This window comes from Phyllobates terribilis, unplaced genomic scaffold (assembly GCF_046119375.1).
Source record: "Phyllobates terribilis strain yellow unplaced genomic scaffold, ASM4611937v1 Scaffold_2__4_contigs__length_985480577, whole genome shotgun sequence".
Taxonomy (NCBI): domain Eukaryota; kingdom Metazoa; phylum Chordata; class Amphibia; order Anura; family Dendrobatidae; genus Phyllobates; species Phyllobates terribilis.
Genome location: NW_027362762.1, coordinates 388,896,385 through 388,968,473, shown reverse-complemented (window position 1 = coordinate 388,968,473; position 72,089 = coordinate 388,896,385). Strand labels below are relative to the sequence as shown.

At 45.3% G+C, this 72,089-nt stretch overlaps 1 protein-coding gene across 2 annotated transcripts; it reads left to right on the top strand.

Annotated features, from left to right (window-relative positions):
- The first annotated feature begins 19,999 nt into the window (after positions 1–19,999).
- On the top strand, positions 20,000–71,362 carry XK (X-linked Kx blood group antigen, Kell and VPS13A binding protein). 2 transcript variants are annotated; one of them, XM_073664839.1, is made up of 3 exons: positions 20,000–20,076; positions 61,677–61,939; positions 67,142–71,362. In XM_073664839.1, the coding sequence occupies exons 1-3, from the start codon at positions 20,051–20,053 to the stop codon at positions 67,963–67,965; spliced, it is 1,113 nt and encodes a 370-aa protein (XP_073520940.1). In that variant the 5' UTR covers positions 20,000–20,050; the 3' UTR covers positions 67,966–71,362. The 2 variants fall into 2 exon arrangements, with proteins under 2 accessions (XP_073520940.1, XP_073520939.1); XM_073664838.1 differs by lacking the exon at positions 20,000–20,076 and adding an exon at positions 20,084–20,544.
- Positions 71,363–72,089: the final 727 nt, after the last annotated feature.

Sequence of the window (72,089 nt, the reverse complement as noted above, 5' to 3'; positions counted from 1 at the left end):
TTCATAGTATTCATCACCGGTAATGTCACTCGAGCAAACCCATCAGTAGGAATCATAAGCACAGTCTCACCTTGGACTAGGCCTTCTGGAAGTTCTGAGGAGTCTTTTGGCACGAACAGTCTTTTCTGGACTTTTCTTCCTGGTTCTACCCGGACTCCACATCTCACCCCCACCATTTGGTTTGCAGGGATTGTGGTTGGGCGCCAGCCTACCTTGACTTCTTTTAGGCCCATTGTATTCTGTTCTTTCTTTATGAATCACATTTTCTGACACGGCGTTGGGTATGGCAAGTGATGTGGCAATTGCGTCCACCACCAGCGTCCCTGACTTGTGTTTCGTGATGATCTCACTGATCACATTATAACCCAGGATATTATCCTCTGCCACGTTCTGATCACTCGTCACAAGAAAAGGTATCAAAAGCTCAATGGTGTTGCTGTTCTTCGTGGCCCTCAGATGGAAAGTCACTTCCACCCAGCCTATGAAAGGGATTTCGGTCTGGTTGACAGCTTTGCCATGGAGTTCCACAAGTCCTAAGAGTTCTTTTAGCGACCGAAAGCAGGTATGTTTCAGGTAGCGCCTTCTCCACTCTTCATTTAAAAGGCTCGCTTGGGTTCCTGTGTCCATCAGTGCTTTTACCAGGAGTCCATCTAGCTGGCACTGTATAAAGCACCTTTCACCGATTAGGCTGATGAGGCTATCTTTACTGACTGAGGAATCCTCCTCCCAGGAGTACATCATTTGACCTCCGCACTGGGCATTAAGTAACTGATGCCCCTGTCTCTCTTGCAGCTGTTGTAGATGGGAACACTCTTGGGGATAGTACTGATGCAGTCATTTTACCTCATGCGCCGTTCTGGGGTTTGGTGAGATTTGGATTTGGTCTGGGGCCTCCTTCATGTCGTGCTTACCAGTCACGCACTGGCAATCTCCTGTCTTTTAACCCAAACGACCATGACCATTGGCATTCCTTGGCATAATGTCCTTCCTCACCACATCTTAGACAGTGGACACACACTGTACTCTGATTTGAAGAACGGCACGATTCACAAGCCAGGTATCTTCTGTTTAGGAACCCACTACTGGGTCTGAGGGATACAGGTTCTGGCCTGGAACGAATCAACTTTTTCACCTCAATCAATTCGGCTTGCAGTTCTCCTATTACTTCCTCCCAGTCAGCGCTGGCAGTCCTCTCTTTTGTTGGTGATTTAAGGTTACCTCTCGGAGGTGGCACTGAAGGGTCTCCATGATAATCTTTGGACTGGCCACCGGGGGTCTCAAACTTCAGCTGACTCATTTTGGTGATTTTAGGAGCAGAGCATTTCTTTAACTTTTGTTCGCTCTCTGACTCCAAACTAGCTTCCTCATTCATTTTTTCAATTAGGACTTCGTCCAGAATGCCAGGATCTTCTAGGTACTGTTTCAGCTGCAACTTGATGTCTTTGCTGATTAACCCCATTCCCAATGATCTCAAGAACTTCTTCTGGACTAGTCCAGCATCAAACCTCTCCTCCGCTTCTGGATGCAAACAACAGTCTATCAGTTCAATTGCTCTGAACAAGAAACTTTGGGGAGGTTCATTATTTTTCTGTGAGAGGTTAATGAGACGGTGGAACAATTCTGAAGTACTCTCTTCTTCATAGTGCCTTTTAAAATCATCTTGAGCTGTTGCAAGGTCAATTGACTCTTCATTTCTAGCATACTACGGAGGTTCAGTCCTGGGCTGATCGCTTTCACCACCCTCTCAACGATCTCATCTTGCTGGTAGCCTTTCTTTAAGCCTGCATTGATCTGGTGCAACAAGCTCATATAAGACCGTTTTGTGACATGCAGAAGTAGTGCTGTTGCAGAGTGTGACATGCAGAAGTAGTGCTGTTGCAGAGTGTGACATTCAGAAGTAATGCTGTTGCTTTAAAAGCATTCAGCAACTATTAGAAGTAACACAAGCACAGGAGACAGGAAGTGTTGTGCTCCAGAAGCATCCAGCAACTAGAGGGATTAATACAGTCACAGGAGAAGGGGAGTGTTTTAGCAGAGCCCCAGGGGGATTGTGGGGAAGTTGTTTACTCTCTGGCTGGAACCGAAGAAAAAGGTGGCTTATGATCTGCATCTCACAGAAGGCAAGGGAACAGAATTCAGGTCAAAAGGGAAGCTAAACAAAGGTCAGTTAGACTCCTTGAGCTAACAGTGTTGAGTATTATCAGCCAGGAAGATAAGGACTGGAAGGACGCCTGTCATAGAGATCGTCTCGCTCATCACACCCTTCCCCCCTCCATCTCCATGCAGGATAAAGAATGCTGTGTACTATTGAGTCCTTGTGAAGGAAAAGCCTGTGGTTGTGTATGCATTAAAACTGTGCTGTACTGTGCTACCGGATAATAGATTGTGTACTGCTGTGCGGCAAAGGAGACTGTACTGTTATTACTGGAGCCTGTTGCTCAAAGAGACATTTACATTGCACTGGCCGTGCCTCATTAAATGTTACTGTTCTACCTTTTATGAAGACCCTTGTCAGATGTGTCTGGTCAGCAACTGAATCTATTGTGTGCCTGAGAGAAGCTGCAGACTATGGTCGCCCTGAGTAACGGTTCCCCCAGGATTCCAACGAATTCATGTAACCGGTCTCGCCCCTATCTGAACTTAGGCGGCATGTGTGTAACAGTTTCTCTTTCTGTTCAGTCTCCAATCTGTCCTAGGATCTTGAATTCTTTCCTTATGGTGATTTGTGGTGTTAGGCTGTGTGCCCACTAAGCGTTTTTTAAGCGTTTCCACTGCAGCAATTCCGCCACAGAAACGCTTAAAAAGCGCTTGGTAGAAGGTCTGCAATGTTCCCCAATGATAATCCGCATGTACTGTGCACATGCTGCGGAAATTTACGCTGCGGATTATCATTGCGGAAACTTCCGCAGCACTACCAGTTATTTTGCGTAAGCGCGGCGTTTTTGCCGCCATTGACTTGCATTGAATCGCTTAATATCCACATGACTACATGTGCACATGCAGATATTAAGCGATTCAATGTGCAGATGGTACCCGGGTCTGGAGAAGAGGACACTCTCATCCAGACCCGGGTACCATAGTACCTGTAAAAAAAAGATTTTAAAATAAAAAATAAACATTATACTCACCTGGGGAGCCAGGACGCATCGCTAAGGAGACCGGGGGCTATCAGAAGGTGAGTATAATGTTTATTTTTTACCATTCTTTTTAACTATTAACTTGGTCGCACTATATAAATCCATGTCGGTTGCATGGATTTATATAGTGTGACCAAGTTGTCAAGCACTTTTCCAAGTGATGCTAAAATCGCTTGGAAAAGCACTTGACAACCCGCATGCGAAATCGCATGTGAAAAATGCGGGACATATGTTTGTCCCTGGCAGAAAAACGCATGTAAAATCCAAATGCGTTTTTTCTGCCAGGGAGATGCAGAAACGCTTAGGAAAAATCTGGAGAATTTCTGCATCGTGGGCACATAGCCTTAGAGAGGACTGTCTTCCTGGTTTATCTAACTGGAGCAGGTTAAAGGTTCTGTCTGAGTCTGTCACCCATTCAGCGGTTTTGGTCGATTCCTGCATGGCTGTTGTTAGGGCTTTGAATTGTTATTTCAATTCCTGTAGTTCAGATTCCCGCTTTTGGTAATTGGTGCCGCCCCTCCATACTCCAACTTCAACCTGGTTAGAAACTGTGTTAGCTCCTGGAGGAACGTCCCCATGATGTCTTCAGCTTCTTTCTCCCCCAGCTCATCCATTTTTGCATTAATAGCAGCTAACAGTTGCTTGCGGTTGTGTGCTTTTGAAATCTGTTCTTCTGACATTTTTATATGTTCTGCTACTGTTCTCAACTCTTCACAGGTTAACTGAAGAAACAGCTCACTAATTCTGTCCATTTGTATTTCCACATCCATTGCTGCTAGTGAGTTTTCTTTAGGGCTGGTCCCATTTAACTGGTGTAGCACAGTTGAGTTGAGTTGCTGTGCTGCTGTGTTTTACCAGACACTTTTCCTCTTCTCCCTCTACACGCTCAGGACTCCCCGTACGGGCCACTAATGTTACACGCACGCCGCTTGGATCAGATAGGGGAGACAGGTTTCATGAATTCTTTGGAATCCTGGGGGAACCGTTACTCAGGGCGATCATAGGCTGCAGATTCTCTCAGGCACACGATAGATTCAATTGTTGACCAGACACATCTGACAAGAGTCTTTTTCAACAGTTTAACAGTGGAATTTAATCTGAAGCACGGCCAGTGCAATTCAGGGATATTACAGCAACAATCTTCTTTACAGTACAGTCTGAGTTTCTTTAGTAACTGGCTCCAGTAACAATACAGTAGTCTCTTCACAAGGCACAGTATTACAGTCTCTTCAGTAGCATAATTCAGCATAGATTAGATCTCTTAGCAGCACACTTCTATGCATACACAACCACAGGATTTTCCTTCACAAGGACACAATAGTACACAGCATTCTTTATCTTGCATGGAGATGGAGGGGGGAGGGTTTGATGAGGGAGATGATCAATGTGACACGATTCCTTCCATTCCTTATCTTCCTACCTGATAACACTCTGCAAAGAGCCGCGATACTTACGGGGTCTGTGCCTGCGGGCCGCATGAAGCAGCTGGAGGGTCAGCATGCGGCCCACGGGCCGCGTGTTTCAGACCTCTGATCTATACAGATGCATACATATAATGGGTGTGAGTGATGAAACATCTTGTTTGTTTGTAACAAAGTGTAGACAACAGTGGATATAAACTTTAACTTTTTTTTATAAAAATAGAAAAAATATAACAACAAACTAAAAAATATCAACAACATAAAAAAAAAATTTTATTGGCTGCCGCGACGCTCATGGGCTGCCACAAATCTTGCCAGCATCACTCCGAGCTGGTGGATCTCTTCACTAAGCCTCCGCTGTGACGCCAGGAGATCGTGTAATGTAGGGATTTCTACGGAGGTAATTGTTAAACTTAAGTCCAATAATTCTGTACATTCATCAAATTAAGGCTATGTGCCCACAATGCACCACACCCGGGTACCATCCGCACATTAGAACGTGCTAATTACGCAAGTACAGATGCAGTATTGCAGAATTGGCGCATTATAATGCAAGTCAATGGCGGCGCAAAAAAAAACCCCTTCTGCAAAATAATTGGTAGTGCTTCGTTTTTTTCCGCAATGATAATCTGCAGCGGAAATTTCCGCAGCATGTGCACAGCACATGCGGATTATCATTGGGTAACATTGCTGCCCTTCTACCATGCAAAAACGCTGCAGAAACGCCTTAAAAAACGCATCGTGGGCACACAGCCTATCAGGTACACGTTTGTTATTTAACACTTACGGTTTTCGGTTTGCTCAGATGATGGCGTGCTGAGTGACCACCCGGATCCCCTGGCATCACCGGCTAGGGAAAGACACAATACTTCATAGTACATGACAGCCCTATACTTTCCAAGTTGTATGGACCGTATTTTATGTGAAAGCATTACCGTAAGACGAAGCTGCACCTATATCACGGAGTGATGCTGGCGAACCTGTGGATGACTGCTGCTGGGGCTCCGGGGCTGCAGGTGACTCCCGCGGGGGCTCTGGGGCTGCAGGTGCTGGAAAACAAATAACATTAGATACCTAAGGTAATTGCAGTTGTAACTAATGTGCTGCCATATATTGTGCTAACATATTTTAAAACCACTCACCACGATGGGGCAAAGTCTGTGACCGGATGCTGGCGATACGGTCGGCAGACCTATACTTCAGGTCCGCCAGCTTCTTTCTGATTTGGGTAGCAGAGCGCAGCACCCCAAATCTCCGTATCAAGCCCCGACCGATCCTCTGCAGCACCGCCCGTTTATGGAGCACTGGACATTCAGAGTGCACGTGGCACTCATAATCCAGTGCATCCAGCTGCTCCACAAGGTAGCGCACCTCAGCATCGCCCCAAGGAGGTGCTCTCACCCTGGATGCCATATTGCTAGTAATGAGCTAGGCCGCAACTACGTCGTTCGACTCGCCCACGACGCATCAACGTCGGTAACCACGCCCACGACGCAGTAATGTCACCCATAAGCACGCGCGTTTATTAGAGGACGCTACTGCGACCTGAATTATTAGCATCTCTGTCAGACTGGAGACGCTGTATCGATAATGCGTCATCTGTAGAACGCAGCAGTGTCTCCAGTCTGACGGTCACACAGGAACACTGGTGTCTAGGTGGTTTTAAGTAGACATATGTATCTATATTTTTAGATAGGTATGCATACTTTTGTGTCTGTGAGTATGTGTGTGTATATTTAGTTATCTGTATATAAGTGTGGATATGGGTGTAGATTTTTATGTATCTGAATATGTATGTGTATATGGATGTATCTGTATACATATGAGTACAACAGTGGCGTACCGCCATTGGCGGCAGGCCACATAACTGCTATGGGGCCCGTGAGCCAGCGGACCCCATAGCAGTCTCCCCCATTCTGTACCCCACGCTCCGCTGTTTGATTGCCGCCGCCGCCCACTGCCACTGTGTTCAGACATGGCCGTGCCTTTAATTGTGCTTGTGTCGGCCTTGCTGCGTCATTACTACAAGACACAGCCGCACAGCACACTACACGCAGCCATTACTGAGTACAGTGCCAGTGGGTGGCGGTTAATCAAACAGTGGCAACGCTGCTACGATGCACCACGCTGTGTCAGACAGTGGAGCTGCCAGCTGCTGTCGTGATGAGAGAGACAGGCTGCAGAGACTGAAGCAGCGGGGAATGAGGAGTGGTAAGTATGTATTTATATATTTTTGTAAATCAGTCAGTACTGATAATACTGGAGGACTGGGGCTGCCTTTTACCCTATGGGGGGCTGCATTATACTGTGTGGAGGACCACAGCGAGTGCATTATGTATATGTATGCATATGTATATGCTCTCCCATCCTGGTATACAGGGCTGTGGAGTCGGCAAGCCAAACCGACTCTTCAATTTCCATGACTCCGACTCCACGACACCAACTCCCTCATACATGGCTCATGTGATACATTAGGGTCATTACACTGTGCATGTGGAGGCTAAAAAGGAGGAATTCACCATCGGGGTATCATACTGTGTTAAGGGGGACACTTTTGTTGGCATCACATTTTATGGGGCTATGAAAGAGGAATCTAGGAGTTCAGAAAGGAAGAAAGTTGCTATGCAAAGGCTGGAAGGTTGTGAGATCTGCTCTTCTGTGTCCCCAACAATTATTTACTTTTTTTTTTTTTTTGTGGGGGGTCCCCAATTATAACTTCTGCTATGGGGTCCCATGATTCCTATGTACGCCCCTGGAGTAGTACACGTATGTATATACGGGCCCTTACTACTGAAACAATGAGAAACAAAGCTTTTGCAAAGTAAAACACAGTTTATTAGACAAATCAGTACAAAGCTGAAAGTAGTGTATAATTGTCAGTAGTTGCCCACTATAAGTTCTTATGCTGCCAAGTAACAGCACCGGGACCATTAAAATACTGGCAGTAGTTGTCGCGGCAGGTCTTCGCATCCTGGGTGTTTCTGCCATATCCTACTGGTTGAAGGCCTACAATTGCAGGATCGTTTGAACGCCATTCTCTGAGCTCCACTTCCCCATTGGCTAGGTCCACAGAGTCCACGAAGCCAGGCGGACAGTACGTAATTGCATCACGTCGACGAAGAAAGTTGTGAAGCGTGCAACAGGCCAAAACAACAGAGTCTATTGATGTAAGCTTCATGTTAATTGGCGTGTGAAAAACTCTGAAGCGGTTGGCCATGATACCGAAGGCATTTTCGACAACACGACGTGCCCTTGACAAACGATAATTGAAAATTCTTCTTTCCTGGGTAAGACTTTTTTGGGGGAATGGTTTAATAAGATTGGGATGAAGTGGGAAGGCTTCATCGCCGACAAAAACAAAATTAAGGTTACCTGTAGTCTCTGAGTTGGGAGGCAAGTGTAGGTCACAGTTGTCCAATCGCTCTCCAAAAAGTGTGTGCTCTAAAACACCACCATCAGAAACCCTGCCGTTCATGCCAACATCTACATTTATAAATTCGTAATTGGCGTTAACAAGGGCCATCATGATGATGCTGAAATAGCCCTTATAATTATAAAAATAGGATCCACTATTTGGTGGCTGAGTGATTCGGACATGTTTCCCGTCCAAAGCCCCACCACAGTTAGGGAACTGCCACAGCAGCTCAAAATCAGAGGCAATCTTTTTCCATTCCTCCGCCGTGTTGGGAAACTGTATGTAACTACGTAGACTGTGGTAAATTGCATTACATGTCTCCGGGATTAGAACACTGAGCATGGGCCTTGAAATGGCTGCAGAAAAATGCAAGTCTTGGAGTGAGCGTCCGGTGGCCAGGAATCTCAGTGTGACTGCCAATCTTTCATCTGCCGGTATGGCAGCACGCATCGCTGTATCCTTCCGTTGAATACGTGGCGTAACTCGTTCCAGTAACTCTTTAAAAGATTCCTCTGACATCCTCAGATAGTTGCGGAAATCATGAGGATTCTTCTCCTGAAGCTCTCTTACAAGTTGCATGTGGGACAATTCAGACCTCTTCTGCAGCCACTCTCTGGTCCACATGCGACGCTTTCGTTTGGAACGCCTCTGTAGCTCTCGTGCTTCATCTTGATGCCGAGCTTCCTCAACCAGCAATGCAGCAACCACAATAGCACACTGCCCGTCGTCCATGATGTGCAAACTGCAAACATAACATGAAAAGATGAGAACACTTTCAACAAAACAATTAACACAAGTATTGAAACTGTACATAAAAAATATCATGGAAAACCATGTTCCATTCTGTTAGTGAGCATGACAGAAAACGTGCTGTGTGGGTGCGTGTGCATGAGACCCCTAAAATATCTGTCCATGCAAAAGCATATATATACAGATAGAAGCCAAGCCCTCCCTCCCTGAAGAGCAAAGATAGCAGATAATTGGTAAAAAATGGATTAAAAATGGAAACGCATTTGAGACCTCAAACAATACCTACCTCACTAAAGATGCCTGATTTGTTCAAAGCGGAGTCACAGCTGGAGAACGCTACAATGATCCGCAAAAATCAGCACTAGTCCAATGAACGGATATTAACAGCCCGGAGAACTCTGCTAGGATCTGCAATCAAGCACGAGGTCAGAAACAAAGGACGGAATCGCTATTCTGTTGCCTTCTTTATGCGCGGCCGGAAATGAGAACGCTGTAGCGACCACCAATCGGGGACGAGGGGCGCGGAAAAGTCCAATTTATGCACGCCTACATGTCTCTGCTCTGAATCGCTGACGAGGTCGTTGGCTAGGTGTCAAATACAGCGATGCACACTGCCCAGCGGGAGTGCAATGACCCAGGAATGGTCCAGGAAGCTTTGTAACGATCAACGATCTCACAGCAGGGGCCTGATCGTTGCTACCTGTCAAACGTAACGAGATCGCTAGCGATGTCGCTATTGCGTCACAAAACCCGTGACGTATCAACGATCTCGCTAGCGATCTCGTTATGTGTGACAGGGCCTTTAGTTCAGGGAGTTTATCTGACCTGTGTTTAGTTTTTCTCCTGATCTGAATCCTGTTCAGTTTCTGTAAGATCCAGATAACACACCACCTTTCTCTTCAGCTTCAGCCAGACTACAATAACAAGTTCCCCACAATCCCCCTGGGGCTCTGTTAAAACACTCCCTGTCTCCTGTGACTTTGTTAACTCCTCTAGTTGCTGTATGCTTCTTAAGCACAACACTTCCTGTCTTTTGTGCTTGTGTTATTTGTAATAGTTGCTGGATGCTTTTGATGCAACAGCACTACTTCTGAATGTCACACAAGCATCTTGTTATGAAAGTAAAGTGCAATAGTGCATAGATGCATGTAAACATATAAAGTTGGCAGAGTATGAAAGGATATTGGTAGGTGTGTGAGTGGTTACTCCATCAGTTTTTTGCACCTGTGCTGCCCCTGTCTCTATCACGGGGATCTGCTGCTTCCTGCTAGTGTATTGGTAATCTGACCTGGAGTTGTTAAAGGGGTTGTCCACTACTTTTTTATTATCCCCCTAATGTATTCCCCTGGGGCCCATAAGGGTTTTTGTAAGTACCTTGCATTGCAGTTACTGCCTGTGAACGGCGCTATCACTTGCCGCTCACAGGCATCACGTGACCTCCGGCTGCAGCCGGCTCTGACATCCGCTGATGTCATAACAAGTTCCGGCTGCAGCTGGGGGTGACTTACTTCTGCGTTCCACGGCTCACTTTCCCTCTTCTCATTCATTGGGAAAAGCACGCGGTGGATGCAGGGTGTGATGTGAGGTGGAAACCCCGCCCACAGCCCAGCATCCACTGGGCTCATGCCTCACTTGACATGACATCAGTCTAGGGTCACATGGTGCCTGTGAGCCAGGGCTGGCGTCAGCATCTGGCGCACCCGGGCAAGTGCCAGGGCCCTGAGCAAGCGGGGGGCCCACTCACCGTCGGGCACCCCGCCGCGCTATGGGACCCGTGAGCAGAGGAGAGTGGTGCCAGCACCCGCTCCCTCCCGCTTGCTTAGGGCCCCGGCATCCGGCGCAATACTTACCTCTCCCCGTGCCTCTGCAGCAGCTCCGGTCTCTTCCGTGTCCTCTGACTGTAACTTCTCAGGTCAGAGGGCACGGTGACGTCTTTCCACCGCGCTCTCTCCTCAGCCATCACAGCGCAGAGCGGGAAGACGCCGGCGACGCTGGAGTCCGGAGCAGCAGCAGCAGGTGAGAAGTGAGGTGAGTATTTGAATTTTTTTTTTATTGTATGGGGGCATGGGGCATTATATGGGGACTGGGGGGGTGTGACATCCTGCATGGGGCATTATAAGCGAGGGGGGTATGTGACATCCTGCATGGGGCTTTATAAGCGAGGGGGGTGTGTGACATCCTGCATAGGGCATTATAAGGGAGGGGGGGTGACATCCTGCATGGGGCATTTTAAGGGAGGGGGATGTGACATCCTGCATGGGGCATTATAAATGAGGGGGGGTGACATCCTGCATGGGGCATTATAAGGGAGGGGGTGTGTGACATCCTGCATGGGGCATTATAAGGGGGGGGTGACATCCTGCATGGGGCATTATAAGTGGGAGGTGACATCCTGCATGGGGCATTAGGGGCATTATAAGGGAGGGGGGGTGTGACATCCTGCATGGGGCATTATAAGGGAGGGGGTGTGTGTGACATCCTGCATGCGGCATTATAAGGGGGGACATCCTACATTGGGCATTATATGGGGGGAACAGCCTGCATGGGGCATTATATGGGGGGAACAGCCTGCATGGGGCATTATGTGGGGGGAACAGCCTGCGTGGGGCATTATGTGGGGGGAACAGCCTGCGTGGGGCATTATGTGGGGGGGGACAGCCTGCATGAGGCATTATGTGGGGGGAACAGCCTGCATGGAGCATTATGTGGGGGCACAGCCGGCATGGAGCGTTATATGGGGGCCAGTATTCTGTATGGAGCATTTTATGGGGGCCAGTATACTGTGTGGAGTGATTCGCCGGTTTCTGAGCTATTGTAGAATTTTCAATAGATATCGCTCATGTAATGTGAGAAGTGAATTCTTTGGCCTTGTACTATATATGTATATTTCTCTGCGGTATCTGTGCATCATGAATCGTGGTATGTGTTAAAGGACTCTTTTGCCCAGGGCCCACAAAAACCTGGAGCCGGCCCTGCTGTGAGCGGCCAGTGATAGTGCCGCTCACAGGCAGTAACTGCAATGCAAGGTAATTGCAAAAGCTTTATGGGCCCCGGGGGAATAAATTAGGGGGATAATAAAAAGTAATGGACATCTTCTTTAACGCTGTATTTTTGTGGTTTTCCTTGAATTCATGTCCTTTGTGAGCAGTTTTTGAATTTAGTGTTAGGACTCGCAAGCATGAGGATCCTTGACGTGGGTTGCGAGCTTGCGTATTTTGTCCAAAATATCGACCTCATGGATTTTATTTATAATTTTTTAATCTCATTTCTCCACCTTTGTACAGGGTACAGCCAGACCCTTTACTGTTGTTTGGGTGATTTTGGATGTCTGTCATGTGGGGTGCACTTATATAGTGCTGGATAGCCCGCCTTTTCTAATAGTATGGGTGTCATCTATAGGCTGTGTGACAGAGTCACTGGTCTGATATACAAGGGGAGGTATGTGTCACTCAGGATGCTCTCTTGTGTCAACTGAAACCTATTGAATTTCTGCCAGCATGTTATATGCTGGAAAGTTAACTTTCTTAAAAAGGGTGTGGTTTTATGGGAATGGCAAAGAGGGTGGGAGGCCATTCCCCTACCTCCCCTCAGGGTGTGGCTGAGCAGGGTTAAATGCTCAGTCAGCTTTGTTCCTCTGGAGTATGTGGTCTGGAGATTGAAGTCTCCAGACTGTGTTTGGGTGAAACCAGAGAGCAACACCTGAGGACTGGTGTTGCTGAAGACTTCACTGTACTACCAGCAGCGGGCAGAGCCTCGCCTAGTATTGGACTCTGTCATACCTTATCCTTTTGTTTTTCCCATTAACCCTGAGAGGGTCTGTTTATTTTTATGGGACACTACTGAAGTTTATGCCACAGAATAAACCAGCAGGAAGTTAACCCAAAAAGGGGGGCCTGTGTCTGCCTCTGGAGAGCCGAGCAAGTCGCTTTACCACAGCTGTAAGCCAGACACTATGCATCACACGTGTCTGTGTGACTGGCCCCCTATGAAAGCCTCATCTGTGTTCATTTTTAATACTAGGAAACCACCCCCTCCATGAACTGGTAGGTCTGTGTGTGTTTGTTCCATCAGCATTTTGCACCTGTGCTGCCCCCCGCCTCTACCATGGGGGTCTGCTGCAACCTGCTAGTGTATTGGTAATCTGACCTGGAGTTGATAAGGCTGTATTTTTGTGTTTTTTTTCTATAAAAGGATATTAGTAGTAAATCATGTCAATATGTGTCATTTGAAATATACCTGTGAGAAGATCAGCGAGAATAAGCCACGAGAAAGCGCCCACACCAGCGCGCATTTAGGCGTCTGCCTTTGTCAGGGGGTGGCGTCATCCACAGGGAGGGAAGTTCAAAAAGAGGGAAGTTCAAAAAGGGAGTTAAGCCAATAGGAGCGCCAATTATAGCGGTTTATCCCTCAGATGCTGCTGTCAATAGCTACAGTGACATCTATCTGCTTATTTGAGGGAAGGGGCTTCCTCTTTTTGTCCCCATCGACACCCTGAAATTGCGATCATGCGATGCGGATGGTCACCATGAAGCCGAATAATTGCAGGGTATTAGACCAGCAATCAGACCACTGAAATCTTATGTCTCATACTTGGCTAAGTAAAAAAAGATGAATATTTGTAAAAATATAAAAAAAATAAGAAAAAGCACGATAAAAACGAAAAATGTTTCGCAAGCACAAAATGCTAATTTTCTGTAGAAACAAAAATAAACAAAAAAAGTAAACATAATTGGTATCATTATGTCTGGAATGATCCCATCTATAAAATAATCACATTATAACCTGTAAGGTGAACACCATTAAAAAAAAAAATACGGCAAATATATAGCTTATAGTTATATTGACAGACAAAACAAAATAAATGGTGATCAAAAAAATCATGCATAAAAAAAAAGGTGTCACTGAATAAAAACAAGCTATTAGGCTATGTGTCCATGATGCAGAAATGCTCCGGATTTTTCCTGAGCGTTTCTGCATCTCCCTGGCAGAAAAAACGCATGCGGATTGTACATGCGGATTGTACATGCGGATTGTACATGCATTTTCCTGCCAGGGACATGCGGAAGTGAAGCGTTCTTCACATGCATTTCCGCATGCGGGTTGACAAGCGCTTTCCAAGCGATTTTAGCATCACTTGGAAAGTGCTTGACAACTTGGTCACACTATATAAATCCATGCAACCGGCATGGATTTATATAGTGTGACCGTAAGGAATGTTTAAAAACAAAAAAATAAATCTATACTTACCTTCTGATGGCCCCTGGCTTCTTGCTTCACTCCGTCCTGGCTGCTGGCTGATCACTGAAGGACCTGCCGACATCAGCATCGCGTGACCCGTCACATGACTATGACGTCAGTGCAGGTCCTTCAGTCCACCACAATCTGCCGGCATGGGAGAACAAGCGCAGCGGGGGCCATCAGAAGGTAAATATAACATTTATTTTTTATTTTATTCTTTTTTTTACATGTTCTATGGTACCCGGTTCCGGAGGAGAGTCTCCTGTCCTCCACACCCGGGTACCATCCGCACATTGGAACGCATGGATTCCGCATCTACATATACAGTGATGCGGAATCCATGCGTTTCAATGCAAGTCAATTGCGGCGAAAACGCAGCGCTTCCGCAAAATAATTGGTAGTGCTGCGTTCATTGGGAGAAATAGCAAAAATAAATGATAATATAATTTTTTTCTCATAAGCCCTGGTAAACATGAAACATTTTTATCTAAATTTACTTATTATTGTAAAAATGGAATTTTTAATTTTCTTAGAGCCCAATGGTAAAGAAATTAGTGAAGCAGCTGTGAGATAAAAATGCTTAGTACACCTATAGATGAATTCCTTGAGGGGGTGTAATTTCCTAAATGTGGTCACTTTGGGGTTTTTTGGATGTTCTGGCACCTCGGGGGCTCCACAACTGGTACCCACAATCTGTTACTGCCAAATTTGTTCTTCAAAAGCCAAAAAGCGATTCTTCCCTTTCGAGCCCCACCATGTTCACAAACAGTGGTTTCTGAACACATATTGAGGACGGTCGCATTTGGGTAGAAATTACTTTATAAATTTTGAGGTCGATAGCCTTCTATTATTCCTTGTGAAAATAAAACATTTTGGGCTATAACAAAATTTTAGTGGAAAAAAACACATGTGGCATCAAAATGCTCACATACCCTTAGAGTAATTTCTTGAGGAGTGTAGCTTCTGAAATGTGTTAATTTTTTTTGTGGAGGGGAAGAGAGGGTGAGTGTGTTCTGCTGTTTTGGGCTGTGCAAGTTGCACCCAAAAAATATTCCAGATAAATCTGAACTGGGGCTCTGCAAATGTGATATATTGTCCATAATCAATTGCAGCAAAAATTGTGTTTCAAAAGTCAAATAGTGCTCCTTTCCATCTGGGCCATGAGTGTGCCGAAACAGTACATTTTGACCACATAAGAGGCATCGGCGCGTTTAGTAGAAATTGCTTAACATATTTCACTGCATTCTCTCTAATTACTGGTTGTGAGAATAAAAAAAAGTAACATTTTAGTAGAAAGAATTTAATTTTTCATTTTTTCATTCCACTTTGTATTAATTTCTCTGAAGCACCTGAAGGGTTAACAAACTGTTTGAATGCGGTTTTGAAAATTGCGAGGGGTGCCGTTTTTAAAATGGTATCACTTTTGTTTTTTTTTCTGACATATAGGCCCCTCAAAGCCACTTCAAATCTTAACAGGTCAGGTAAAAAGTTTGGAAATTGAATTGGAAAAATGAAAATTGCTGCTAAATCCTTCTAACACCCTAACAAAATAAAAGAGTGTTTCAAAAAATGATGCTGATGTCAAGTAGACATAATGGAAATGTAAAATTTCTTAATGATTTTGTGCGGTATATAAGGACATAAAAATCAAAAGGTTGAAAATTGCAAATTTTACAAAATTTTTGTCAGATTTGCGGAATGTTCATAAATGGTAATTTTATAGACCTTAATTCATGAATAAGGGTTCGCTGACATTAGCGTATAAATCGGACGAGTGCAATGCGAGAAAACATCGCATTGCACTCTGACCAATGTTATTAAATCAGGCAGTGCTCATCTGCGAGTTTTTCCTCAGCTCTAATCTGACGAAAAAAAAACACAGCATGCTGCAAGTGGATACGAGAATCGGACCGCACTTGTCAATACAAGTCAATGGGTGCGAAAAAAAAATCTTTTACCCACACATCTCAAAGGAATGCCGACATTTCATCAGTCTAGTACAGTAAGTTCACAGCCCGAACTGTCAGAATAGTTGGGAAAACGCGCGGTGGATGCTGTGCTGTGGCGCGTGGTGAAGCCCCGTCTACAGCCCATCAATCAGCAGGGAGCGCGTCACTGGGTCACACCTGGATGCATCCGGAACTTGACGTGACATCAGTGGATGTCGCAGCCGGCTACAGCCGCGGGTCACGTAATGCCTGGTGAGCAGCCAGCGATAGCGCCGCTCACAGGAAATAAAGAACACGCAAGGTATTTACAAAAAGACTTGTTGCCACAATTTAAATCCATGGGGGCAATGTTAATAGAACTGGACAACCTCTTTAAACAAAGCGAAACACCCTTTAGTGCCACATGAAAGACACTAAAGGGTGCACGTTTATAATATGTAGGGGGTTTGTGAAATTATAGATCTACAGGATATCTATCTATTCTATCTCTTTATGTAAGATTGCTTTATTAGTTTTGTAAACTAGCTTTAAGTTACATAGAGAATTATACTGTAATATGTAAAAGATGATGTTAAAAACGCATTGCATACAGATTGCATATGCATGCCATGCGATGTCATCAGGGGTGGATTAAGAGTAGCAAGGGCCCCGGGCAGTTTAGAAGGCGTGGGCCCCCCCCACACACACACCTGATGTATCACGTGACATGTCACATGATCCCCTGTGATAGATCATGTGATAGTTCACGTGAAACTAATTTGGAACAATATTAATTATAATAATTTTTTTTAGGCTGTGTGCCCACTATGCGTTTTTTAAGCGTTTCCGCAGAGGCAATTCCGCTGCAGAACCGCTTAAAAAACGCTTGGTAGAAGGTCTGCCATGTTCCCCAATAATAATCCGCATGTGCTGTGCACATGCTGTGGAAATTTCCGCTGCGGATTATCATTGCGGAAAAATCCGCAGCACTACCAATTATTTTGCGGAAGCGCGGCGCTTTCGCCGCCATTGACTTGCATTGGAACACATGGAATCTGCATCACTGCATCTGTACATGCAGAATCCATGCGTTTCAATGTGCGGCTGGTACCCGGGTTTGGAGAAGAGGAGACTCTCCTCCGGACTCGGGTACCATAGAACCTGTAAAAAAAGAATAAAATAAAAAATAAATATTATACTAACCTTCTGATGGCCCCCGGTGTCTTTATCCGATGCGTCCTGGCTTACCGGCAGCTCGCGATGGTCTGAAAAGGACCTGCCGTGACGTCATTTAGTCATGTGACGGGTCACGCGACCGCTGACGTCGGCAGGCCATCAGAAGGTAGTTATATATTTATTTTTTACCATTCTTTTACGGTCACACTATATAAATCCATGCCGGTTGCATGGATTTATATAGTGTGACCAAGTTGTCAAGCACTTTCCAAGTGATGCTAAAATCGCTTGAAAAGCGCTTGTCAACCCGCATGCGGAAATGCATGTGAAGAACGCTTCACTTCCGCATGTCCCTGGCAGGAAAAACGCATGTACAATCCGCATGTACAATCCGCATGCGTTTTTTCTGCCAGGGAGATGCAGAAACGCTCAAAAAAAATCTGGAGCATTTCTGCATCGTGGGCACATAGCCTTACATTAATTGTATGACTCAATATTGAGCATACATAGCCATCTATACACAGCAGGAGGCCGCACGTAGCCATCTATATACAGCAGGAGGCCGCATGTAGCCATCTATACACAGCGGGAGGCCGCACGTAGCCATCTATACACATCAGAAGGACGCATGTAGCCATCAATACACAGCAGGAGGCCGCACGAAGCCATCTATACACAGCGGGAGGCCGCACGGCGCCATCTATACACAGCAGGGGGCCGCACGGCACCATCTATACACAGCGGGAGGCCGCATGATGCCATCTATACACAGCAGGGGGCCGCACGATGCCATCTATACACAGCGGGAGGCCGTACGGCGCCATCTATGCACAGCGGGAGGCCGCACGGCGCCATCTATACACAGCGGGAGGATGCACGGCGCCATCTATACACAGCGGAAGGCCGCACGGCACCATCTATACACAGCGGGAGGCTGCACGGCGCCCCCCCCCAGAGACAGCAGGAGGCCGAACGGCGCCATCTATACTCAGCAGGAGGCCGCACACAGTCACGCACGCAGTCACGCACACACACAAACATATACAGACTTATACATACACGCATAAACACATTTGAAACACAAAAATACATATAAACAGACATCACACAATGATATCTGCCTGCACACACACACATACACACACACACTCACTCACTCACACACACACACACACACACACTCACCATCCCCCGGCTCGGCTCCTGTCCTCTTGCTCCTCTCCGGTGGTAAGTAGCAGTGCAGGCCGGGTGCGCACTGCGTGACGTCACAGCTAGGAGACACGGCCGCGCACAGGGCCGTGTCTCCTAGCAGTGACGCGGCCGGGCCAGCACAGGGAAGTTAACTGCTGCAGTGCTGGCCCTGCCGAAGAAGAAGCAGCGACCATGCGCCGCTGCTGGGGGAGCGGTCCGGGGCACCCCCCCCCACTGTCTGCCGGTATGTGCCGCGGCGCCGCACATATAATGAGGGCAATCGGGCCATAGACACCCCAGAGCCCTGGGCCCCCTGGAGGTTCGGGGCCCTGGGCGGTAGCCCGGATTGCCCTCATTATAATCTGCCTATGGATGTCATACAGATGCTAGATGAGGAAAAAATAGCACATTCGCATTGCACTCGCTTGACATATGCAGTGGTATACGCATGACACTCGTCTGGCTTTTCAGGAGCAACATCGGAGCAATTTTATTTACGCAGATGTGAGCGAACCCTAACATGAAGTACAATGTGTCACGAAAAAACAATCTCAGAATCACTGGGATTTCAACGAGCATTCCAGAGTTATTACCACCTAAAGTGACAAATGTCAGATTTGAAAAATAGGGCTCAGTCAGGAAGATGAAACTAGAAACCAGAAATTGACGGCAAGAGGTTGAAGCTTCAGCATATCAAGGCATTTGGACAAGTATAGGCCTCCAACTTTGCAGGGACAGTTTTGGCCCTTTTCTGTTCATGGTATGGTTGGGTGAGTTTAATGTAGAAGAACTTGACTGGCCACACAGAATCCTGATCTCAATCCCATCAAACACCTTTGGAGTGAACTAGAGCTGAGACTGTGAGCTTGGTCCTCTCATCCAACGTCAGTGTCTGACCCCACAAATGCTTCTCTAGAAGATGAGCAAATATTCCCACAGACAAACTCCAAATTTTGTAGAAAGCCTTCCCAGAAGTGTGGAAGCTCCATATTTATGCACATATGCCCCAATAAGTACAACTTTTGTCCCTATAGTTTATATGGTATTCGTACAGTTGACTATGGGTCCGATTTACACTCAAAAAGATTTGAAGTCGCATAATTTTGGTGCAACTCACGCTAATATTTTGTGACTTTTTGTGTTCTCACGCCATTTTCGCCAAACTCCGACAAATTGGGCAGAGCTGAGACAGGACGAGGGTGTAGTGATCGCCACTTGTCAAATTCACGATGAGGGATGGAATTTGCTACGCCACAAATCTTACTGCGACAGGGACTGGAGTATGATTTGTGGCGAGGCGCATACTAAGGTGTACGCCACTCATCTGACGCTCCTGATTCATGAAGAGGCGTATGTCTCTTCATGAATCAGGAGCGTCTGACTCCAGCACATCTCATCATCAAGACCAGTGTGAACAACGCCATTCTTGATGAATCGGACTCTATGTCCTTGTGTTGGCCTGAAAAGATGAAATGCTACCAGAAATATGCACAAAAATGGAGCCCAAAGTTTCATACTTCGAACTCAGTTTGCCTTGTCCACCAGCTCAATAGCTCCATCGGGCCACATCTGAATGGATTCTGAAGAACGCCCCGGACAGAGACATGGGCACAGGTTGAACGCACCATTAGGCAGGTAAGTGTAGCTTCATTTGTTATTCTTATCACATCCTCCCATTATCCATTTTCTTCTGAGGCTAGAAACCCCCTTTATGTGACAGCAGACCACTATACAATGGGGAGGTCCTGTGGTGCAGCAGGTGGGGCTAGGGCAGCGCAGATATGGGGTCGCCAGATGGCCCCCTTTGCGAACCATTATTGGTAAGGAAAGTGCACTAGGACATAACTGGAGAAGCAATTCCATAGTGTAGTAGGTGAGGACGAGCAAGAAATCCATGCACCCTTCTGTGGAGGCTCCATCACTGGTGCAGAGGCTGCTCTCACCTCCGTGTACCAGCAGCAGCACTGCAGTGTGCTGAGGGCGCACACACAGGGCGGTGGGGGAGGGCACGGCCGGGTGTGTCAGCCTCGGTGCTCGCTCAGCATGAAATTCCCGGGCTCGGTGCTTCTGTCAGTCGTCCTATTTGTGGCGGAGACCGTGACCGCCGTGTATATAAGCAGCACGTACAGCTCGGCCGGAGACAGCACCTGGCACTCCCTCACCCTCCTCTTCAGCCTCCTGCCATGTGTGCTGGTGCAGCTCAGCCTCATCTTCATCCACCGGGACCTGAGTAGGGACCGACCGCTGGTGCTGCTGCTGCACCTCTTGCAGCTTGGACCCTTGGTCAGGTGAGGATGGGGGCACTCGGGGAGTAGTTGGGGGCTCAGGGCTCTGTGTACCTGGCATAGCAGCCAACCATTGCAATAAGGGCATTAATGTGTGCCAGACTGCACACACTAGGGTATGGACTACTGTGCATTGCCCTGCTGGATTAATAGCACCATATAATAGTCCAGTATAATACTACTGCCCCATGGTGGAATTCAGCTAATATATGACATTTGTGTTATGGAGTTAGTAGAAAAACCCTTTAACCCTTAAAGGAGATGTCTGTCATTTTCAAAGAAGGAGAAAATATGGGTCATGTTGTAAATGTATAATGAATTGATACTTTGCATGACAAATTAGTAGTTGTTATTGGTTCCATTTTGGTATATACAGTACAGTAAATATACAGTAATTTGTTCATTTCTGTTCATAATCAGGGAGTGGGGATGGGGGGCTTAGAAAAAAAACCTAGGTCTGACATGATATAGTGTAAGCATTCTGCAATTTTGTAGTTTTTGACCACATGTCATGTATCATGGAAAAAAGTAGCCTCTCAATCTTATTCTACAGGTCAGTAGAATTGCAGTGTATAATATATATTATGTATAGATATATATATATAGTGTATATACGTGAATGTGTAATATATGTATGTACGCACATACACATATATACACTTTGGTACTTTTGCACAATGAAAGCATGTTTCATGGGAGAAAAATCAGATTACGCTTGTGGGATTCCGAAAGTCATAACTGTTTTTTTTTTTTTATTTCTGACGTTGTAACAAATCCACCAGTCTTCTTTCTCTTTCTTCTTAAAGGTAGCCTGTCACCAGAAATAACGCTATTAACCTGCAGATATGTGGTTAATCTGCAGGTTAACAGCGTTATGCTGCCCGGCGCCTGCACGCAGCCGAATGCAGCAGCGAGAAAATGAACTTTATTCTCCCTGCCAGCATTTGGATTCAGTCATGGAGGCGGGGGCGCCAGTACAGTCACCTCTCTGAGAATACAGAGTGGCGGCAGTAACCGCTCCCCCTAGTAAAGTTAATTTTCTCTCCGCTCCATTTGGGTGCTTGCAGGTGCCGGGCAGCATAATAATGCTGTTAACCTCCAGATTTACCACATATCTGCAGGTTAGTGCCGTTATTTGTGGTGACAGGTTCGCTTTAAAGCACCATGCAGTATTAACAAGTTATTGTGCCAGTCCTCACAATAGTGGACAACTATTAAACAGTTATGTTTTTATGGTTTGCTAAGGCTTTCATCATGGTTGCATGTTCAGTGGCTCTGTCGATGTTTACATCCGAACCACCGCAAAACGGTGATGTACAACAGAGCACATTGCAACTCCATCTGCATCATTATAGTCAATGGCCCGTCAGCACTTACGCCCGAATTGTGTTTGGCAGGAGTTTGGACATAAACTTAGATGGAGCCATTGAACGTAGGGGTAAATGTGATGTGAATCCTGCCTAATTTTAAATAAAAAACAATTTCAAATAAAAAAAGTTGTTTTTTTTTTGGGGGGGGGCTGTTATTTTGTTACATGCTATTTACACGGAGTTAAAGCACTACTCCAGCGTTTTTTAAAATTTCAGTGCTGGAGTGGTGTCACAAATCTAAATTCCTTGACCCCAGCATTATACTTGCCAGCTGCCATCTTCATCTCTTCCCGGTGCTGCTCAGGTCCTGCGCCGCCATCTTGTGACTGCAGCTTCTGACTGATCGGAAGTCAGAGGTAACGGTCACACGCTCTCAATGTAAGTCTATGACAGCCCCATTGAGTTATGACTTCCGGATCACGCAGCGATGCGGTAGGTTACAAACTGCTGGAGATCGTCCGGAGCAGCGCCGAGAACAGACGAAGACGGCGGCTGGTAAGTAAGGAAATAAGATTAGTAGCACCGCTTCAACTCTGCATAAGAAAAAACAAAACACTGGAGTGGTGCTTTAAAGGGGGTTTCACTAAATAATACGACTGACACTACTTGTGATTTAAGAAAATAAGCAGCTTTTACTGTACTTTCTGAAATCTTGTCTGCTCCAATTCTGCCTGTTTGCTGCTCCGACTGGTTGTTCTTTACAGCGGTGGAGTGATGATGTCCTGTCCTCAACATATGACTACTATTGCCAAACACTGAGTTCAGTGGTCTTGTGTTTCTACCTCGGCATCACTTCTGATGCCAATAAGTGGCTGCAGTGGTCACAGGTCATCATTGTTGTAGCCCTGTCAACGAAGACCTGCTGGGAGCAGTAGACAAGGGTTTTTGGAGCAATAGGTAATGTTTTTTGTCATTTTAAAGCAATAGTATACCTTGCTCAGTTTTGTTTATGAAACCAGACATGCACTTTACGTTTATATTATAATCATCATAGATGAAAAGATCAATAATCCTGGCAGTTGTGTCAAAAGTAAGCCTTCACGTTACAGCTACATCCACTTGGCAGTGCCTATCACAGCCTAATGAGAGATGTATCTTTCATTGAGTGGCAAGAAGCACCCTTCATAAACAGATATAGCCATCCCTGTTAATAGCATTGTTTGTGTGACACTTTAGTTTTTGTTTCCATTGGGGATAGCTTTGTGTATGACAAAATTCAAAGGAATATAAGCATAAAAAAGGTACATCTGCCTTCTGCCAGCATAACACACACAATCTTTGTGTATATGGAATGCTTGTTAGAAGGCCGCTCCTAAATGACAGTTCAGACCAGTCGTATTGTTGGCCCAGAGTGGGCACTCTCTGATGCTACTGTGCCTCGACAGCACCAGAGGAGTGCATGGAAACTGAAGCTGTCCGCAGCCGGCCAGCTATAAAGAAACCACTGTAAGCTCTATAGCAAAGAGCTTGCAAGCACTGTGCTCCTTGCCTAGGAGTAGGGCCACCGCTGATAGACTATAGCCATGGCCGGTAACCGACGATGAACAGTTCATGAGAATGGAGAGGATTTTTAATAAGGGGGTAATTTGCAATATTGCATGTTTTAAAAGCACTGTGCAATTTTTGAGTTCAGTAGTAATAGATATTCCCTGACTGCTTTAAATCCATAAAATATCACTTTATTTCATGCAGATAGAGATTGGGATAACAAACAGCACAGACAATTGTTTTTACTGTTTGTTATCCCATGGCTGTAGGTGCGTGAAATAAAGTTGTTTTTTTAAATTAAAAACAGGAAGGTGAGTGCTGTGGATTATTTTCTACTACTGGAATTGATTATTGCATTACCTTTGGAAAACTGAGCAGCAAATGTGTCCACCATTGCCCTATTGGAGGTTTGTACAACTGTGCCAGGATGAACAATTGAGTAGTACTGACCACTTAATTTTTTGAACTGTGCAATGTTTCCCATTTAAGAATAAGAAGCAACCCCTTTAACTGACTTACTACTATCTTAGGCTCTTTTGATATCTGTGTTATTAATTTTCAGTATTTTTGCTAGTTATTTGACAGGTCTCTGAATGGAGACTCCATTTCAGATGTGATAACAACTCTAGACCTAGACCTAAGCTTACAAACTCGGAGTAGGTTGGATATAGCTTTTTAGTTATTCCCATACTGCCTGGATATGCTGACTGTCTATACACTGTATATAGGCTTGTTATATGGGGAAGCTATTTTAAAAGAATAATATATACAGTGTCGAGCTGGACCACCAGAGAACCAGAGAATCCTCTGGTGGTCCCTGGGATCTCTCTCAAGGGCACCCATAGCGGCAGACCTCACAGCTGCTATGGGGCCTCTGAGCTCAGGAGAACCCAGTGACTAATGGCTAGCCAGCAGTGGTGACACTGTGGTCTAGATTTCAATGGTGTCTGCATCCTGAGAATGTGGATACTGTTGAATACAATGGCGTAGGAGAGAGCCAATGTGCCAGTGCGACTAAAACTGGAGTTGGCAGGCTCGATAACATAACTAGATTGCGCCTGCCATGCTGAGCCACAGAGCACATGCTACAGAGGGCAGAGCTAGCGGAACATGGTAAGGTATTTTTTTTATTATTTTAACAGTCATTACTAGTGTTGAGCATTCCGATACTGAAATATCGGGTATCGACCGATATTGGCGGTATCGGAGTTCCGATACTTTTAGAATATCGCATACCGGAATCGGAAGTTCCCATAATGCAATGAGCCAGTTTGATTTTATTCAGCCAATGAGGATCCTAAGAAGTGTGGGCACATCCTGTTAGGCATGTTAGGCATGTTAACTAATGGCATGGCTGTGATTGGCTGCTGAAATGATGTCATGATGCACTATAAAAGTCGCCGCCGCCATTTTGGGTTCACTCTGCTGTGAATTCAGTTAGGGATAGGACGCTGCTGTTCTGAGGGACAGTTTTAGCTACCGATTTGCTTTATTGTGCCTTACCCAGGCTACTTTATAAAGCTTTCTTTTGCCTTGCAGCGCTAGTGCACAGTTCTCTGCACTGTTCACGGCTATCTGCGAGGTCTCTGTGTGTGAGTGCAGCTCATGCTGTAGTGTGTGCTGCAGCCACGTGCGGTTGTAGTTCGCTCAGCATGCGTCACTGCCTCATACATTGTGCTTTTTTGCATTAGTGCTGCTCATTTTTCCTGATTTCTCCTATTTGTGTGGTTCCATCCGTATCCAGCTAGATTGCTTCCAAAAACACTATATAGGAGTAGATAGAGAAGCTTTCTTTTGCCTTGCAGCGCTAGTGCACAGTTCTCTGCACTGTTCACGGCTGTCTGCGAGGTCTCTGTGTGTGAGTGCAGCTCACCCTGTAGTGTGTTCTGCAGCCATGTCTGGTTGTAGTCCGCTCAGCCTGCGTCACTGCCTCATACATTGTCCTTTTTTGCATTAGTGCTGCTCATTTTTCCTGATTTCTCCTATTAGTGTGGTTCCATCCGTATCCAGCTAGATTGCTTCCAAACACACTATATTGGAGTAGATAGAGGAGCCTTTCTGCAGCCTTGTGCCCTGCAGCCCCAGCCAGATTAGTATTAGCCTATTTTTTGTAGCCTCATCTATTGCATTGTAGGTTACCTTCCTACATTGTAATAGCTACAAAAAGTTTATGATACTATCGGTTTTACATCTTTGGGCACATCCAGTGTCTTTTTGTTGAAAAAAAAAACGTAAATAAAGTTCACCAAACACTCCACTTTACAGTTGTGTAGGCCACATTAGCTCATATTAAAGTCTAGTCCATAAAATTAGTGTTTCTTATACCTGTTAGCAGCTGTTCCGGAATAAGCACACTAAGCCCTTAGTACTTTTCTGCCTATCTTTATCAGTTTACCAAGATGAAGAAGGCAGGGAGTAAGGCATGTGGTCGTGGGCGCGGGCGTGGAGTTTCTGCAGGGAGAGGACGTGGGGATTCTGTGCCTGCAGGGAGAGGACGTGGGGATTCTGTGCCTGCTGCGGGCACCAGTGACTCAGTGACGCGCCCCTGGGCCTGTGTCGCGCTGCGTTGCGCATGCGGGAGCTTACCCGGAGCCGGATCTGTTGAGGGTTGTAGTCTCGTGGCGGTGACCCGGTCCGTGCCCAGGGAGTCAGACTAAGTGGCGCTGTATTAGCGGTAGATGTTGGACGACTACGCCACCCGTTGAGTACAGCTAAGGAGCTGCTGCTGCAGGGCAGACCGCTGAGGCCGGTGGTAGGATTGTGCAGCGTGATAGTATAACCCCCAACGGGAGGGGTATGGCCTCAGGGCAGCCGACGTGGATGATGGGGGTAGCAGGAACCACTCAGAGACGGTACGGTGTAGTTCAGGGTCTTTACTGGTGACAACGATAGACCCTCCCGGAGTACTGGCTAGCGATTGGGGCCTGGTCAGTCCTTGAGCAGATGGGATCTCCCCTGGCCAGGCGGAGTTGTAGGCCTCCCAAACTAACGATACTCTTCTGGCTACCTTGCTAGAAGCGGGTATAAGTAGCCCACGTCCCTGAGTGTACCGTGTGGTGCTCACCCGTATGGCCGGTGACTCGGGGCCTTCTAGTAGCTTCCGCTCCACGACGGCGGTGCTGGTCCCATGCGTGTGACCGTGCCTTCGGGTTTCTTGGCCAGAGGACCTGGAATCCCCTGCCTGACGGATTCTGCTGCTGGGTAGGAGTTAGTCCCCACAGCCTCGGACTCCGGGTCCGGTAAGAAATCTTCTCAGTCAGGGCGAGCTCTGCAGCTGCCAGTCCCTGACTCCTTGTAACACTGCTCCCACAGAGCTCCTGATGTTCTGTTCCTATATTTGCTTCTTTTCTCTGTCTCTACTTCTTCTCTACTCACTAACCCTGCCTCAGCCCCAGGTTTATATAGGGGAAGTCCTTCCCCTCCCAGGACTGGGCAGGAGGTGTGGCATGCATAGGATTCCTGACCAAGAGACCTCCCACCTGCTCTCAGACATAACATTGCTGTTACTGTGGAAACCAGACCCCTGGGGTGCCACATTCCCCCCTAGTGAAATTTAGTACTCCGGGACTAAACATATTTTAGAAAAAACATAACAAGATATAACAATAACAATACAATAAAGAAACACATAAAGGTGGTCACGGCATGTCCGTAACCGGGTGCAGTCTTTGAAGAAAGCAAGGTGTCCATTTCACCAAAACAGGGAGACGTAACCAGGTAGGGGTCTGTCCTGCCCTGAGTCCTTAACAGTCTTTAGTCCGTCCTGGGTTACGCTCCAACTATGTACACAGGATTCCCGGTAAATCCACCAAAGACTCCTATAAACAACTAGAAACACATAATTATACACAAGCAACAAGAAAAACAGGTAACCACAAATAAAACAATTTATACACTTCAAATCCTCCAACGTGCGGGTAACTGGCCTCTAGTGGCCCTAGTGGACCTACGGAGCTGACTGTCTGGCCCTGAACTACAGGGTGTAGGAGCTGTTAAGGGTAAACTGGGCAGCGGTCTACGGGCCCTTTGGCTCACTAGGGATATGGCAGGCTCACTGCAAGCAGAGGGTTGATCCTCCTGGTCTGCTGGTGTGGGGTCTTCTGCCTCCTGGACCGGCTGTTCTTCCAGCTCTACCTGTTGCTCCGTAGGTGCTTGGGATGCTGGTTGGAGGAAGGTGAGTATGGGTACCACAACTGCACCATTGACTTGAGTCCAAGACCGAGGGAAGTCTCCGAGCACAGTACTAACCATATCTTCCCTTTCCTCTACGGGTCGATGGTCTTCTTGTTCCTCTTCAGGGTTCCGTAGCTGTTCAGGACACTTCTTCAGGTGATCCCGGGATACAATGGCTGTGGTCTCCCCTCCGTTTTTACTGATGGTACAGACCTTCGGGTTCTCGTGGCTTGAGGGCAGTACGGTGTACGGGTCCTTCTCCCACTGGTCGTCCAACTTGTGGAGCCGTCTTTTCCTCTTCAAGACCTGCTCTCCGGGCACCAGGGGAACAGCGGGAGCATACTGGTTGTAAGTTTTCTCTTGTCTCTCCCTAGCCTGACAGAGACTTCGCTCCACGCTCTCCTGTACTTTCCGGTACTGCTGCTGCCTCTCTGTGTCCCAGTCTGCTTCTGGTGAAGTGTCCTCGGGTGTCAGGACTCCCATTTCCAGGTCAACAGGTAACTTACCAGGTCTCGTCCTCATTAGGTAAGCCGGGGTACAGTTGGTGGAACTTACCGGGATGTGGTTGTATAGGTCCACCAGATCGGGCAGCTTCTCAGGCCACAGACTGCGTTCTTCCAGGGGCAACGTTTTCAGAAGATCCATTACCACCTGGTTCATTTTCTCACAAAGTCCATTAGTTTGCGGATGATAGGGTGTCGTCCTTATCTTCCGGCAGCCATACAGATTGCAGAATTCCTGGAAGACCTCCGCTTCAAAGGCAGGTCCCTGGTCCGTCAGCACTTGGTCCGGGTATCCGTGTGGACGGCAGAAGTGCTGCTGGAAGGCTCTAGCTGCTGTTTGAGCCGTTAAGTCCTTGACGGGGACGACAACCAAGAACCGGGAGTAATGATCCACGATGGTTAACGCGTAGACGTAGCCACTTCTGCTTGGGGTCAGTTTTACATGATCCAAGGCTACCAGTTCCAACGGCTGCCGGGTGACGATGGACTGCAGGGGAGTCTTCTGGCTGGCACGGTCCTTCCTCCTCAGGTTGCACGGGCCACAGTCTCTGCACCACCTCTCGATGGTTCCCCTCATGCCTACCCAATGGAACCGCCCGCGCAGCAGGAACTCCAGCTTCTTCCATCCGAAATGCCCAGCTCCATCGTGGTATGCCTCCATCACCATGGCTGTGTCTCGTCGTGGCACCACTACTTGCCAGATTAGTTCATGCGTCCGGGAGTTAACCATCCTGCGGCACAACTTCCCCTTGTAAAGGAACAGTCTACTCTTTTCTGCCCACAGTTGCTTGGCTTCCTCCGGAGCGTCTGGGTCAAGGCGAGCCTCTGGCTGAGTCAGCATCTCCTTCACCAGCCGGACGGCAGGGTCACTGTCTTGCATTTCCGCCCAGTTGTAGTGAGGTAAGGGGTTAAGCGTAGCGCCTTGCTTACTCCTTACCCGATGGGAATACTGGATAGTCCCATGACGGTGAAACGCGGGGAGTTCGACTTCTTCCAGTCCCTCTGGATCTTCTCCTACGTCCGGTAGGTTTGGCATCCTGGACAGGGCGTCCGCGTTGGTATTGGAGCGTCCTGCCCGGTATTTGATGGTGAACTCGTAGTTGGACAGGCGGGCCATCCATCTCTGCTCTAGGGCACCGAGTCTTGCCGTGTCCAGGTGTGTCAACGGGTTGTTATCCGTGTACACGACGAACCGGGAAGAAGCGAGGTAGTGCTTAAAGCGTTCGGTGACTGCCCACACCACTGCCAGGAACTCTAGCTTAAATGAGCTGTAATTCTCAGGGTTTCTTTCGGTGGGTCGCAGTTTTCGGCTGGCGTAAGCGATTACTCGCTCTTTCCCCTGCTGGATCTGGGACAGCACGGCTCCTAGCCCGATGTTACTTGCGTCGGTGTAGAGGATAAAGGGCTGGCTGTAATCCGGGTACGCCAGGATTTCATCCCCCGTGAGGGCCATCTTCAGCTGGCGGAAGGACTCTTCTTCCAACTTCTCCCATCTGAAGGGCGGCTTCTGGTTCTTGGCCTTCCGGGACTGGCCTATCAGGAGGTCCTGCATAGGAGCTGCCTTTTTGGTGAAACCGGGGATGAACCTGCGGTAGTAGCCTACCAACCCGAGGAACTGCCGCACTTCCTTTACACTGGAGGGACTTGGCCATTCCTTAATTGCGGTGATCTTATCAGGGTCGGGAGCCACTCCGTCAGCGCTCACCACGTGTCCCAGGTACTGCACCTTTGGTTTCAGGAGGTGACACTTGGAGGGTTTCACCTTTAGGCCGTAGCTTGCCAGAGCTTCGAACACTTCCGCCAGGTGTTTCAGGTGGTCCTCATAAGTCTTAGAATATACGATGACATCATCCAGGTACAACAGGACCGTCTCGAAGTTTCTGTGGCCCAGACAGCACTTCTTTAATCGTTGGAAGGTTCCTGGTGCGTTGCAGAGTCCGAACGGCATGCAGGTAAACTCGCTAAGTCCCATCGGGGTGGTGAATGCGGTCTTCTCCCGGTCCGCCTCTGCTACAGGAACCTGCCAGTACCCACTAGTGAGATCCAAGGTAGAGAAGAAGTTAGCAGATCTTAAAGCAGCCAAAGACTCCTCTATCCTTGGTAAGGGGTACGCATCCTTGTGTGTGATACGGTTGATTTTCCGGTAATCTACACACATCCTCATGCTACAGCTATCCCTGATCACCCCAGCCTCCTTCATGTCTCTAAGCATCCCCTTGGCGTGTTGGTAGTGTGCAGGGGGTACGGGTCGATACCTCTCTTTTATGGGAGGATGGTCTCCCGTGGGGATGTGGTGTTCTACCCCCTTTACTCGCCCGAAGTCTAACGGGTGTTTACTAAACACTCTCTCGTACTCTTGAACCACCTGATAGACTCCCTGTTTCTGGTGTGAGGGAGTGGAGTCAGTACCCAAATGTAGTTGCTGACACCAGTCCTCCATTGTTTTCTTAGAGCCGTTACCTTCCTCCGGGTGAGATGGAGGCAAGGGTTCCACAGATTGTATAGCATTTTGGTTAATGGTATATAATTTGGCTAGCGTGGCATACCGGGGCAGGTACACTTCCCTCTTCCCGATATTGATTATGCGAACGGGCACCCTCCCATGGCGTACATTAACCACCCCCCGTGCTGTCAAGATGGTGGGCCTACTGTCTGAGTAAACTGGTTCTACCATTGCCTGGTAATCTCTACCTCTCAGACCAATAGCTGCCCGGCACCAAATCATCATTTCACTTTTTGGGGGCATGGCAATAGGGAAAGGGTCACACATTCTCACGCTACCAATCTCACCGCCGGAGAGTTCCACCTGTTGCCGTCGCATCAGTGCCCGGATCTCTTTTTGGAGCACTCGCTGCTCGCCGGAGCTGGCGTTCTTGGCAACCTGCTGTAAAAGGAAAATCACCTCTGCAAGACAATTTTCAATTACATTAGTTCCTAGAGTTATCTTTGGGTGACTCGTGTTTGTCAATGTCTACAACGATCAGTCCCTGTGCTGCCAGTTCAACTCTACCAATTTTAATGGTCACCTCTTTAAATCCGACCTGTGGCACGGGCTGACCATTGCTGGCGATGATACTCAAGTCGTCGTCAGGGTAGCGGGTAATATCCGAGTCATTCCAGTACTGCTTGAAGAGCACGTACGGGATGGTGGTGACCTGTGACCCGGTGTCCAGTAGGGCACTCATAGGAATGCCATCCAGTACCACAGGCAAGACTGGACGTCCTCCCACATATTTGTCGCGCCAGTTCGATGGGCCTGATGATCTTTTTCCTAGGGGTTGGCCCTCTACCCTAGGTTGTGCCAGTTTAAAGGACAGTACCTTGCCATATGTCCGGGTTGATTACAGCGGCGGCAGATGGGTCGTCCGTCCTCGTTGTATCGGTCGCTGGGTCTTCCTCTGGCCGGTGGGGTCCTCCTTGGTCGACGCCACGGGATGTCCTCCGGTCCGGATGCCAGCTGGATCTTCCCTGGAGTAGAAACCTGTAAAGACTGCACAGTTCGGGTTAGCGCAGCAACGCTTTTAGCTAGCTCTTGGACCTGATGGTGCAGGTCTGGAGCCGGGTCATTGCTCAAAGCCTGCGCATCAGCTCCCACAGGCCCTGCCGACAAGGGCGCCGCCTCCTGGTGGTAAGTGGTAGTGGGGCGTCTGTGGGTCACAACGCCACCTGGTGCCGGTTCTCGGAGCACCCGGATGGCTCTGTCCTTGAACTGTGCAAATCCCAGATGAGGGTCCTGTAAGGCCATTGCCCGCAACTGGGTTCGGTGGGCATTGCAATATAAACCCTCTATAAATTGTTCAGTCAACAGCCTGTCCTCGTCTCCCACGCCGTCAGGGTCGGTCTGCTTAATGGCTCTCAGGGCTTCTTGTAGGTTTAATGCATAGTCCCTTATACTCTCATGTGCCCGCTGTTTGCACCCGTAGAATCTGAGCTTGATCTCGGCTGAGGTGCGGGTATCAAAGGTGTCCCTCAGCCGGGCCAGTATCCCTGCGACAGTCCTCCCCCCAGGTGGCCAGGACTTCACCTCCCTTTGGGCTGCCCCGGTTAATTGGGCCACCAGGATGCTCACTTTTTGCTCTTCTGTAAGGGGGTACACCTGGAAGAGGCTATCCAGCTTTTCTCTAAAGTCATGCAGGGTATGCGATTCCCCTGAGTACTGGGGTAGCCAGGCTGCCCCCGGGATATAGGGCATGGTGAAAGGCATGACCACAACAGCGGTGGCGCTGGCGGGGGTTGAAGCGGTGAATCTCTCCTCCGTATCCGACATCCTTCTCCCCCCTAGTGGACCGTGGCCTACCTTGCGATGATCCTCTTCCGTAGGCCGCGGCTCCGCAGTGGATCGTCCGGGTTGAGGACCTTCCGTCGCGCTCCTGTGACGTCAGCGTCTGCTGGGCTCCTTCCAGGACCTTACGCAACGTCCGGACGTGAGGCGGGACTTCAGTTCTCGCGCGCTTTCGGAGTCCACGCCCCTCTTCTTCCCGCGCGGCGTCCTCAAGATGGCGTCCAATGGCGGGAAACCTCCACGGATGGCGGGAAGAAGGCCGAAGATGGCGCCGGATGGCGGGAAAACTTCGCGGATGGCGGGAAGAATGTAGAAGATGGCGCCGGATGGCGGGAATCTTCACCACTGGTAAGTTTGAACAGTCTTTTTCAGGCACGCAGTACCCGGTGGTTGCGGGCACGAAATCCTGCCGACTACGTCAAAAGTTGACGCGCCCCTGGGCCTGTGTCGCGCTGCGTTGCGCATGCGGGAGCTTACCCGGAGCCGGATCTGTTGAGGGTTGTAGTCTCGTGGCGGTGACCCGGTCCGTGCCCAGGGAGTCAGACTAAGTGGCGCTGTATTAGCGGTAGATGTTGGACGACTACGCCACCCGTTGAGTACAGCTAAGGAGCTGCTGCTGCAGGGCAGACCGCTGAGGCCGGTGGTAGGATTGTGCAGCGTGATAGTATAACCCCCAACGGGAGGGGTATGGCCTCAGGGCAGCCGACGTGGATGATGGGGGTAGCAGGAACCACTCAGAGACGGTACGGTGTAGTTCAGGGTCTTTACTGGTGACAACAATAGACCCTCCCGGAGTACTGGCTAGCGATTGGGGCCTGGTCAGTCCTTGAGCAGATGGGATCTCCCCTGGCCAGGCGGAGTTGTAGGCCTCCCAAACTAACGATACTCTTCTGGCTACCTTGCTAGAAGCGGGTATAAGTAGCCCACATCCCTGAGTGTACCGTGTGGTGCTCACCCGTATGGCCGGTGACTCGGGGCCTTCTAGTAGCTTCCGCTCCACGACGGCGGTGCTGGTCCCATGCGTGTGACCGTGCCTTCGGGTTTCTTGGCCAGAGGACCTGGAATCCCCTGCCTGACGGATTCTGCTGCTGGGTAGGAGTTAGTCCCCACAGCCTCGGACTCCGGGTCCGGTAAGAAATCTTCTCAGTCAGGGCGAGCTCTGCAGCTGCCAGCCCCTGACTCCTTGTAACACTGCTCCCACAGAGCTCCTGATGTTCTGTTCCTATATTTGCTTCTTTTCTCTGTCTCTACTTCTTCTCTACTCACTAACCCTGCCTCAGCCCCAGGTTTATATAGGGGAAGTCCTTCCCCTCCCAGGACTGGGCAGGAGGTGTGGCATGCATAGGATTCCTGACCAAGAGACCTCCCACCTGCTCTCAGACATAACATTGCTGTTACTGTGGAAACCAGACCCCTGGGGTGCCACATCAGCATCCCCCAATTTTACCAGGGAACAGTCCTTTATGCACAGCTTTGTAGGAGCTCGCCATACCCCACTGTTGCGAGAGGACCAAATTGAAGCCGTTGTCGGATGGATGGCAGCTAACGCATCGACTTCAATTAGTTCCAGATCCTCTCAGGTCCTGAGCACTGAAGAGCACCCATCTGTCTCTTCATTACCTGCCAAATTGCCCAGGCAGTCAGAGAGCCCTGGAAAGGAGCCATCTCTACTTCTATTCTCTGAATCTCTTGGCTTGGAAAGAGGGGGCCAGCCAAGCAGAATTCTAGAATTTGAAGAAGAGGTAGTATGCAGTGATGCGCAACCGCTTTGTCTCTCTGAATCTGAAGAGGCGGGTGGGCCAGTGCCTATGGTCAGCACACCTCAGTACGCATCTGATGATGAGACTCAGGTGCCACTTTCTGGTGCGTACTGTGCTCTCGAGACTACCAAGGAGGAGCAGTTGTTTGAAGAGGGTGGGGTAGATGATGAGGTCCTTGACCCATCATGGCGTGAGGTACAGGAAGGTGGTGGGAGCAGCTCTGAGGAAGAGATTCCCCGAACGGCCCAAAAAGGAGGGAGAGGGAGGGGGCTGACTTGGTTGCCTGTAGCCTCCACTTCGGCACCCATTAGGAGCATACCTCTTCCAAAACCCAAAACAGGCGCTCCCAAGACTTGCAGTGCCTGGTCCTTTTTTGACACAGTTGCAGATGACATTTGCTTTGTCAAATGCAACCTGTGTAATCAGAAAGTGAAAAGAGGGAAAAGTGTCAGCAACCTCAATACCACAAATATGTGGAAACATGTGCGGACCAAGCACTTGGTGGAGTTACAAAGACACACTGAAGACCTAGGCCAACCTACAGCGCCACCTACCACCTCTTCAGCTCGTGTTGTAGCCTCTTCCTCCAGCTCACACACAGCTCGTTCGGCTTCCTCACAGGATCGCCATGGAAGAACCTCTGGCACTGTTGTACAGAGACACAGTGTCATTCTACCCACAGCACCACGTTCCCTGTCATCCTCACACTCACAGGCCAGTCTACAGCCATCGTTAGCACAGGCATGGGAGAAAAGGCGCCCATACTCGGCAAACCACCCCCGAGCACAGGCTCTGAATGCTGGCATTGCAAAACTACTCGCCCTTGAAATGCTATCATTCAGGCTGGTGGAGACTGACACCTTCCGTAACTTGATGGCATTGGCAGTCCCACAATACAACGTGCCCAGCCGCTTTTATTTCAGCAGGCAAGCCGTCCCTGCCCTGCAACAGCATGTGGAGGGAAAAATTAAACATGCTCTACAAAACGCCGTCAGTAGCAAGGTCCACCTGACCACCGATGCGTGGACCAGTAAGCATGGACAGGGACGATACCTTTGCCTCACTGCCCATTGGGTAATTGTTGTGGAGCCGGGTACAGATCTTGAGAAGGGCGCTGTACGTGTTCTGCCAACTCCAAGGATTGCAGGAATCCAGTCTGTACACATTGACTCCAGTTCCTCTGAATCAGCGCTGCAGGAGCCGTCACGGTCTACCTCCACATCGACCCGTGAACGGTTACCTGTTACGTCCGATATGAGCACAGCCGTGGCCAAACGTCAACAGGCCGTATTGAAATTAATTTATTTGGGGAATCGAAGCAGCAGAGCGACGTGTGGTTTGTGCCAGCGAATCTCCAGCCAGGCATGGTAGTGTGTGACAATGGCAGAAATCTGGTGGCAGCTCTGCGCCTAGGCAACCTCACTCACATCCCATGTCTGGCACATGTGCTCAACTTGGTCGTGCAGAGTTTTTTGAGGGACTATCCGGATCTTGATGCACTGCTGCACAAGGTCCGCATAGAGTGCGCTCACTTGCGGCGTTCCAGCAACGCAAGATCGCGCATTGCAGCTCTGCAGTGCCGATTACGCCTTCCGGAACATCGCATCATATGTGACCTACCCACCAGGTGGAATTCAACGTTACATATGTTGGAGAGGTTGTGTGAGCAGCAGGCAGCAGTAATGGAGTACCAGCTGCAGCAGGCGCAAACAAATCGCACTGCGCGCCGTTCACACTTCACCACCACTGAGTGGGCCTCTATGAAGGACATCTGCCACGTTTTGCGTGCCTTCGATTATTCCACGCAGATGGCGAGTGCAGATGATGCACTAGTCAGCATGACTATCCTCCTTATCTGCCTGCTTGAAAAAACACTGCAAGCACTAAGGGAGGAGGTTTTGGAAGAGGTGGAGGATGAGGAGTCACAAATGCCATCTGCTTCTGTACAGTCTGCGCAGCGTGGTTCCTCACAAAGGCCTAGGCAGGGGACACTTTGTGAGGAGGATGAGGAGGAGTCAATGGAGGAGGAAGACATCTGTCCAGAGGAGGGAGGTACACAATGCTCTAGTAGTCAGTATCTAGAGCGAGGGTGGGGTGATGCAGAGCAGGCAGAGATCACGCCTCAAGCAGGGGACAACGTTTCTTGGCCAGTTGGCAGTCTGCAGCACATGGTTGATTTCATGCTGCAGTGCCTGAGAAACGACCGCCACATCGCCCACATTCTCAACACGGCTGATTATTGGGTGTCCACCCTCCTAGATCCTCGCTACCAGGACAACTTACAAAGCCTCATGACACCGTTGAACCGGGAGCGTAAAATGCGGGAGTACCAAGACGCACTGGTGCATTCCATCATGTTCTCCATTCCAACCGAGAGCAGTGCTGCTAGTGCTTTACAAAGCAGCTCAGTGCGTCGAGGCAGTGGAGGAAGCTCTGCACAAAGAGGGAGCAGAAGCAGCGCCTCAGCACAAGGCAAGACCAGTATGGCCGAAATGTGGCAAAGTTTTGTGTCCCCGCCACAAATGTCTACACCATCACAGACGGCTCCAGTCAGCAGGAGGCAACGTTTCCGTCAGATGGTGACAGACTATATGTCTTGCCCTGTCAGTGTACTCCCAGACGGCTCTTCCCCCTTCAAGTTTTGGGTCTCTAAGCTGGATGCATGGCCAGAGCTTAGCCAGTATGCATTGGAGATGCTGGCTTGCCCTGCTGCTAGTGTATTATCGGAACGCGTCTTTAGTGCCGCAGGTGGTGTACTAACAGACTAACAGACCGTCGCATCCGACTATCCTCCGATAACGTTGACCGGCTTACTTTTCTGAAAATGAACAAGGCCTGGATCTCGCGTGAATTTGCCAGTCCTCTTCCAGATTTAATAATTGGTTGGCAACAGCATCCAGGTCTCCTGTTGTGTTCATGTTTCTACCACCTGACCTGTAATCCCTGGGCTCCAATACTGCCAGTTGCTGCTCAGAAGTGCCGTCTGCACAGTCAACACTTGCTCCAGTGTTATTGGGGTTCAGTAACGTCAGCTGTTCCCCTGCTGTGTGTCCGGCAATTTCTCCTGCTCTGTCCACATTCACACTACTACTACTGATTTTAAACTTGCTCCAATTAGGTCTCTGGCTCCACTCTGTTTTCAGTATTTACCCTGGGCTCCAACACCGCCAGTTGCTGCTCAGAAGTGCTGTCTGAACAGTCAACACTTGCTCCAGTGTTATTGGGGTTCAGTAACATCAGCTGTTCCCCTGCTGTGTGTCCCGCAATTTCTCCTGCTCTGTCCACATTCACACTACTACTGATTTTAAACTTGCTCCAATTAGGCCTCTGGCTCCACTCTGTTTTTAGTATTTACCCTGGGCTCCAACACCACCAGTTGCTGCTCAGAAGTGCTGTCTGCACAGTCAACACTTGCTCCAGTGTTATTGGGGTTCAGTAACGTCAGCTGTTCCCCTGCTGTGTGCCCGGCAATTTCTCCTGCTCTTTCCACATTCACACTACTACTGATTTTAAACTTGCTCCAATTAGGCCTTTGTCCTGTCGTGTTGCGGTCGGGTTAGCCGACTCTATGGTGCCTGCAGTTTAGGTGACTCCTATGTGGGCTGCGGGATCTGGCAATGAAGGCTGGTTCCATAGTGCCAATAGGACAAGCACCCCCTGTAGGACTGTGGGTTTCGGTAACTCCGGCCGGCTCGCGGCCTTGCAAGTTTTTTTTTTCATGTGTACCTTCTGCTACCCATCCGGGTTCCAGTACCGTCAGCTGGTTCTCGGCAGTGCCTTTGGCTTAGGTGCCTCCTTCTCGGTATCCGAGTTCCACCAACGTCTGCTGGTCCTTGGTAGTGCTTTCTGGCACAGGTACCTCCTGCTTAGTAACCGGGTTCCAGTACTATCAGCTGGTCCTCGGTAGTTCCATTGGCTCTTGTACCTTCTGCTACCCATCCGGGTTACAGCACCGCCAGCTGTTTCCCAGCAGTGTCTTTGGCACTGGTACTCCCTCCTGCCCAGCCTGGTTCCAGCACGCCAGCTGTTTCCGGGTAGTGTCAACGTCACTTTGCCTCCAATACTTTGTCCTGTCATGTTGCGGTCGGGTTAGCCGACTCTATGGTGCCTGCAGTTTAGGTGACTCCTATGTGGGCTGCGGGATCTGGCAATGAAGGCTGGTTCCATAGTGCCATTAGGACAAGCACCCCCTGTAGGACTGTGGGTTTCGGTAACTCCGGCCGTCTCGCGGCCTTGCAACTTTTTTTTTCATGTGTACCTTCTGCTACCCATCTGGGTTCCAGTACCGTCAGCTGGTTCTCGGCAGTGCCTTTTTCTTAGGTGCCTCCTCGGTATCCGAGTTCCACCAACGTCTGCTGGTCCTTGGTAGTGCTTTCTGGCACAGGTACCTCCTGCTTAGTAACCGGGTTCCAGTACTATCAGCTGGTCCTCGGTAGTTCCATTGGCTCTTGTACCTTCTGCTACCCATCCGGGTTCCAGTACCGTCAGCTGGTTCTCGGCAGTGTCTTTGGCATGGGTACCCCCTCCTGCCCAGCCTGGTTCCAGCACGCCAGCTGTTTCCGAGTAGTGTCAACATCACTTTGCCTCCAATACGTTGTCCTGTCATGTTGCGGTCGGATTAGCCGACTCTATGGTGCCTGCAGTTTAGGTGACTCCTATGTGGGCTGCGGGATCTGGCAATGAAGGCTGGTTCCATAGTGCCAATAGGACAAGCACCCCCTGTAGGACTGTGGGTTTTGGTAACTCCAGGCGGCTCGCGGCCTTGCAACTTTTTTTTTCATGTGTACCTTCTGCTACCCATCCAGGTTCCAGTACCGTCAGCTGGTTCTCGGCAGTGCCTTTGGCTTAGGTGCCTCCTTCTCGGTATCCGAGTTACACCAACGTCTGCTGGTCCTTGGTAGTGCTTTCTGGCACAGGTACCTCCTGCTTAGTAACCGTGTTCCAGTACCATCAGCTGGTCCTCGGTAGTTCCATTGGCTCTTGTACCTTCTGCTACCCATCCGGGTTCCAGTACCGTCAGCTGGTTCTCGGCAGTGACTTTGGCTTAGGTGCCTCCTTTTCGGTATCCGAGTTCCACCAATGTCTGCTGGTCCTTGGTAGTGTTTTCTGGCACAGGTACTTCCTGCTTAGTAACCGGGTTCCAGTACCATCAGCTGGTCCTCGGTAGTTCCATTGGCTCTTGTATCTTCTGCTACCCATCCGGGTTCCAGTACCGTCAGCTGGTTCTCGGCAGTTCCTCAGCCTTCTTGTACCTTCTGCTACATTTCCAAGTTCAAGCTTTTTGAAATGGTTTTTGGTAATCACTCTGGATCTCCCTGACGATGACCCTGAAGACGACGACCCTGAAGACCACCCCGAAGAAGACGACGACCCCGAAGACGACGACCCTGAAGACCACCCCGAAGAAGACGAGGACCCCAAAGACGAGAACCCCGAAGACAACGACCCTGAAGACGACGACCTTGAAGACCACCCCGAAGTAGACGACGACCCCGAAGACGACGACCCTGAAGACGATGACCCTGAAGACCACCCCGAAGAAGACTACGACCATGAAGACGACGACCCTGAAGACCACCCCAAAGATGACGAAGAAGATGACTAAGAGGACAAAGAACAAGAAGACAACCACCAAGAAGATGACCCTGAAGAAGATGACCAAGAAGCAGAAGAACAAGAAGCTGCAGAACAAAAAGCAGAAGAACATTAAGCATAAGACTAAAAATCAGAGCAATAGATATTATCTAAATTGTAAGCAGAAGAAGACTTAGCAGTGTATGGAGGTGAGTCCGTTCCTCCTCGTGGTGCCCCTGGAAAATACCTGCTGCTGCAGGCCAAACTGAACGCGGACAAATCCTGTTGTAAATCTTTCGTGACGGGCAGAACGGAAGGTGTAATCTTCAAACTTTTATAGATAACAGCTACAGGAATGCCTGTCACAAATAAGAATATGATGAAGAAGAAGAAGAATATCAAGAAGATGAAGAAGTAGAATATGAAGAAGAATAATAGTTGAATAAGAAGAATATGAAGAATGTAAAAAAAAAGAATAATAGGAAGAAGGTGAAGAAGAATAAGGTGAAGAAGAAGTTGATGAAAAAGATGCTGCTGCTGAGGATGATAAAGGAGAAAGTGTGGGAGAAGTAAAAAAGAAGGTGAAGAGCATGGAAGTAGTGAAACATAAATATCTGACCAAATATAAAAAAGCTTAACATAGTCAATATCTTTGTAACTCCAAACGTCTTAAAAAAATATTAATTCCTGCTATTCCATTTGATTGGGCTAAACCTCTATGCCTTTATTGTCTCCCCCACCTCCCCCAATACATTCTACATTATTCTTAGTTGTTTTCCTTCATGTAGAATTAACCTACAAGGAAAGAAAGGGTTTATTTTCATTCCGATATTTGTGTCCCATTGACCTGCATTGGTTTCCGGTATCGGAATCGGCGATATCCGATATTTTTTGGGTATCGGTCCGATCCGATCCGATATTTCCTGATATCGGAAGGTATCGCTCAACACTAGTCATTACTTGTGGAAACCTCATACCTTATATAAGAAGCTGTGGAGGCCCCATATATGCTGGGTCTGTGGGAGACATCATACTGTGTATATGGGGCTGTGGAGCCCATATACTGCATAAAGGGGCACTGTGGGGCCCAATACTGCATATATGGAAACCATCTATATGAGCATGTACAGTACGTCATAGGAAGCTGAATTAAATTATACCTTGATATTTGCGATCCGATGACTTATTCAAGAGAAATCCACGTTTTTCTTATTTGTAAATGAGCTGTTCAAGGCTATGGGCCGTACACTGATCTCCCTGAGAAACTGCCTACAGAACTTATTATCAATTAAAGGAGAGTTACTAGTGTGATGTATAATGGCCGCTCTCTGCTCTCCTGATCTCACTGCAGAGCTGTGTGTGATTATACCTGACACATCTGCAGGCTCCTCTCAGTTTCAGCTTCCATCTATCAGGCAGACAGGGTTGTAATATTATTGCAATACAGCAAAGCTGGGAGAGCTGCAGATGCTAATGTGTTTGTTATGAGACAAAGTTCAGTTCTACTGTCCTGTGTTAGTTATAGGTCTCTCACTGGTAACTTCCCTTTTATTTAAAATATTCTCTAGAGGCAGATTCTCATGCAGATCTGTGTTCTGCCTAGAGCCCTGAACAGCTTATATACATATAAGAAAAATGTGGATTTTTCTGGAATAAGACATCGGATCGCAGATATCAAGGCAACACTTCATTCAGCTTCCTATAACCTACATGCCCATTTAGACAGCTTAGGAGGGTTGATCCTACTGACAGATTTCATTTAAGTTTAAGAAAAAATGTTTAAATCACCCAACTTTTCCTAGTTGTGTCCATAAAAGTCTGTTCTATGAATATATTAAATTATTTAACTCCAATGTAAAGCAAAAAAAAAAACTCCAAGTACTGTGCACTTCCCCCCAAAATACAATAAGAATACAATCCAATCCAATAAGAATCAAAACGTCATATGCAACCCACAATTGCCTTACACAGGTCCATTGGCATAAAAATACAAAAGCTACAGATCCTAGAAAATGGCGTCACAAAGCAATTTTTTTTTTACGTAGAAAATCTTTTTTAGCCAATGAAACATAAAAAACATTATAAATCTGGTGTTGCTGTAATCATACTGCCTTGGAGAATCATGTTGCCAGGTCAGTTTTATTGCATAAAGAATGTTGGAAAAAGAAAACCCCAAAAACGTTGATGGAATTGCTTTTTTCACCATATTACTCCATTTGCATTTTTTCCCTGGTTTTCTATACATACATTATTTGGTAAAATGAATAGTGTCCTTCAAACCTACAACTCGTCCAGCAAAAACAAGCCCTCTTAGAGCTATAGCTTGGTAGAAAAATAAAAAAAGTGATGGTTCTTTTAAGAGGGGGAGGAAAAAACAAAAATGTGAACAAGAAAAAAGACGTCCAGACGGAAAAGGGTTAAAAAAGCTTTGGGTAGCATATTATAAAGACTTTGTTGATGCTTTTGCATGGCATAGTTCTTTTCGGTCAGTTCTCTTTTGCTTGTGTCTGGAAAGAACAGTATCATCTGCTGCTGTATTTTATCTTGAATCTGTCAGAAAAATGGGAAAAGTAATAGCCAGTGCCAAAGCAGTAACCATAACACCACTGTCAAAATCATAATCTCACCCAATCTATTAGACATGTTGGTGGACAAAATGCCGCTATATGTTAAGTACACATATCATACTTACCTCCAGTTATGCTGCATGTCAGCACAGGAAATGTATTGTCATAACCCATTTGGGAAACGCATCTCCTTCACTCGTGAATTATTCAGAGCACAGTTAGGTTTAATTCTGCACAAGTGATGGAACTCATTTCTGCCTGATTACTACATCTCTTTCGGCGCAAAAGACTTGTAACTAATGAAGATGGTAATGATTCATCTGAAGCCAGCAGTGCTGAATCCATCAGTGCAGAAATGCCACCTAGAAAGAACTCACTACAACCTATCACCACTCAGGCCAGGGATGTCAAACTCAAATACACAAAGAGCCAAAATGAAAAACTTGGACAAACTCGTGGGCCAACCAGTATACAGAAAAATGGACCCCACAAGGTCCCCTATGCAGAATAATGGTTCCCACATAGTCCCCCATACAGAATAATGGGTTCCACATAGTCCCCCATACTGAATAATGGGATCCACGTAATCTCCCATACAGAATAATGGGCCCCACATAGTCCCCCATACAGAATAATGGGCCCCACATAGTCCTCCACACAGAATAATGGGCCCCACATAGTCCTCCATACAGAATAATGGGTCCCATATAGTCCCCCATACAGAATAATGGGCCACACATAGTCCTCCTACAGAATAATGGGCCCCACATAGGGGTGATGGTTCTGGTGTCGCGGGCCAAATAAAACTACCATTTGGGCCAGATGTGGCCCACGAGAGTTTGACATGTATGACTCAGGCCTAGAGTTCAACCTCTGTAATATAAAACGTGTGGTAATGTCATCCTAACTGCGGAGGAAATTAAATAGTACCACTCACTTTGGTAAATTTAATGGTTAACTATGCAAAGTGCTTGTAAAAGTGAGCAGCACTGCATCTAATTTATTAAAGTTTTCTTAATTAATATTTGCTGTTCCTTGTCAAGGGGCCCAGCCACTGCTGTTGTCTAGGAGTAGTGGCTGAACATGCGCATGCTTACAAGCTCTTTAGTACAGAGCTTGGAAACACTGCACCGAGGCTGGCCAGCATTGCTGGAGCTCAATGTCAACTTCTGATCACAGCTTCCACATCCCGATCGAAAGCCTCACATCACTACCGGTGCTGCAGAGGCAAGGCTGCCTCATAAAAGTTGAGGCAAGCAGCGAGACGATGCTGCTGGTCTAACCTCTCAGTCAATCTGGAACACTCGTCCCTAAGCAATCAGGAAGTTGGTAGGCTAGGGAGCAGTATATTCCAAAAGAGAGCACGGGACAAACCCTTTAACATAAAGGTAAAAGTTAAAAGACCACAGTTTATGTCTTATGTTATTCAAAGGCCTTGTGGGGTATATCCGTAGAGATACGGGCATGTATACAATTCAATAGGCTACTTCTACAGGCAATCACCATGTGGACAAATTTACTTATTTATAAAACATGAAGACAATCACTAATGAAATAGTAGGAGGGGATGTTCAAGACTGTAGCAGATAAAATTCTAATTCAGTGATTTTTCAGTTAGACATGTAATAAGGTATGTACAAGACAAGATGTATTTTTGGTATAATTGCTGATGTATTAAACCTTTTCTAACGTAGGATGTGATAGTACTTTTTACATCTGTTCCCCATTATGACAAAGTCACTGTCAACGTACTGGAGGATATTAGCTTCAGTGTTTTGAAACCTAGAAGTTTTCTCCAGCACGCTATGTGTTGAGTGGGGTTAATCATCCCTTTTAAAGGGCTGGGTTTTTGTGAAGGACCATAGAGCGGGTGGGAGGTCATTCACCATATCTCCACCCTCAGGTGTGGTCTGGGATATAAATAGCCAGCTTTTTGGATCATTAGTTGTTAAGTAGGGCTGGAGAGAGGAACTCCAGTGTTTTGCGTCCTGATAAGGAAAAAGCTGAACCAGTGTATGGTTGTTCTCCTGAGTGGGCTGATCACCGTAACAACACGGACTGTGCTGTATGTTATGTTTTTCCTTAGGCCATGTTTATTTTTGCTAACTCTGCACTGGCTTATGCAGCATCTTTAAATAAAGCAGTGAGAGATTTAAAGAGACAGTGTTCCGGTGTCTACCTCCATGTGCAACTGAGTGGGCCGATCTACCACACCATGTATGTAGCAAGTTCATGATTTGAGCCATATCTGGCAGATGTTACACAGCCCCAGCATCTGCATGTAATAGCAGTGACCAGAATTTGGTGGTGCATGCATGAACCAGCTCCTATTGCCTCCTATAAGGACACAATTGGTGGATGCCGATGGGTTGTCATAAGGGCTGGAGGCCTACTGAAGGCTCTATGGCTGCCATCTTAGCCATCCTGTGAAACCCAGCAATATAAGAATGCAATTTTGACTATATATACAGTAGTAATGCAGAGCAAGCAATCAAATTACCGCAAGTTCAAGTCCCCTGAGGGGAATAAAAATGTTATTTATTTATTTTTTTTTAAAAAGAATGAAAAAAAAATTATAAATATTCAAATGACCTCTAGTTTAAAGATAAAGAAAGTAAAAAGAATTTGATAAAGAAGTAAAGATATAGAAGTAAAAATATTTGGTATCGGAATATCGGAATGTCTGTAAACGTCAGATCTAGCAAAATGTTAAATTAATTAACACATAAAGTAAATGCTGTTAAAAGAAAAAAAATCAAGCTGCCAGTATTACATTTTTTAGTCACCACATTTCCTTAAAAAAATTCAGTCAAAATGGCTTATGTACCACAAACTGGTGTCGATAAAAACATCAGCTCACAACAGAAGAAAACAAGCCAATTAGAGATATTAATCGGAAAAAGTTACAGTGCCAGAAAATGGTGACACCAATTTTTGTTTTCCTTTTCACAAGATTCAGAATTTTTTTTCATTACTTAACCACTTCACGACCTTTGACATAAGTTTACGTCACGTATGGGGTATCTGTGTTCTCAGGATAAATCACACAACAAATTGGTTGGTCCATTTTCTCCTTTTACCCTTATGAAAATGACAATTTGGGGCAAAACCAACATTTTGGTGGGAAAAAGTAAAATTTTCATTTTTTTCCCTTCAAATTGCTTTAATTCCTGTGAAACACCTCAAGGGATAATACGCTTATTGAATGTGGTTTCAAGCACTTTCAAGGGGGGTAAGTTTTCAAAATAGTATCACTTTTGATTATTCTCTTACATATAGGCACTCAAAGCTACTTCAAATGGGGTGTGATCCCTAAAAAATTGGTTTGGTAAATTTTGTTGGGAAAACAAAAAATTGTGATCAACTTTTAACCCTTCTAACTTCCTAACAAAAACAAATTATTTTTCAAAAATGATGCTAATGTAAAGTAGACGTGTGGTAAATGTTATTTATTGACTATTTTATGAGAAATATCTATCTGGTTTGGTTTAAAGGGAACTTCTCAGGTCCCTTTTTCCCCCAGAAACACCAGCGGTTGTGTCTACTTATCTAAATTCCCTACCTAACAGTCCCTTTATGACATTGGACACATAAACAGATATTTAGAAAAAAGTATTTCTTAAATCCGTTTATGATATGTAAATGAACCCTTTGACTAGTCGATGGGGCTTTAGTATCCCCAGACTAGTCGTCTCACTTAGCATGTTATAACTTATCAAGAGTTTGTGTCATCGTCAGCGCTATACAAATTTTGCGCATTTTAGAAACAAATCACAACTATTTTTATAAGTAGAAGCAGTGTGAATCAACTTTTTTTTTCTTCAGAGGATGATGACTAAAATCATTCTGTTAAAAAGCCAAACAAGAAAATTGCAGCACAATATAACACTGGTGCCAAACTAACACGTCAGATTGCATAACAAAGCACGGATGGGCTATAACAGAAGATGACCATTTTATGTGCCATTACTCTTAAAGAGAAACAGAAAGGGATGACTCCATTGGAAATAGGATGGTAGAATCACTGAGCAGTGGAGGAGAGTTACATGAATCCAAATTTTTGTCAACGGATCAGGCTGGTGTTGGTATAGACATCAACTAATCAGGCTGGTGTTGGTATAGACCTCAACTGATCAGGCTAGTGTTGTTGGAGACACCGATTCTTCAGGCTTGTGTTGATGGAATAATGGTGTGGGAATGTTTTCTTGGGTCCATTGATCTTTAGGTAGTAAGGTTCACCTAAGCTAGTCGACCAATTTCATGGCAAGAAGAACATGTGTCACAAGGGTCATTTAGCAGTGGCGTACCGCCAATGGCGGCAGACCACGCGACTGCTATGCGGCCCGTGAGCTGGGGGGGCCCATAGTAGTCCAGGGGCGGAGAAACCGCTGCTGGTGCAGCTGCATTGGGGGGCCCGTCGGTGCAGCGTCTCCCTGCTCGTGGCGGGCAGGGAGCGATCCCTGCAGCTCCGCTGCTGACAGGACAGAATGGCAGCGGAGCTGCAGAGATCCGTCCTCTGCTTCCTGCCCGCCGCTTCCTCCCTCACACAGGCACGCGCTGCTTGATGACGTCATCATGCAGTGCGGTACTGTGTGAGGGAGGAAATTGCAGACAACAAGGATGCTGCGGCCTGTGGGGGAACGGGCTGAGAGGTAAGTGTTTTTTTTTTTACATTTTTACTGAAACGCTGGGGAGAGCAATAATGGGGCTGATGGGGCTGGAGAGAGCAATAATGGGGCTGGGGAGAGCAATGGTGGGGCTGGGGAGAGCAATCGTGGGGCTGGTGGGGCTGGAGAGAGCAATCGTGGGGCTGGGGAGAGCAGTGGTGGGGCTGATGGGTCTGGGGAGAGCAGTGGTGGGGCTGGGAAGAGCAGTGATGCTGCAGCTTGCGGGGGAACGGCAGAGAGGTAAGGTTTTTTTTTTTTTTTTACTGAAATGCTGGGGAGAGCAATAATGGGGCTGATTGGGCTGGAGAGAGCAATAGTGGGGCTGATGGGGCTGGGGAGAGCAATGGTAGGGCTGATGGGGCTGGGGAGAGCAATGGTGAGGCTGATGGGGCTGGGGAGAGCAATGCTGGGGCTGATGGGGCTGGGGAGAGCTCTGATGGGTCTGGGGAGAGCAATGGTGGGGCTGGGAAGAGCAGTGATGGGGCTGATGGGGCGGGGAGAGCAATGATGGGGATTAGTAGACCAATGACGGGGATGGAGAGAGCAGTGACGGGTTGCTGGGAGAGAGCAATGATGGAGGTGCTGGGAGAGTAATGACGGGGGTTGCTGGGAGAGAACAATGATGGGGGTGCTCAGAGAGAGCAATGACGGGGGTGCAGGGAGAGAGCAATGACGGGGGTGCTGGGAGAGAGCAATGACGGGGGTGCTGGGAGAGAGCAATGATAGTAGTGCTGGGACAGAGCAATGATGGCAGTGCTCGGAGAGCGCAATGACGGGATGCAGGGAGAGAGCAATGACAGGGGTGTTGGAGAGAGGAATGACAGGGGTGCTGGGAGAGAGCTATTACGAGGGTGCTGGGAGAGCAATGACAGGGGTGCTGGGACAGAGCAATGTTGGGGGTGCTGGTAGAGAGCAATGACGGGAGGTGCTGGGACATAGCAATGACGGAGGTGTTGGGAGAGAGCAATGATGGAGGTGCTGGGACAGAGCAATGATGGGGGTGCTTGTATATTTTCCGTGTGCACATAGCCTTACAGTTAATTGGGGAGAGTCACAGAGACTGAATAATTTATATTATTGACAGGTGGAGATTATAGTTAATGGGGGGCACAGTGCTGCTTATCACTTTATATTTTGATTACTAAGTGGATAATAGTATATTAATGGAGGGTTACAGATCTGTGTTCAGGGGCGCAGTGTGGGGGAGACACATGTGTATATATACAATATATGTGACCTTGTTATTTTCTAGGCTGGAGATCATGACAAGACGAATCGTGACTGGGAGATGTCGACATGAAGGTCTGACCAGATGGAGAAGAAGCAGCAGAAACCGACTCTGATCAGACGAGACATCAGCGGTAAGTGCCTGGATGTCAATATTATTCTGTATCTGCGCTGTATGACTTGGAGTGATAATGTTACATGTAAAATCCCTTAGGCTGCATTCTCACATTTGTGTGAAATGTCAGATTTTTTTATCGAATGGTCCACGGACTTGTAGAGTTTTATAGATCCATTCACACATCCATGAAAATCACGGATCTGAGAATGAGATCTGTGAGGGTCAGAGAATGTCCTGTTCTGATCCGATTTTGAGGATTAGAATAGGACATGCTCAATGCGTCTGTAAAACAGGGCAGCACACTGACACTGCACACAGATGCAGGAATGTAGCTGTATTATGTATAGCACAGTCCGTTAGTACATAGTGTACTCACTTATTATGTATAGCATACGCCCTTAGTATATATTGTACTCGCTTATTATGTATAGCGCCGTCCTTAGTTATATAGTTTCATCTTTTATTATGTATAACACCCTCACTTATTACCTACCATCCTCTCTAGCTCTAGGGCTCACAATTGGGGGATCATACTGTGTTGGGGTCAGCAAACTTTGCCCTGGGAGTTGAGGTGAGGTACAGTAGGGTCATTATACTGCGCATGTGGAGGAATTCACCATGGAGATATCATACTGTGTTTGGGGGACACTTTTGTTGGTGTCACACTTCATGGGACAATGAAAGAGGGGCCTAGGATGTCAGCAGGAGGAAAATTACTATGTAAAGGCTGGAAGGTTGTGTGATCTGCTCTTCTGTGACCCTGACAATTATTTACATTTTTTTTTTGGGGGGGGGGGGGGCAATTTGAACTTCTGCTATGGGGCCCCATGAATCCTATGTACGCCCCTGTCATTTAGTTATGAATTGGTTCAAGAAACATGACAAGTTTTACTTGCTACCCTGGCCTTTAACCCCTTAACAACATTTGACGTACTAATACGCGTCTGTGCCCTGGGACTTAAGAGCCAGACCCGTATTAGTACGTCATGGCGATCGCGCGCGCACACAGGCTGTGCGGGCGCGATCGCCGCCGGGTGTCACAGCTAACACCCAGTACTATGTGCAGGGAGCGGTCACGCACCGCTCCCAGCACATTAACCCCCGCGATGCTGCGATCGAAGTCGATCGCAGCATTGCGGAGGCACGGGGAGGTGATCGCAGATACTCACCTCCTCTTCCGGCTTCCAGCGCTGTCTGCTGTGGCTTCCAGGATGTTGCCATGATGACCCAATGTCGTCATGACAACATCCGGGTCACCAGACAGCAGGAAGATTTTTTGGACATGCGCAGTGCATCTCCAAACAATCTTCTCCCTGTCCAGCTCTGACAGCCTGCATGACACAGGGATGGTGCTGCATTCCTGTGCCATGCAGGCGATCAGAGAAAAAAAAGTGAAAGTCCCATAGTGGGACAAAGTAATAAAATATAAAAACTATCAGAAAGTGAAAAAAAAAAAAAAAATTGTAAAAATATAAAAAAAAAAAAAAATAATCCACCAAAAATAAAAATATAATGTACCCATCAATAAATATTATTATAAAAAAAAACAAAAAAAACCCCAATAAAAGTACACATATTTGGTATCGCCGCGTCCGGAACAACCTGACCTATAAAACTGTCCCACTAGTTAACCCCTTCAGTGAACACGGTAAAAAAAAAAACAAAAAAAAACCGTAGCAAAAAACAATGCTTTATCACCATACCGCCAAACAAAAAATGGAATAACACGCAATCAAAAAGACAAATATAAATAAAAATGGTACCGCTGAAAACGTCATCTCGTCCCGCAAAAAACAAGCCACCATACAGCTCCATCAGCCGAAAAATAAAAAAGTTATAGCTCTCAGAATAAAGCTATGCTAAAAAATAATTTTTTCTATAAAATTGCTTTTATTATGTAAAAGTGCAAAACATAGAAATACGATATAAATGTGGTACCGCTGTAAACGTACTGACCCGAAGAATTAAGCTGCCTTATCAATTTTACCACACGCGGAACAGAATAAAAAAAAACAAAAAAAAACAATTCCTGAATTGTTGCTTTTTGTTTATTCTGCCTCCCAAAAATCGGAATAGAAAGCGATCAAAAAATGTCACTTGCATGAAAATGGCACCAATAACAACGTCAACTCATCCCACAAAAAAAAAGCCGTCAAATGACTGTCTGCCAAAATCTGGAAAAATTATAGCTCTCAAAATATGGCGATGCAAAAACTAGATTTTACAAAAAATGCGTCTTTTAGTGTGTGACAGCTGTCAGTCATAAAAATCCCATATGATTCTGGTATCGCTGTAGTCTCACCGACCCGAAGAATAAGGTCGTCTAATCACTTATACCGCATGAGGAACGGCGTAAAAAATAAACTCTCTGGTTAGGGTTGTGCTAGGGTTAGGGTTGTGCCACGGTTAGGGTTGTGTTAGGGTTAGGGCTGGGGTTGGGGTTAGGGTTGGGGTTGGGATTTTTTTCAAAAGTAAGAAAAAAAGATGACGAAAATGGGGTCACTTGTGGGGGAGCTCCAATGTTTGGGCACACAGGGGCTCTCCAAATGCAACATGGCGTCCGCTAATTATTCAAGCAAATTTTACAATCAAAAAGTCAAATGGCGCTCCTTCCCTTCTGAGCCCTGCCGTGCGCCCAAACAGTGTTTTTTCCCCACATATGGGGTATCTGCGTGCCCAGGGGAAATTGCACAACAAATTTTGGGGTCCATTTTTTCTTGTTACCCCTGTGAAAATAAAAAAAATTGGGTCTAAAGTAACATTTTTGTGAAAAAAAGTAAAATGTTCATTTTTTTCTTCCACATTCCAAAAATTCCTGTGAAGCACCTGACGGGTTAATAAACTTATTGAATGTGGTTTTGAGCACCTTGAGGGGTGCAGTTTTTAGAATGGTGTCACTTTTGTGTATTTTCTGTCATAAAGACCTCTCAAAGTGACTTCAAATGTGATGTGGTCCCTAAAAAAATTGTTTTGTAAATTTTGTTGGAAAAATGAGAAATCGCTGGTCAACTTTTAACCCTTATAGCTACCTAACAAAAAAAAATTTTGGTTCCAAAATTGTGCTGATGTAAAGTAGACATATGGGAAATGTTATTTATTAACTCTTTTGTGTGACATATCTCTCTGATTTAAGGGCATAAAAAATTCAAATTTTGAAAATTGCAAAATTTTCCAAATTTTCGCCAAATTTCCATTTTTTTCACAAATAAACGCAAGTGATATCGAAGAAATTTTACCACAATCATGAAGTACAATATGTCACGAAAAAACAATCTCAGAATCAGGGGGATCTGTTGAAGCGTTCCAGAGTAATTACCTCATAAAGTGACAGTGGTCAGAATTTTAAAAATTGGCCTGGTCATTAACGTGCAAACCACCCTCGGGGCTTAAGGGGTTAAGCTGTGTGCCCACTATGCTTTTTTTAAGCGTTTCTGCAGCAGCAATTCCAAGTGATGCTAAAATCGCTTGGAAAGCGCTTGACTACCCGCATGCGAAATCGCATGTGAAAAACGCTTCACTTATGCTTGTCCCTGGCAGGAAAAAACGCATGTAAAATCCGCATGTAAAATCCGCATGCATTTTTTCTGCAAGGGAGATGCAGAAACGCTTAGGAAAAATTCAGAGCATTTCTGCATCATGGCCTTACACTCCTTTCATCTCCATCCTTTACAGCTACTTTGGGATTAGGTAGAACGGGCTACTCAGAGCATGACAGTACCTCTATCAAATTTGCGGCAACTGCAAGAAGCTGTCTAGTCTACATGAGCAAATATTTCTCCTGAGCAAGTTAAACACCTAGTGGACTCTATGCCACAATGAATAGCTATTATCAACAAAAATAGAGTGCCATAAAATGTCTTAAAAGGTTTAACTTTATTTAAATATGTAATTAAATCCAAGAACATAATGGAAAAATGCAGAAAAAACATAGACCACTAGTTAACGCTGTGTAAGAAGTACCGACAAAAAGATATGTAAGTATACAATATCTCAAATCTATCCATAACATCTATCCCTGGACTACCAAAGAGGAAAAAATGGCTGAAAAAGTAGTACTTAGTAGTAGTAGTGTGGCACCCCAGGGGTCTGGTTTCCACAGTAATAGCAATATTACGTCTGAGAGCAGGTGGGAGGTCTCCTGGTCAGGAATCCTATGCATGCCACACCTCCTGCCTAGTCCTGGGAGGGGAAGAACTTCCCCTATATAAAACTAGGGCTGAGGCAGGGTTAGGTGAGAAGAAGAAGAAGAGGAGTCCCAGATGTAGACATAGTCTAGTCTGGAGAGGAGCGGCTATAGGAAAGAAAGATCAGGAGCTCAGTGGGAGCAGTGCTAAAAGGAATCAGGGGCTGGAAGCTGTAGAGCTCGCCCTGATTGAAGAGTTCTTACCGGACCCGGAGTCCGAGGCTGTGGGGACTAATCCTTACCCAGCAGCAGAAACCGCCCGGCAGGGGATTTCAGGTCCTCTGGCCAAGAAACCCGAAGGCACGGTCACACGCAAGGGACCAGCACCGCCGTCGTGGAGCGGAAGCTACCAGAAGGCCCCGAGTCACCGGCCATACGGGTGAGCACCACACGGTACACTCAGGGACGTGGGCTACTTTTATCAGCCTCTAGCAAGGTAGCCAGAAGAGTATGATTAGTTGGGGAGGCCTACAACTCCACCTGGCCAGGGGAGATTCCATCTGCTCACGGACTGACCAGGCCCCGATCGCTAGCCAGTACTCCGGGAGGGTCTACCTTTGCCACCAGTAAAGACCCTGAACTACACCGCACCGTCTCTGAGTGTTTCATCATCCACGTCCGCTGCCCTGAGGCCATACCCCTCCCGTTGGGGGTTATACCATCCCCGCTGCACAACCGTATCACCGGCCTCAGCGGTCTGCCCTGCAGCGGCGGTCTCATGACCGCATTCAACGGGTGGCGTAGTCGAACATTCTAACATCTACTGCTAAATACTGCCGCTCAGTTTGACTCCCTGGGCACGGACCGGGTCACCGCCACGAAACTACTACCCCTCTCAGATCCGGCTCCGGGTAGGCCCCCGCGTGCGCAACGCTACTCAGCACAGGCCCAGGGGCGCGTCAGTAGTCTCACCCCCATGACGAAGCGTGGGTGAAACGTACGTAGGGGCATATCTGACGACACTACATGATGACTGCAACATCACCTGATGTAAGTACTACTTTTTCACTTTTTCAGGCATTTTTTCCCCTTTGGCAGTCCCGGGATAGACGTTATTGATGTATTTGGGATATTGTATACTTATATACCTTTTTGTCACTACTTCTTATACAGTGTTAACTAGTGGTCTATTGTTTTTCTGCATTTTTTCATTATATTCTTGGATTTAATTACATATTTAAATGAAGTTATACCTTTTAAGAGATTTTATGGCACTCTATTTTTGTTGGTAATAGTATGTTAGTAAGTGCATCTCCATGTAGTGGACTGGATATAAGCTCGGTGTTCGCATATATTATTACACAATGAATAGCTGCGGTTCTGAAGGCCACAGGTGGTACAACACTATTAGATGAGTGTTTCTAATAAAGTGATCATTCGTTTTCTTTTGTTTCTTATTTTTCCATTTTTTACATGTTTTCTTGAAGTAAATTTGAGAATTGTATAAATTACAGCAAGCAGGTTGCTATAATATAGGGCAACCACAGAAATTGATATATTCCCTGTGGCTTTCCAGTCCAGCCTTCAACATTATAGGAATAGTCAGCTCACAGATTTGCAGAACCATAAAGCTGATTGTGAATATTCCCCACAGCCCTGTATCTTATTATCTGACATCTCCCAATACATTACTAAATGTATCGTATAAACCAATCTGGAGTGTTGTGGGCTGTCCAACTGCGAGGTAAATTACTGCTCATTTAAGACATATTCTCTCCATTACTACTTTCTCATCACCTTCACACCTTCTCTTACCTTCTCTTATCTTTCTCCAAACCTCAATGGAATGCTTTAATCATTTTCATACCAATCATTACTGTTGCTAAGCAATAAGCATACAACCTGTGCCTTCCCTTTCCACCACACTTATGATTAGCAGGCTTAAAAGAAAAGTTTGAGCTTTGAAATACTAAATTTTAGAAGGATAAAGGCAGACGGCATCAGGGAAATGTTTGTGCTGACATAAAAGGAACCATACAGCTTGTGGTTTTCAAAGATCTTGCTGAGTGTAATAACACAAGTATATTCACAATCCGTATCATAGAATCATAGAATCATAGAATGGTAGAGTTGGAAGGGACCTCCTGGGTCATCTGGTCCAACCCCCTGCTCAAAGCAGGATTCACTAGATCATCTCAGACAGATGTCTGTCCAGCCTCTGTTTGAAGACGTCCATTGAAGGGGAACTCACCACCTCTCGTGGCAGCCTGTTCCACTCATTAATCACCCTAACTGTCAAAAAGTTTTTTCTAATATCTAATCTGTGTCTCCTCCCATTTAGTTTCATCCCATTGCTTCTAGTCTTTCCTTGTGCAAATGAGAATAAAGATGATCCTTCTACAATGTGACAGCCCTTGACATATTTGTAGACAGCTATTAAGTCTCCTCTCAGTCTTCTTTTTTGCAAGCTAAACATTCCCAAATCCTGCAACCGTTCCTCATAGGACATGGTTTGCAGACCAGTCACCATTCTGGTCGCTCTTCTCTGAACTTGCTCCAGTTTGTCTATGTCTTTTTTAAAATGTTGTGCCCAAAACTGTACACAGTATTCCAGATGAGGTCTGACCAAAGAGGAGTAAAGACCGATAATGACTTCACGTGATCTAGATTGTATGCTTCTGTTAATACATCCCAGAATTGTATTTGCCTTTTTTGCTGCTGCATCACACTGTTGACTCATGTTCAGTCTATGATCTATTAGTATACCTAAGTCTTTTTCACATGTACTGTTGCTTAGCTCTATTCCTCCCATTCTGTATATGTTTTTTTCATTTTTATTGCCCAGATGTAGTACTTTGCATTTTTCCCTGTTAAAAACCATTCTGTTGGTTGCTGCCCACTGCTCCAGTTTATTTAGGTCTTTTTGAATCCTCTCTCTCTCTTCTCTAGTATTAGCTATCCCTCCTAGCTTTGTGTCATCAGCAAATTTAATCAGTTTACCCTCAATTCCTTCATCTAAATCATTGATAAAGATGTTGAACAATACAGGTCCCAGGACGGAGCCCTGTGGTACCCCACTTGAGACATTCATCCAGCTGGATGTGAAGCCATTTACAACCACCCTTTGAGTCCGATCACTAAGCCAGTTATGAATCCACCTAATAGTTGCCTGGTCCATTGCATACTTGGTCATTTTGCAATAAGGATGGTGTGAGATACTTTGTCAAATGCTTTGCTGAAGTCAAGATATACTATATCTACAGCATTTCCCTGATCCACCCAGTCAGTGATTCTGTCATAGAAGGAAATTAAGTTAGTCTGACATGACTTGTTAGTTACAAACCCATGCTGACTCTGGTTAATCACTTCATTCTTATCCATGTACTTACATACATGTTGTTTAATAATTTGTTCAAAGATCTTTCCTGGTATAGAAGTCAGACTCACCGGCCTATAGTTCCCTGGGTCCACCTTCTTCCCCTTTTTGAAGATAGGAACAACATTTGCTCTTCTCCAGTCTTCTGGGACTTCTCCTGTTCTCCAAGAATTTTCAAAGATTATGGAGAGTGGTTCTAAAATTTCTTCTACGATCTCCTTCAGTACTCTGGGGTGTAATTCATCTGGACCTGGAGACTTGAACTCATTTATGTTAGCTAAATATTCCCTCACAATCTTTCTGTTTACAGATAACTTGGATTCCTCTATTCCTTTAAAAGGACAGTGAAGATCAGTTGATGTTACATTTTCTTGCTGAGAGAAAACAGATGCAAAATAGGAATTAAAAAGTTCGGCCTTCTCAACATCCTCTCTTACCATTTCTCCATTTTCATCCTGTAAAAATCCTATAGCATCTTTGACTTTTCTTTTACTTCTGACATACCCCCAAAATCCTTTTTTATTGCTTTTGACATCTCTTGCAAGCCTTAATTCATTGTCAGCTTTAGCTAACCTGATACGTGCCCTGCAGGATCTGCAGACTGCATTATAATCTTCTTTAGATATGCCTCCCTCTTTCCATTTAATAAACATTTCTTTCTTTCTTTTTAGCATGTGTTTAAGTTCTGTGTTCATCCATCCTGGTTTCCTTAAATGCTTCCCATTCTTCCTACTTTTCGGGATTGTTAACGATTGTGCTTTGAGAATCTCATTTTTAAAAATTTCCCATCCTTCCTGGACATTTTTGTCCTTAAGGACATCCAGCCATTGGATCCTTCCTATTCTCTTTCTGAGTCTCTTAAAATCTGCCTTTCTAAAATCTAACCTTGAAGTTTGAGTCTTCACATGTCTTCCTCCTCTAGTTATCCAAAATTCTATAATAGCATGATCGCTGCTTCCTAGGGTCCCAGCCACCTTTACCTCCTCAACCATTTCCTCCCTGTTTATAAGGATTAGATCCAAAGTAGCAGATCCCCTTGTTTTCTCCCCTACCTTTTGGAAGATAAAGTTGTCAGCAAGAGAGGATAAGAATTTGCTTGACCTGTTAGTTTTACTTGAGAGAGATTCCCAACAAATGTCTGGATAGTTGAAATCTCCCATGACCACTACGTCATATTTTTTGGAGAACTTGGTCATTTGATACATAAAGAGTTCATCCATATCTTCAGCTTGCCCAGGTGGCCTGTAGTAAATGCCTACAATGGTGTCCTTTCCATTGTTCTCTCCTTGTATTCTTACCCAAACAGTTTCCACAGAACTCCCAGTCTCTGAAGCTTCAATCTCTGTGCAGATATACGCTTTTCTAACATACAATGCAACACCTCCTCCTCGTTTATCAAGTCTGTTTCTTGCAAATAAGTTGTATCCTTTTAGCCTTTTATTCCAATCATGTGTATCGTCCCACCAAGTTTCAGTGATTCCAATGACATCATATTCCTTTTCCTGCATTAGTAGTTCCAATTCTCCTTGTTTGTTGCCCATGCTTTGTGCATTTGTATAAAAACATTTTAGTTTGTGATTGGTTTCTCTTCCTCCCATATTTTTATTATTTAAATTGTTTTGTCTTTGTTCTTCTTTTCCACTTCCAGTAGCAGAGATCTCAATAGTATTTGTCAGCTGTATGGCTTTTTCTGGCCTTTTGCTTCCCTTCCCACATTGTTCTAGTTTAAAGCTCTTCTGATGAGTGTAGCAAGGCGACTTCCAAATACATGTTTTCCAGTCTTCGTAAGGTGCACCCCATCTCTAGCAAGTAGTCCATCGTATAGGTAATTCATTCCGTGATCCAGAAATCTAAATCCTTGTTGACGGCACCATCGACGTAGCCAGTTGTTCACCTGTAGAATCTTATTCCACCTCATTGTTCCATGGCCATCCACTGGGAGGATGGATGAGAAGACCACCTGCGCTCCCAATTCTTTCACTTTCTTGCCTAAGTCTTCAAAGTCACTGCAGATGGTTTCCAGGTCCTTTCTTGCGGTGTCATTTGTCCCCACATGTATTAGCAGGAATGGGTAGTGATCTGTAGGTCTGAAGAGTCTTGATATCCTGTCAGACACATCTTTAATTTTTGCTCCTGGAAGACAGCACATTTCTCTTGAGGTTATGTCTGGTCTGCAGATAGCGGCCTCTGTTCCTCTTAACAGGGAATCCCCCATGACCACCACTCTCCGTTTTTTCTTCACAACATTCTTCTTTCTCCATCCAGGAGGATTCTGAGGGCTTACAAGGTTATTCATTGCTGGCAAAGTCTTATTTTGCTGTATTTCTTCATGGTTCTCCTGCGTGAGAGCCTGGTACTGGTTCCTGAGCAGTATGGGTGCTGACTGCCTCTCGATCCTCCTGCTTCTGTGGGTCACATGCTTCCATTCCTCTGTTTCGTCAGGTGCAGTTCGAATTTCTTCTCTTTCTGAATCATGAAGAGATAATTCTGCTCTGTCTAAGAACTCTTCACCTTCCTTAATGATTTTCAAGGTAGTTAACCTCTCTTCTAGATTTCGCAACTTTTCCTCCAACAGGGACACAAGCTTGCATTTCTGGCATGTGAAGTTTGGCTTTTCCACTGGCAAGTCTGTGAACATGTAGCAGGATATGCAGCTCACCAAATGGCTCCTGGACTCTTCCATGTTCTTATTGTTAATGTTCTGAAAACAGTGAAAGAAGCTTAAAAAAAAAGCTTCAAAACCGGCGCGCGGTTTACCGATGTCCTCTTTTCAGCTCCAACAGCCAAAATCCAGTGTTCTTTGAGCTCGCGGAGACTCTTCACTTACCCCAAAATGCAGTGGGAATATGCAAATTATCTCCTCAGGACTCCTCCCCTGGTTTGCTCACAATTCCCCTGGTTTGCTCACAATTTTTTGCTCACAATTCTGTGCAGTGTGAATTGTAGACACGGCACTAATATTTTTCTTTATGAAGATTCGCGTCCCATTTTCTTCATGCAGTGATTTTTGTGTGTAGAGTCAGCATGCTTTATTAGGTACTGTGTATCAAACAGCAGCACTATCATGCTAAAAGCAGTAACATATGAAAATATACTTTGTAATTTGGTTCTGCACTAGATTACGCACAGTCATGTCTAAGACTAAAAGTGTGCTTGAATAGCTTAAAGGGGTTTACAGCAAAAAAATATATACTTACATCAGCTTTAAAAATTCATGTATATAACTTACTAATATACTGTACATTCTTCAACCTTGAAATTGTAACATCAAGGAGGAAAAGTTGTATAGCAATGGAAATCACAGAATTGATAGACATCATAATGATATTCAAATGATGAAAAAATGGAAACAATGATTTTTAGTGATAATGACATTTTGGGGTGCATACGTCATTTCATCTCTTTCTATTGCATTTTTTGAAGGTTCGGCAACAGAGGACTGGAGTTTGGGAAACACTGGTGTAAATAGTGATCTCCTGTTGCTGGTCTTCACAGGAGTACCAAGATGGTAATCATTGGGTCCTTTAGCAGAACCCCAGCTGCCATGGTAATCTATCGGCACCCCACGATTACATGGTGTGTGGGCAATAAGAGCCTATGTACAATAAAGAACAGCGATTGGAGCTACAGTGGGGAAAATTAGTATTTGATACACTGCCGATTGTGCAAGTGTGCCCACCTACAAAGAATGGAGAGGTCTGTAATTTTGTATCGTAAGTATACTTAAACTGTGAGAGGCAGAATCCTAAAAAATCCAGAAAATCACATTCTATGATTTTTTAAATAATTAAATTGTATTTTATTGCATGAAATAAGTATTTGATCACCTACCAACCAGCAAGAATTCTGGCTCTCAAGGACCTGTTTTTAAGAAGCCTTCTTACTCTGCACTGATCACCTGTATTAATTGCACCTGTTTGAACTCGTTACCTGTATAAAAGACACCTGTCCACACACTCAATCAAACACACTCCAATCTCTCCATCATGGCCAAGATCAAAGAGCTGTCTAAGGACACCAGGGACCAAATTATTGACCTGCACAAGGCTGGGATGAGCTACAGGACACTAAGGACACTAGGCAAGCAGCTTGGTGAGAAGGCAACAACTGTTGGCACAATTATTAGAAAATGGAAGAAACACAAGATGACTGTCAATCTTCCTCGGTCTGGGGCTCCATGCAAGTTCTCGCCTCGTGTGGTAAGCATGATTCTGAGAAAGGTCAGGAATCAGCCCAGAACTACACGGGAGAACTTGGTTAATGATTTGAAGAAAGCTAGTCTCAAACATTACCATTAGTAACACACTACGCCGTCATGAATTAAAATCCTGCAGGGCACGCAAGGTCCCCCTGCTCACGGCAGCACATGTCCAGGCCTGTTTGAAGTTCGCCAATGACCATCTGGATGATCCAGAGGAGGCATAGAAGAAGGTTATGTGGTCAGATGATACCAAAATAGAACTTTTTGGTATCAACAACACTCTTTTTGTTTGGAGGAAGAAAAAGGATGAGTACAACCCCAAGAACACTGTCCCAACCGTGAAGCATGGTGGGGGAAACATCATACTTTGGGGGTGCTTTTCTGAAAAGGAACAGGATGACTGCACCGTATTGAAGGGAGGATGGATGGGGTCATGTATCGCAAGATTTTGGCCAACAAACTCCTTCCCTCTGTAAGATCATTGAAGATGGGTCATGGCTGGGTCTTCCAGCATGCCAATGACCCGAAACACACAGCCAGGGCAACTAAGGAGTGGCTCTGTAAGAAGCATTTCAAGGTCCTGGAGTGGCCTAGCTAGTCTCCAAACCTGAACTCAATAGAAAATCTTTGGAGGGAACTGAAACTCAATGTTGCCCACCGACAGCCCCGAAACCTGAAAGATCTGGAGAAGATCTGTATGGAGGAGTGGGCCAAAATCCCTGCTGCAGTGTGTGCAAACTTGGTCAAGAACTATAGGAAATGTCTGACCTCTGCAATTGCAAACAAAGGTTTCTGTACCAAATATTAGGTTCTGTTTTTCAATTTTTCTATTGTATCAAATACTTATTTCATGCAATAAAATGCAAATTATGTAAAAATCATACAATGTGATTTTCTGGATTTTTTTTTATCATTCTGTCTCTCACAGTTGAAATGTACCTACGGTAAAAATTACTGACTTCTCCATTCTTTGTGGGTGGGAAAACTTGCAAAATCTGCAAATACTTATTTTCTCCACTGTAACTGCTGTTGCTGCTGCTACTGGCAGATAATGGCTGCGTTACACAGCCTGCATCTGACGCATGTGGAGTGGGCTCAGCTTCTGAGTCCGCTCCATTCATACAGACCCTGACACAGAAGTACAGGTACATCCATGTGCGCAAGGGGTTTAATAAAGTGGCAAGGCTATTGTTTGACCACTGCTCCCCTTAAACTCATCCAGAAAGGGAATTTAGCTTCCAGCAGTAACGCATTTATCGCCTGTCTAGTGCATAGGTGCTAAATGTTTTTTTCTTTTTTGGTGGGATAACCCCTTTATATAAGCCTCTTGCACAACTAGCGTTTCTAGTAGAGTATAGCTCACAGTGGAGCTTTCCTCGATTATTTTTATTAATAATTCATATGGAATATTACAGGAAAATCTTTGTATGCTTCTGTACGAAATCAAAGTCAATCAGAGTATCAGTAAAACCCCATACAACAGTATGAGTGATGTTTTACACATCCATAGAACTTGAAAGTTGTGCAAAGCTCTAATGTGCTCAAGCGTATAAGGCCTAAGGATTGTAGCTTGGAACTTGACAGCCTAATGACTTCTTCTCATTTGAGTTGTTTATTTTGATATAGAAGAGTTGATTTGCCATACATTTTGTGCATAAATTCTGAATACAAATCTTAAATATATTCTATTTTTGGTTATTGTGCAGGTGTATTGAGGTCTTCTACATCTACTTCAATGCTGGTAAAGTGGAAGAACCTTATGTCAGTATCACCAGAAAGAGACAGCTGCCCAAAGAAGGCTGTACAGATGAAGTGGAGAAGGAAGTGGGCCAAGCTGAAAGAAAACTCTTTACACACAGATCTGCTTTCAGCCGGGCCTCCGTTATCCAAGCTTTCCTCGGATCAGCACCTCAACTGACTCTTCAGTTATACATATCAGTATTAAAACAAAATGTTTCAATATCACTACGTAAGTAAACAGCTTAAAGTCAGACCACCCCTTATATACTCCTCAACATTGACATTGCAACACCAAGAAAGAAAAGTTGTAGAATTATGAAAATCACAGGAACTATAGAAATGTTAATGATATGCAAATGTGAAAAGGTTTAAAAAATGGAAACAATATTTTCAAAACATCGCAGTTATTTCCGTGTCAATAAATAAGGGCTTAACACAGAAATAAAGACACTTACATGCCTTGGCTGCTATCACTGAGGTTAATAATGATTGTCTGTGGCATGTTCTACCACACTGAAAGCACTTGGGTGCACTAATCATTAAGATTTTCTGGTGGCCGGTCCCTTTGCAATTGCCGACCAATAACTTCCAAGATGTGTTCGATGAGAAACAAGTCTGGAGACACGGTAGGCCATGGTAGCACATGTAGGCCTCGTCGGCTGCTCACAGTCGCATGAGCAACATATGGCCTGGCTAGTTGTGTTGAAAAATGTTTCCTAGAACACTTTTACATTCCCTTATAAAGGCATCTTCAATTCATTGCCAATGTAGTATCCAGACTAATTTCCGACTATCATTGCATCCAAAACAAAAGACAATAGACTTACATTCCAGATTCCACTGCTATCTTACTCTGTACCATGATAGTCTTTGAGCGCAGTGGTTTGAGGTCAATGGACATTGTTCAAATGGCTTCTAATGATTTGTTTAGTCACTGACATTAAATTTGGCATGTTACATCTTATTTCCCTTGCAGTACAAAATAGATTACTAGACACCATTCTTTGAATCTGATGAGACCAGTGTCATGAAGAGGCCTTCATGAAGGAATGTCACACTGGTTCTTCTCCAGGGATTATGGTGTGGGTGGCATAATGTACAGTAACTGATCTCCTCTATTATTTATTCCAAGTAAATTAACAATGTGGCATTTCTTGTATTTAAACATGGAATAGCCATGTTATTTATTTAAGTCATGTCCCCAGGGGCATTTTTTAACATAGAAGTGCCAGGACGCACATTTTACATATACATAAACCAGTGTGCTCTAAACATATTACCATGGCCTGCACAATCTCCTGAATTTTCTCCAATCAAGTACATCCATTGGTCAGCAATTACAAAGGGGGCTGCCAGAAGCGGATCTTGATTATTTGCTTACAAAATTACATTTAGCGTGCCAATTCATTACTCAGACGGACATTAATAGTATCATTAATAGAATGCCAAGTTGTGAGTGCGTATATTTCTGTGTGTGGCACTCGCGCTTTACACTGAATGAATTGATATGTTTTGAAAATATTGTTTCCATTTTTTCATCATTTGCATATCATTATCATGTCTATTGATTGTGTGATTTTCATAATTCCACGACTTTTCCTTCTTGGCGTTGCATTTTCATTGTTGTGGAGTATGGTATCAATGTGAGAAGATTCAATCCAATATTGTATGAACAGAATAGTTGATACCTAATGGAAAAAGATATTTTAGAATTGAATAGCCCACATTTCTGGCTACAGTTGCCATTTTACAGTTACCAGGTTCTTTACTAAATATATGTTGTCAGAAGTAAATAGGATTTTTAACTCCATCATTATTTTTTTATACTAAAATATACTGCTAGAAAGTTAAAGCACTATAAATAGCCAATATACATGGTAAAGCTGTAAGCTCAGACTCAACAGTTTTGTATAATAGATCCATGGTTCCACCCTGTGCTGCTCTGTGGTACCTCTGTAAGGCACTATAATCTTCCCTAGAAGAAGTGCTTCTATGGGACAGTACCTGTGCAATATGTCAAGTAATGGAATGTGTACCATCATTTTTAATTGGTCAGATATTACAGATTCATAACACTGAATCACAACACAACTGTATGCATGTTTCTTCAAGTGAGTGCTTTTCTCCTAGGGACTCAAAATGTAACTAGGGTCCAGTGGAAAAGATGTGCTTATCTCCTTTATAGCCTATGGTAGGTAGAACTGTAGGGATGGTGAACAGGTGCAACTGCTTGCTATATTCCATTTGTTATAATAAAGGATCACCACGAGTGTATGACCACTACTCTCTTAGAAACAGGGTACATAGGACCCCTGTTCTGTGCATATACAGTTCAGTCCAGAAATATTTGGACAGTGTCCGAATCTTTGTGATTTGGGCTCTGCATGCCACTATTTTTTATTTAAAATGAAACAACTGAGATGCAACTGAAGTGTAGACTTTCAGGATTAATTAAAGGGTTGAACAAAATATCCTATGAAACGTTTAGGAATTGCATTTTTCTACAAAGCCTCCTCATTTGAGGGGCTAAAAAGTAATTGGACTAATTTGTCATACCATACCATAAATAAAATGTTAATTTTTAATACTTTGCAGAGAATCCTTTGCAGGCAATGACTGCCTGAAGTCTGGAAGCCATGGACATCAGCAAATGCTGGGTTTCCTCCTTTGTAATGCTTTGCCTGGCCGTTTCTGCAGGGAACTTAAGTTGTTACTTGTTTTTGGGCCTTTCTGCCTTAAGTTTTGTCTTAAGCGTGTGAAAAGCATGCTCGATGTTGAGATCTGGTGATTGACTCGACCATTGCAGAATATTCCACTTCTTTGCCTTAATAAACTACTGGGTTTCTTTCGCAGTATTTTTTGGGTCACTGTCCATCTGTACTGTGAAGCGCCGTCCAATCAACCTTGCTGCATTTGGTTGAATCTGAGTAAAAAGTATAGCTCTATAAAGATAAAGATTGCTAAATTTTACCAGCCGCTAGGATTCCATTTTTTCTCCAGTTCCTTTTTGCTTCATTCTGGTGGTCAATGTATTGGAATCAGGCTGCAATCATTTGGAGCAACTAAACTACTATATATACGGTGATGCTTTCTTCCTTTTTTTTCTTACTTGGTATAGCTCTATACACTTCAGAGTTCATCTGGCTGCTTCTGTTTTCAGTCACATCATCAATAAACACTAGTGACCCAGTGCCATTAGAAGTCATGTATGCCCACGCCATCACACTGCCTCCACCATGTTTTACAGAGGTGCTGTGCTTTGGATCATTCATGAACCGTTCCAAACCTTCTCCATACTTTCTTCTTGCCATCATTCTGGTACAGGTTGATCTTAGTTTCATCCGTTTAAAGAATCCTGCTCCAGAACTAGGCTGGCTTTTTTACTCCAATCTGGTATTTGATTTTTTAAGGCTGATTAATGGTGTGCACCTTGTGGTGAACCCTCTGTATTAGCTCTCATGAAGTCTTTTTACTTCCTGGAGAGTCTTCTTTTCTTTTGTGGATGTTGTGAAGGGGTTTTTCTTCACCATGGAAAGGATTCTGTGATCATCCACCAATGTTGTCTTCCGTGGATGTGCACGCCTTTTTGACATCCCAAGCTCACCAGTGTGCTCTTTTTTTGCAGAATGTTCCAAACTGTTGATTTCTCTGATGGATTTCTTCTATTGTCAGCCAAGTGATGGTCTGTTTCTCTTCCATTGAGAGCTCCTTTGACTGGATGTTGTGGGTTCATAGCAACAGCCTTCAAATGCAAATGCCACACCTGGAATCAACTCCAGACCTTCTACCTGCTTAATTGATGATGAATTAAAGAGGGAATAGCCCATGCTGCCCATTAAAGAGCTTTTGAGATAATTGTCCAATTACTTTTGGTTCTTTTAAAAAGAAGCAGCTACACATTACAGAACTGTAATTCCTAAACCCTTCCTCCAATTATTTTTATTTATTTTACTCACTTATATTGCGCCATTAATTCCACAGCACTTTACAGACATTATCGGTACTGGAAACCCACGCAAACACGGGGAGAACATACAAACTCCTTGCAGATGTTGTCCTTGGTTGGATTTGAACCCAGGATCCGAGCGCTGCAAGGTTGCAGTGCTAATCATTGAGCCACCGTGCTGCCCAATTAGGATGTGAATACCCTCAAATTAAAGCTAAGAGTCTGCACTTTAACCCCTTTGTGACATTTCGATTTTCCGTCTTTTTCATTTTCAATTTTCTCTCCCCTTCTTCCAAGAGCCATAACTTTTTTATTTTTCCATCAATATAGCCATATGTGGGCTTGTTTTTTGCAGAATGAGTTGTACTTTTGATTGACACCATTCATTTTACCATATAGTGTACTGGAAAATGGAAAAAAATTCCAAGTAAAAATGCAAAAAAAGTGCAATTTCACAATTGTTTTTTAGGTATTTTTTTTATTTATGAACTGTTTAATCATAATGACCATTATTATGTATAGCAGAAAAAGAGGTAGGCTTGCAAGCAAAAGAACATCATACTTACTGTGAAGCACCGGGTTGGCAGCTTTGTGTTATGTCACCATATAAATGGCATTATGAAGAAGGAAAATTATGTGGAGATATTGAAGCAACATCTCAAGACATCAGACAAGAACTAAAAGCTTGGGCTGAAATGACCCCAAGCATATTTCTAAAGTTGTGGCAAAATGACTAACTCAAAACAAAGTGACGGTAATGGAGCAGCCATCACAAAGCCCTGGCGTCAAAGCCATAGAAAAAATCTGGGCAGAACAAAGAAGAGTGTGAGATCAAGGAGACCTACAAACCTGACCTGTCTTGTCAGGAGGAATGGATCAAAATGCTAGCAGTTTATTATGAGAATCCTGAGAAAGGCTCCCCGAAACATTTGACCCAAATTAAGCAATTAATAGACAATGTATGTAAAGTTCTGAACTATATTCCTGAACTATAGTAGTGGTCCTAGCTGACCTAAGAGAGGGAATGTGTACTGTGACTGTGAAAAACTGAGTGAAAATGAATGTGCGTATGGTGAAAGTAAAATTATGACTTCAACAGTAGGTTTTAGCAAAGTGGTTAAACTGACTATACAGCCCTCTCCATATAGAACAAGGGTCTTCTGGAATAAAATAATAGAATAACCTTTTCCAATGTTCTCAGCTTACTGATTCTTCACTTTTCTGCTGCAACTTGCCTCCACATTTGTATTCTATGTTATCATCATCATCATCATATGAGGAGCATAAGTGAACATAGATAACTAATGATGGGGAATGGACAAAAAATCAGTAAGGTAACTTTATGGAAAATATATATATTTTTATTTTACAATTTTATGCACAGTAATTGAAAATATATGTGTATATCATCTGCACACCGTGATTCATAAAACTGTAAATCTGAACAATTTGTCATAACATTAATCCTAAATCTTATAATTGCAGGCATCTTCATGTGCATTTCTTTGCTGTCCATTGTGTATGGAGCATTGCGGTGCAACATCTTGGCCATTAAGATCAAGTATGACGACTATGATATAAGTATTAGACCGGCTGCCTATCTGTGCATATTCCTGTGGAGGAGCTTTGAGATTGCCACAAGAGTCATTGTACTGGTCCTTTTCAGCTCAGTGCTTCAGATATGGATCCTGCCCGTGGTGCTATCAAACTTTCTTGTGTTTTTCTTTTATCCATGGATTCTTTTTTGGCAGAGTAAATCCCCTTTTCCTGAAAATATAGAAAAAGCCTTGTCAAGGGTTGGCACTACCATAGTGCTCTGCTTCCTCACCTTTCTTTACGCTGGCATAAACATATTTTGCTGGTCTGCTGTTCAACTCAAGCTAAATGATCCGGATCTAATCAACAAATCTCAAAACTGGTACCGCATGGCTGTGTACTATATGGTGAGATTTATTGAAAATGCTGCCCTCTTGCTGCTATGGTATATATACAGAACGGATGTCTACATGTATGTATGTGCCCCTTTGCTTGTACTGCAGTTGCTGATCGTCTATTGTATGGCAGTGCTGTTCATGCTTGTATTTTACCAGTTTTGCCATCCTTGCAAGAAACTTTTCTCTTCAAGCATTTCACAAGGATTACTATCCTGCTTCAAATTCTTGTGCTACCTCTGTATACCATCAAAAGCCCCAAACAAAGGGGATAAATTTGGGGCCAAATTATCAAATAGTTCTGACATCAGTGAACACATGAAGGCAGTGGATTCTCAGAATGGCAATACTCACCTGGACGTATCTGCCAGTGCATAGAAGTGAACCTGACTGAGATCTACTTGTAATAAAGCCACCTTACAACCATGTATAGGATGGCTGTATATGATCTGCCAGCTTCCAAGCATGTATAGCATTTTATGTAATTAATCTTTTACAAAATACATCATTTGGTTTTACCGGTGATGGATAATGTTATGATTGAAATTTGCAAATCTAATAAGCTACAGATAATGCTCAGGAGTAAGTCAGTATTCACACATCATAATGAATAAAATATTTAGTTAAAAGATTCAAACAGCAAAATGAAAAGGGAGAATTTATATGTTTATGGACTTGTGAAGACGACCATATTTTCAGTTCGAGTGCAATCCGACAAAACATTGGACTGCACTTAGACCAGTACTATCCTATGGGGCGGTGCACATGTCCGATATTTTCCTCGGACAGAGTCTGTCCGAGGAAAAAAATCACAGCATGCACGATTTGCATCCAATATTCGGATTGCACACAGCCATGCAAGTCAATGAGTCTGACTGCACTCCAAGTGCGGTGCGATTTTCACGGACTGACAGAATAGAGAAGATAGAGATATTTGTTTCCATCTTCACCACATCCAAGAAAATTATATTACACTGCTATCAAACTTTGATCAGAGTGAGATCAAAGTGTGATTAGCATAATCGGCCCAAATCTCACGGATGAGAAAAAATACAGTGGTGTTACCCTAGCCTAAGAAGAATGAATAATGGGGATATTCCCATTCATGATTGACTGATATAAAATACTCTCAAAGTTTTCAGAAAGAAGTCTGCAGCAGCTGAGGTGTTTAAATGTGGAGTAGCCATACTATTGAATAATACACGCCGCTGCTGAAGAACCTTCTTTTTAAGAAAGGGGGTACTTGTCTATCACAGGAGAGGACATTTTTTGCAAAAGCAATATGCTACCGACTGCTTCTGCAGAAAGGAAGGTAGTGGAGAGGAAAAATACTTTCTGTCTTTATGACGTCTATGTGCCAAATGGGCCACACATAGACATCACACAGACCAATGCAAGTGCATGGAGTGGTGTGTAAAAAATCTCAACATGTACCATTCGGATCGTTTTTTCCAGGGCCGTGGAGTCGGAGTCGGTGTCCATTTTGGTGGAGTCGGTATAAAATGGACCAACTCCTAAAATATATAATAAATTGGGTACAGTAGTTCAATGCACTTTGTGGGGAATATTTTTTCATAAGTATTTGGGAAAGTTATGAAATGTCCTATAAATGTCTGTCCTATTCCTGATCTAAGGGTCTAGACTTTTAGCTGAGATGAATCTGTGCTACAGAAAATTTATCATTTAAACATGAGCCATGTATGAGGGAGTCAGAGTCGTGGAGTCGGAGTTGGAGTTGGGGTCCTGGAAATTGAGGAGTCGGAGTCAAAGATTTGGCTTACTGACTCCACAGCCCTGTTTTTTTCTGATCAGACTTTCTCAATAATTTCAATGGGTGCATAAAAAACAGATGCCATATGGACACGCATCTTTTTTTAAATCCATTAGATTTAAATTATTAACAAAGAAAAGTATATTTGATGTGTAATTCTTTTGTTGCTATATACGGATGTCATAAGAATGTGAAAACTGGACATACATATAACAATACGGATGAAAAATTTCTGACTGATAAATGGACAAATATATTTATGCTCATCTGGACCTTACCTTATGAGCAGTGTCTCACATCAGAATGTGACATTTATAAAATTAATATTTATTTTTATGATTTGTTTTGCAGAATGCATTTTTGTCAAACATTAAATGTATCATTAATACCAACTTTACTTTGCAGTATAATAATATACATCATAATGATGACATTGGGTATTTCAATTATTTTTGCGCAATACTAGTTTATGTACTGGTATTGTAAGGGCCAATGCACACAATGTGTTTTTGCTGTGTTTTTTTCTGTCCAGATTTTCAGGCTGGAAAAAAATGTAAGTTACCGGTAAATACAGTGCCAGCAAGGTAGAAAAATCTCATGTACATGCTGTGGAAATTTTCAGCATATAAATTGACCTGCATGTCAGTTGTTTTTGCAGATTTTCATTGCAGATTTTGCAGGTTTTGCTACAGAAACTCTTCAGATACACTGCGTAAATTTTTCATCAAATCCGCTACACGTGTATGTGCCCCAAGTAAGAATACACGCGCTGCACTTTTTTTGCACATATTTCTCTTACAGGCTATTCCTTTACATGAAATTTCCATGTGCTTGCTGTCAATACTGGAGCACATTCACATTCCAATAACTGGAACTGATTTTCTGTTGAAGAAAATTTCTCGCACAAAATGTGCAGTGTGTGAATTGGCCCGAAGAATATGTTAATGATGATGCAGTAAAATGTTTTCTTGGATTACATAACAACTCAATGTGCTTTTTAATACAGTGTTTCTATGTGTTGAGACAAATTTACCATATATTTCCATTCATGGCAAAGTCCTGAAGTATGCCTTTCATGTGTAGTACCAAAAGAAAATGTAGCAGTGCACTGGAAATGCACCCAAGTAATGTAAGATACTTCTGAATAGCACACACATACCCACAAATTGGTATATGGTCTAAGTAAGCCTCATTATTTATTTTGTACTTCTTTTTGTAGTAGTTTTAAGTAAATTTTATCCAACTGATGATTTGCAATTATAAGTTTATTCTTCATTATCAAACCGTCATAGAAAAATATCTAAACTAGTTTACAAGCTTTAATACTACCTGCATTTAATACACATAACAATGTCATGAGAGATATGCCAGTACTGCAGTGGCCTTATGCACCTCAATGATAGCCCTAATATGACCTTACAAATGACATACTTAGTATGTCTGTATGCATGAGCCCTCAATAGGCCGGCTTCACATGTGCCGCATTCATAACCCAAGTGCAGACCATGATGTCCAGACCAGCCACATGTCTCTTTGATGCACCCCTGGGCCTGTATCGCGCAGCGTTGCGCACGCGGGAGCTTACCCGGAGGCGGATCTGTTGAGGGTTGTAGTCTCGTGGCGGTGACCCGGTCCGTGCCCAGGGAGTCAGACTAAGTGGCGCTGTATTAGCGGTAGATGTTGTACGACTACGCCACCCGTTGAATGCAGCGAAGGAGCTGCCGCTGCAGGGCAGACCGCTGAGGCCGGTGGTAGGATTGTGCAGCGTGATAGTATCACCCCCAACGGGAGGGGTATGGCCTCAGGGCAGCCGACGTGGATGATGGGGGTAGCAGGAATCACTCAGAGACGATGCGGTGTAATTCAGGGTCTTTACTGGTGATAAAGATAGACCCTCCCGGAGTACTGGCTAGCGATCGGGGCCTGGTCAGTCCTTGAGCAGATGGGATCTCCCCTGACCAGGCGGAGTTGTAGACCTCCCAAACTGACTGTACTCTTCTGGCTACCTTGCTAGAGGCGGGTATAAGTAGCCCACGTCCCTGAGTGTACCGTGTGGTGCTCACCCGTATGGCCGGTGACTCGGGGCCTTCTAGTGGCGTCCGCTCCACGACGGCGGTGCTGGTCCCACGCGTGTGACCGTGCCTTCGGGTTTCTTGGCCAGAGGACCTGAAATCCCCTGCCGGGCGGTTTCTGCTGCTGGGTAAAGATTAGTCCCCACAGCCTCGGACTCCGGGTCCGGTGATAGCTTCTCAGTCAGGGCGAGCTCTGCAGCTGCCAGCCCCTGACTCCTTATAGCACTGCTCCCACAGAGCTCCTGATGTTCTTTTCCTAGATCTGCTTCTCTTCTCTGTCTCTACTTCTTCTCTACTCTCTAACCCTGCCTCAGCCCTAGGTTTATATAGGGGAAGTTCTTCCCCTCCCAGGACTGGGCAGGAGGTGTGGCATGCACAGGATCCCTGACCAAGAGACCTCCCACCTGCTCTCAGACATAACATTGCTGTTACTGTGGAAACCAGACCCCTGGGGTGCCACATTCCCCCCTAGTGAAATTTAGTACTCCGGGACTAAACATATTTTTAGAAAAACATAACAAGGTATAAACAATAATAATACAATAAGAAAAACACATAAAGATGGTTACGGCGTGTCCGCAACCGGGTGCAGTCTTTGAAGAAAACAAAGGTGTCCATTTCACCAAAACAGGGAGACGTAACCAGGTAGGGGTCTGTCC

What these genes read in the sequence shown, in the direction of transcription:
- XK (XM_073664838.1), top strand. Translation starts at nt 20,300, where the DNA reads ATGAAATTCCCGGGCTCGGTGCTTCTGTCAGTCGTCCTATTTGTGGCG. An exon ending in CAGCTTGGACCCTTGGTCAG is followed by an intron (nt 20,545 to 61,676) that starts GTGAGGATGGGG and finishes GTTATTGTGCAG; the next exon opens with GTGTATTGAGGTCTTCTACA. An exon ending in AAATGTTTCAATATCACTAC is followed by an intron (nt 61,940 to 67,141) that starts GTAAGTAAACAG and finishes TTATAATTGCAG; the next exon opens with GCATCTTCATGTGCATTTCT.